This window comes from Onthophagus taurus, chromosome 8 (genome assembly GCF_036711975.1).
Source record: "Onthophagus taurus isolate NC chromosome 8, IU_Otau_3.0, whole genome shotgun sequence".
Classification (NCBI taxonomy): domain Eukaryota; kingdom Metazoa; phylum Arthropoda; class Insecta; order Coleoptera; family Scarabaeidae; genus Onthophagus; species Onthophagus taurus.
Window position 1 is genome coordinate 13,480,751 of NC_091973.1, and position 72,089 is coordinate 13,552,839.

General features: G+C 32.6%; 1 protein-coding gene and 1 long non-coding RNA gene across 2 annotated transcripts; one reads left to right on the forward strand and one right to left on the reverse strand.

Annotated features, from left to right (window-relative positions):
* The first annotated feature begins 20,308 nt into the window (after window positions 1-20,308).
* Window positions 20,309-20,632, forward strand: LOC139430965 (uncharacterized). Its single transcript, XR_011641320.1, has 2 exons — window positions 20,309-20,373; window positions 20,566-20,632. It is a non-coding gene; the product is annotated as an uncharacterized lncRNA (long non-coding RNA).
* A 44,958-nt stretch (window positions 20,633-65,590) lies between these two features.
* On the reverse strand, window positions 65,591-67,379 carry LOC139431213 (protein winged eye-like). The gene is made up of 4 exons (XM_071198850.1): window positions 67,020-67,379; window positions 66,630-66,978; window positions 66,255-66,579; window positions 65,591-65,669 (listed from the first exon to the last, which is right to left on the reverse strand). The coding sequence occupies exons 1-4, from the start codon at window positions 67,377-67,379 to the stop codon at window positions 65,591-65,593; spliced, it is 1,113 nt and encodes a 370-aa protein (XP_071054951.1).
* Between the last annotated feature and the right edge of the window lie 4,710 nt (window positions 67,380-72,089).

A 72,089-nucleotide genomic window follows, 5' to 3' on the forward strand; every position in this document is an offset into this window, starting at 1 on the left:
AAACGTAATGCCGAATTTTCTTCTGCCGGTTTCGCTTAAATGAGTTTGACGTTAGAATTTTAAAAGGGTGAGTAGTGGACATTTTTGATTTAAATCCAAACTGATATGGTGGAATGATCGAATTGACCACAGACAGTAATCTGTTCTTTATAACAATTTCAAAGGTTTTTTCGATCACGGATGATGGAGTAATTGGTCTGTAATCCCTCGGAGAGTGTAAGTCGTTTTTTAGGAATACAAATTATTGTTTCTCATTTTCCATTCTTTAGGAAAATATCTGTTCTTGATACAATAATTAAAGACGTTTATTATGTATATATGTACCTTATCATCCAATCTTCTTAAAATATTCCTTCTAATGTTATCCGATCAGGGCGATGAGTTTTTACCATTGTGTAAAGCTATACAGAGGGTTCCGTATCTTCCGCATCAGAGCATACGGTTGTAGGATACATTATTCTGAAGCGCTCTTTCTAATAAATTTTTTTCGAAATGTTTATAATTATCGCACGGGAACAGTTTAAAGTTATTCGCTATTGTCCAATAGCGGACGACTTTGAGTCAGCGAAAAAGTTTATTTCTCTTTCCGTGTCGAATCTATTGGTGAGTACACGTGGGAAACGAGTTATCATCGGCGATGTAGACCGCCCGAGGGTGGCACCGATTACCTGAGTCTGATTTGCGATCTGCTGATTGGACGAAAAACAGTTCGTTTAAACAGTTCCCGTGCGGTTATTATAAACATTTCGAAAAAGTTTTATTGGAAAGATCGCTTCAGAATAATGTATCCTACAACCATATAATGCTCTGATGCGGAAGATACGGGACAACCTGTAAATGTATGGTGTTGAAATTCATTGTACCATTGATCTACTTCCTGGAATTTATGTTTTTCGAAATCATCATCTTCCAAAAATTCGTAGCTTTCTTCCTGATATATGAGTTGTCGCTAAATCAATCTCTGAAGTATACGTGATGTTATTTTCTTTTTGTAATTGGTTAAGTTTTTAATTTAATGAAATATTTTTTCCCTTTGGAATAATTTATTTTATCACATGCTTCAATATATTTTGCCGATTTAAATTCCCAAATTAATTTATGAATTGTTTTATTAAAATCATTGAATTTTCTTTTCAATTCGGCCGTCTCAGTTATCCTAATCTCACGATACATTCTTCTTTTCTCTTTTATCAGTCTTATAATGAATGATGACGGTGGAAACGTTTCTTTTGGGTCGACCACGTTTTCGTTGTGACCGGAACGACATTTCCCCTAAAGGGAATTTTTATTTATACAGGGTGTATCTGAATGACTGCAACAAACTTCAAGGGGTGATTCTTTAGTGAATTTTAAGGGTACTTTCATATATGAACCATGGGCGACTTCGGCCCCCCTGGGGAGCTACGCCCCTCCAAAAATAGCGGAAAATTTTGGTTTAATTTTTTTTTCTCAAAAACCTGAAACGCTAGGAAAATGAAATTTGGGGAATATGTTTAACTTATAATAGGGCACGTTTAGACCCTATTTGTACTTTCATCCTACCCTTCTAAACTACTAAACGTAACCACCTCCTTTACATTTTTGCTACAATTTTTTGTATGCAGATGATAAATACATTAGAAAAATTGTACATAGGTAGACGAAAGTATCCTAAAACTTTTTTGTCTCTCTAAAATTTTCCCAAAAACGACTAATTTTTGAGAAAAAAAATAATAAAGCAAACACTGCCCGTTAAACAACGGGGTTGTCGATCAAAAGTTGGAATGAATTTTTAAAGAAAAAATCTTAATGGGCTTTCTAATCTTTATCAGAAATATTTTTGACGTTTAAATGTCAATGTTTTTCTTACTATTATTATTGTTTTTCAAATTAATTTTTGAATAAAGTTCTATCGTATTTACGCTCAAAATTTTAAATAAAATAATAATAATAGTATGAAAACTACTGACATTTAAACGTCAAAAATATTTCTGACAAAGATTGCAAAGCCTCCTAAGATTTTTTCATTAAAAATTCATTCCAACTTTCGATTAACAACCCTACAGCTTAATAGTTAGTGTTTGCTTAATTATTTTTTTTTCTCAGAAATTATTAAATTTTCGAAGAACTTCAGAGAGATAAAAAAGGTTTAGAATAGATTTATCTATCTAACTGAAATTTTTCCAATGTCTTTATCATCTTCATAAAAAAAATCTAGCCATAAATTGAACGGGGGTGGTTACGTTTAGTAGTTTAGAAAGGTAGGTTGAAAGTACATAGCATCAAAACGTGCCCTATTATGAGTTAAACATATTCCCCAAATTTCATTTTCCTAGCGTTTATGGTTTTCAAGAAAAAAAAATTAAACCAAAATTTTCCGCCATTTTTGGAGGGGTGTAGCTCCTTAGGGGAGCCGAAGTCACGCATGGTTCATATATGAAAGTACCCTTAAAATTCACTAAAGAATCACCCCTTGAAGTTTGTTGCAGTCATTCAGATACACCCTGTATATAAATTTTTAACTGAATTTTTATTAAACTTAAAATATATAATATAAGAGTTATAGTATATAATAATATAAATATGTGTTTAATCTCAATTAAAGATGAAATTTTTTTTTCAATTAATAAATTCATTTCTCTTTTATTTTTCTTCTGTTAATTTTCGTAAGTAAATTAGCAAACGTTGCTGACCGAAGTCATCGCACGCACCGAAAATTGCGTAATGCACACCGCGCGCAATGTACGGTTCGCGACCTAAATTAATTGCTTTCAACACTTGATTATTTGTTACGTTAGCATGTAAGAATTTGTATATAAACCCAAATTTTGTATTAATAGAACAGTATATTCGAACAATTCTTATGTTCCACAATTTGTATGCACATCACCAATAAATTTAAAGTATTATTGATATCTTAGTAACGCTCGTTTCCTTCCTGGATTAAATTGTAAAATAAAACAGTGTTTCTGAAAAAAAATCAAATTTCTGAAGAACCTAAAGAACAGGTTCTTTTATAAAAAACAAAACTTTTTTTTTCTGTTTACTACAGTATCGTTGTAGCCACGTAGCATTGGTGTGCGAGGGACTTAGTGGTTTTCGTACATAGACCACGGACGTTTTGATAATAAAAAGACCAGGCCATAGAAATTAAATGATAATCAACAAAAGATCTTAACTTAAAGTTTTAACAAATTAGCAGGAAATTTTATTTCAGTTTATAACACTGTTTTTAATCCGTATATATTTATAATTGTTTTCACGACCCAGCTGTTTAGCTTTCTTAAACAGATCTGCATTAAAAACAGTGTTCATTAATAAATAAGTTATCTGTCAGGTTTTGTATCTTTATGCCAGTCGAGGGATTATCACTATTTTTTCGATATGACTTTGCACAAGTGAAAAATCGATCACGTGTAATACGAGATGTGAATTGAATGATTACATTCTTCACAAGAGCACACAAGGAATCGGAGTGATTTCGCATTTGCAATCTATGCACAGCGTCTATATCTGCTTTGATCAGTGACAATAGCATTCCCAATCTCCGAAACAATTGAACTTAAATCCTCCTTAATCTTTTCAGGTATGCCAAACAAGATCAAGTTCTTAAGTCTGAAATACTGTAGAGTATGTACTATAATAACGTAATAATACTGTAAGTATTATTTATGGAAGATTATAATAATTGCACCTCCTCTAGGTTTTGTAATTTGGAAGCGCCAGTTTCTCTATTGAATGGCATGATCTGTCTTCAGTTCGGTTTCTGTAAGTAGGGCTAAATAACTGTCATTTTGTTGTAGACAATTAAGGATTAGATGTTTTTGTTGTTGAAGCTGTTGACATTAGCATATATTACTTGAAGATGATTTTATGAGATGTTATTGTATTCATTCTCCTGTTCGGCGGTCGATGAATCTGATGGTTGCTGTATGTAGCCAGGCTCAGTAGGTAAGATCTCTGTTATTTGCATCATCGTTTGGTTGTCGTTGATCGGGGCCGTTGCGGGAGGGGAGTTTGTATCCAGACGATCAAGCATCACAATGTACGCACAGTTACTGAAAATGTTTAGGAAGATATCGACGTTAAAGTTTTCGGTGAAGCGTGCTCTGAGTTTCCCAATCAGTTCTTGTCTATTTGAGTTGGTAGGTTTGTTACGTACAGGCTGTCTCAAAATCGTTGTCCGCATAGGCTATCTCCGAAACTAAAAGAAATAGAAAGAAAGTTGCTTACATGTCATGATCTCGTTTTTCGAGAAACTGCTAATGCCGAAAACTCCGAGCAGCTATCGTCTTTTGTTTTCGCCCTATCTGCAAAAACTGAAAAATTTTCGAAACGTCAAACCTTTTCTTAGAAGACGCACGGCAAAACCCGTAAGTTTCTAGTGTTAGTTCTAATTTTAGTTCAATTCACACTGGCCTTGAAAGCCTTCGTACTTATATATCAAAAATTGTTTCGAACAAAAGATGTTTAAAGTTCAATTTTAAATAAATAATCTCTAGTAAAATAAATTGATATCTGTTTTAGTTAAGACTATGTACTGGTACGATATTGATGGTGTTAGTCGGGCATTAATTAATTGTCAATTCTAATAAAAATTATTAGGAAGAAAAGTTGTTTAAAATTAAATTTTCATTTTCATACAAGTTTTCACTCATGTAATCGTCGCTAATTATCCTTACAAATGCGCGTTCATCTGCATTAATAAAAATGGCTCAGTTAGGTTCTAATTTTTTGAAGATAGAAATGAATACTAAAAGAATAAATATAGTAAAAGAGGTTTTTCTTTTAAACATACTATCATTAAAATCTAATTAGGTTCGAATTAACCTGATTAAATAGTTTTTAATAGCCTCATTAAGACCTTAATTACTATTGCGCACATATAAATAACCTCCAATTCTGTATAAAGTTCAGTTTACCCAGTTCTTTTGTCAGTGGCAGTTCTTGTGATACTACCTTAATCAATATGTTTTTCCAGACTTTCCAGAAGAAGATCTACACGAACCAAGTTATACCTTTCTTTTTAGAGTTTCCATTGGAATGAATAATAATGATTCTAGGTTTTTTGGATCCGAAATCTCTTTTGGTTGTAGCTGTAACATATGCCAAGGTGATGGATATTTGTCAAGAACACACAACTCTTCGAAGACGATTGAGGGCTGCTCAAAATTCCGAGGAAAAGCGAAGAGTTAATTATTACCTAAATCCAAGTAGTGTAGTTAAAATAATAAGAAATGGACCTGTCAATAATTGTTCGACAAAATTTGAAGTGTCTAAAAAAGACTTTTTATCTTTGGATTTAATTGGTAAGATTAGTAATAGGTGTGAAAGTAGGTTTAAGAGGATAAGTAATGTTACATCAACTCGAAACTTTAGAATATAAGTTCTTAATTTTAGATTTATTTAAAAATCTGTTGACGAATTCCTTCTTGAATAAATTTTAAACTTTAAGATGTTACTTGTGAAGTGGAAACGATTCTAAAATAAAGTACTATAAAAATAAATGAAATCTTCTTCGTGAATTCCAATTTTCTTTACAGGCTCATTCAAATTGAATATTCACATTAACTCAATCAATATTTAATCCATTCATTGAGTCATTTCGTCATCTGTTATTTTCATCGTCAAATTTTTACCGAGGTTTATTTGGGCACGTGGTTGATCTCGTGGCAGCGCTGTGACGACGCGGGAATGCTGTTATGGTTTAAAATATTATTACTTTATTTTCATTCATTTTGTTGCAAACATTAGTATTAACGTTGTTATTTAATAAGTAAGTCGTCCAATAGCGATTCACGGAAAAAGGTTATTTCTCTTTCCGTGAATCGCATCGGTGAGTACATGTGAGAAACGAGTTATGAACGGCGCGGCGGACCGGCCGATTGCCTGGGTCTGATTTACGATCTCCTATTGGACGACTTTAAACAGTTCCCGTGCGGTTATTATAGACATTTCTAAAATTTTTATTAGAAACATCGATTCAGAATAATGTATCCTTCAAGCGTATAATGCTCTGGTCCGGATGATTTTAGTTTTAGGAGTTTCATTTTCTTTGGTTGGCAGCGGGCACATTTTGACCGTTGGCCTTGCCAAATATCCTGCTTTCGTCTTAATTGTTACGACTCTAACATTGCCGTCGGATCCAGGGTGTAATTTAACTAAAACACAAATATAAGATTTTACAAACCGCTAACCTCTACCACGATTGAACGTGGTATATATGGGGCCGGCAAAATCCACAGCGGTTGTTGTAAATGGCTTGACCTCTGATAGTCGACAACGACTAAAATCCGCCATAAACTGTGGATATGATTAGAGTTTACACCGAAAACATCGGATACATCTGAATATATTTCGGTAAATGATACTCCGGGATGATAAAATCCAATATTGTTGTTGGACCAATGATTGGAAAGTTCTTTGACCCAATATTCATTTTTGGAAGTTTTATTATTTGATGTCAAAAGTACTGTCCTTTTCCAGAAATGCAATCAGTTGTTTGACGAGATTTCAAATTCAGCATGCTCAGCTTCAAAAGTAGTTTTTATTGAAGAGTTAATTTTTTGAAGTAACAAGTTAAATAACAGAAAATCCCATTGATCGACGGGAAAGCCCCACCTTCTACACTTTCCTGGAATGTTTCGATAAGGAAACGAAAACTCTTAGCAAAATCCTCCTTCAGAAGTTCTAAATTAATGACTTCGTTAATGTAAAGCGTCGCCAAATGGTGTTTATTCTTTTAACGCCCTTTTAATGTTTTATAGGTGATATCATAATTATCATCGGCAACCGGAAATCCCTTCAACAGATTAAATACATCTCCAGTTAACGGTGTTAGTAGATATTGATATTTAGCAATAGGAGAAAGTGGCTGGTTGATCGCAAAACGTGTACAAATTTTTATAATTTCCATCAAAAATAGGCAGTTAAAGTTTAGTCAATTTCGGTGTTGTATTTACCAGAGAAAGAACATTTGCTGATCTAGATGGTTCTGATAATTTGTGAAGTAAAGCGTTAATTTCATAGTATTCTAAATCCACTTGTTTACGCATGGCATCTTGAGCGTTGAAATCGGCTTCATCACAGAGACCAATAATTGAATTGTGTAACTCTTTCAGTAAAAATTTGATCTTGCATAGGATTAACAGGATTGGTAGTAAAGGCACGTCCGAATGTGAGGGTTTCAGAAATTTAAATAATAAAAATAGTACGTCTTAAATTTAATTTAGCAAGTTTGTCAGCTATGGTTGAAACCAAATGGAAAAGTTTCAAAAAAGGGAAAAGAGAAGTCGAAAAATCGAACAGAAATATAAAATAAAATTCCACAGAGAATGAACCAAGTGAGTGGAGAATCGTAGAAATGGTAAGATAATTCAAGTGTATATTTTTTTCTTTTCTTTTCGAAAAATGATTAAGAATGACGTATTTAGGTTCTTAAAATAACGTAAGTAACCAAAAATAACTTTCGAAAATGACTAAAAATAGCCGTAACCAGTTTTTTAGGTGACCTGTGATGGACATATTTTAATATTCAAAGTTACATAATTATAAATTATTGTTATTATATAAGTTGCCAATTAAACAGCACCTCGCCATCGGAAGTGTTAAGTTACACTTTGGCCATCAGCGCGTGGTTACAATAACGCTGAGCAATAGAATTGTTGGCGCAAATGAAATACATAAGTAGTCAATAATTCTAAGCGAAAAGCATTCGTAGCCACATAGTTTTAACGAACACAATAGACATGTAATAAAGTAAAATAAATAAGTAATTTTAAACTAAAAAGAGTTTAAATCTTATCCGATAATACATACATACACCCTAACATGTGCACCAAGATAGGTTTTGGTGAATCGAAGACCGTGAAAAAACGTGGTTTTTGAAAAGGACGAATGACACCAGATGGTGAAAATGGATTCGATCCCCAAAAATAAAATTTTGAGTGAAAATGTGGGCGAAAATATGAAGGAAAGAGACCAAATTCCGGATAGATTCGGCTCAAAGGACGCCGGGATCCAAAATTGAAGGTATAAAGAAGGAAATAAATGAAATAAATGGAATAAATTCTTACTCTCTTTACTATGATTTCCCACCCACCATACATAAATTATTTCATAAGCATAATTATAAAAAACGCGTCGCGTTTTACAGGTTTTCGTGTGTTCTTACGTGTGGAATTCACTTGATTGATAATGCGAGCACGGGCCCGGAAAACGTCGCTTTTTCCCCGGTTCCTAAACGGCGCGCGCATAAGCGCATTAGACGAGTATGTGTGTGTTTGGTTGCAGCTTCAACACTTATCGGATAGCCTTATTAATTACCTCGAATAATAAATTTATTTCCAGGATAGGATTGAGAACTATTGAAACGACAATTATTTTTTCATATGCCAATATTTCGCTTTTGTATTAAAGCTTCTTCAGGACTTGAATTTAAACAAATGAATTTAAACATTACAAAAACTTACAAATTATACTTGAAACAGCGAAAAATATCAGAAATCAGCCACGACGCACATCTTAAGTCCATGTGAGAACCAAAAAAACAAGTTTTAAATGAAACACGTGTTCCACGTGAAGCGTGAAAATGTGAAAAACACTAAAATGTAAATTTAAAAATTTACCTCAAAAGCGCCAAAAACCAAACGGGATTAAGTGAATTTAATCAGAGGGTTGAGGGTCGGAATCAGAACTATTTTTGTTATAAATTTCAAAAATTAACGAATAAACATTGCTCAGGGAGTTGACATCAGTTCTCAAATTGACTGAATTATAATTTTTATTCACAATGTGGAACATTTTAAGAAATAAGCGTTTCTGATAATTGTTTCCTTATCCAAAATCTTGGTCTCCTCCAAATTGAATAAGTGACCAGTATCCAAGCTATGGTGAAATAAAGACAACCTCTCTTTGAATTTCTAACATCACCTTTGTGTTGATTTAAATGTTTTTTTCATCATTGGCCAGTTTGACCAACCTAACATTGATTACATGAACCACAAGGTGCACAATAGATGGCATTAGATTGATTTTCAAAGGGAATTTTATCTTTCAACTTAAAAAAAAACTTTATAAACTTTTAAAGGGTAATACTCTACTATTTTTATTTTTATTTACTATTTTTATTAATTTATCAGTCAATTCAGGAATGTAAATCAACCTCCTGTACGTTATACGTTCATTGGTTTGTGGCTGAAGGCCTTCATTTAAATTGTTAGTTGTAGCATTAAAAAGCAATTTGTTAAGTAATCCTGGGAGACGAGATTTTTTCAAAAAATTTTTTTTGAAAAATTGACAAGGGCAAAAATATCACGTTTTTCTCTTGAGGAATTACAGGTGCCACATCTTTTTGAACATTGAGAATAAGAGTAATATCTTTACGAATGTTTCGACGCAATGTTGATTTCTCATCCATGGCTCAGCAAGGCGACGACTTAAATCTACCATGTACTTGTAACGTGAAAGGGGTTTTACTCCTATTTTTACAGTATTAGTGGAATAAATCACTAAGGAGTTAATGCTGTCCGTGTTCACCATCCCGTAGAATATACATAGAGTTAGTTTGAGTAAGTAAAGTTGTGGTGCATTTGGCTGTACTATGTTTTTCCTTGCATTTACCGCAGATTGTTGTTTCTTCGCAGTTTTGTGTTATGTGGGCGAATGCTGAACATTTGGCCCACGGTAATGGTGACGGTGAAGGTGCGTCGGTTACGATTATTTTATAATGTTTGGATATGAAATAAAGTCCTTCCTTAACCAGCATTTGAAAAGCATTTACATCCCCTGTTGATTGGACTTTGAGTGTTGGCTTGTTGTATCTGTATATAATCCTTTTTTCTACTAGAAATGCGCTTAGAGCATCATCATTTATTTTTGTTTCCACATTGCAAATTATTGCCGAGTATAATTCTGAATTATCATATTTGACTGAAAAATTTCGTGATTGATTTTCTTTATGTTCAGATATAATGTTTCTATTTTTTAATGAAGTAGTAAGATTTTTACATGAGGTTTTCATCCTGTATTTTTAAGAGAAATTCTCCTCTATTGAAGGAAATAGCATCTTCACTTATTGAATTGTATCTTTTTTGAATTTCGGCTCAATTTAATGCTAGTTCTGCTCAGTGTTTTAAATTCTTTATTAATTTCATTAATTTCGTCGCTGTGTGTATGCGGGTTGATTAATGACGTTTAATTATTTTTTTGTTTTGTTTTTATTAATAAAAGTGTTTATGTTGTTTTGTGTATTTGATTGAATTTTATTTATATCAAAGGAATCGATATAAAGTTTCGTAAATACATCTTTCGATGTTTTCTGGGTTGGTTTTTAAACGGGTTTCATTAAAAAAAATTATATCAAAAATTGTTTCGAACAAAAGATGTTTAAAGTTGAATTTTAAATAAATAATCTTAATAAAATAAATTGATATCTGTTTTATTTAAGACTATGCACTGGTATGATATTGATGGTGTTAATCGGGCATTAATTAATTGAAAGATTAAATATAAGTAAAAGAGGTTAATCTTTTAAACATACATATAATATTCATTAAAATCTAATTAGGTTAGAATTAACCTGATTAAGTGATTTTTAATGACTTTTTAGTTGAAGTGTCTAAAAAAGACTTTTTACCTTTGGATTTAATTGGTAAGATTAGTAATAGGTGTGAAAGTAGGTTTAAGAGGATAAGTAATGTTACATCAACTCGAAACTTTAGAATATAAGTTCTTAATTTTAGATTTATTTAAAAATCTGTTGACGAATTCCTTTTTGAATAAATTTTAAACTTTAAGACATTAATAAAAATAGGTTATAAATAATTAATACTGAGGTGATCATTCTTTTTCTTTATTGTCTATTCGGGACCCTGCCCTTCTTCGGTAGACCCTACAAAGTACAATAGATTTATTAGATATTATTAACAATATTAAATTAACACTGATTGATCTTGTTTAGACTTACGTCATATTCATTAGAATAATACAAACATTAAAACTTAAGATGAACTAAATAAAACTGAGTTGCACGTGCAGAGAAAAGGTTTAACCGGTTTAACTGTCGGAACACGTTGAATAATTTTGGAGGTTAAGATGTCGTTAATACAGAATTTGACCAAATAAATTTAAATTCAAACTAGCCACGGTTATAAATAAAAATCAAATGTAAAATAAAATATACGTCACGGATAAAAGTTAGGATCATTTACATCATAAAACATATTTTCTTGTATAATACAAGCATTCACATGGAACAATTAACCAAGGGTTAGTATTGAAGGGACATTGGGGCATGTTCCAAACTCGTTCCAAACTCGAACCTCTCTTCCACTCACATTAACAAAATTAGAAAGAGAAGGGACAGTCATCATAAAACTAATGACACGACCAAAAAATGAATAATAAATGGAATCAACGGAAATGGAATCAACGGAATAAATGAATCAACTACGTTACTACATTGAAACAGGAGATCAGCCACATGAGAAACTATCAAAATTTAAAACTTAGATAAACATTACATAAACTAACACTAAATTAAATAGCATCAGTTTGGAAATAATAGAGCTAAATAAATAGGGGGGGGTATGAGTTATGTAAATGGGACATTGGGGACACAAGACATTACTTGTGAAGTGAAAACGATTTTATAATAAAATACTATACAAATAAATAAAACTTTTCATTTCAATTTGTAACGGTTTATTTTTTTTTAGTATGTTACACCCTTGGGAAATTATTTAAGGAAGTTTCATTTTATTTTTTAAAAAGAAATCTTCGCGAATTCCAATTTTCTTTACAGACTCGCTCTCATTAATACATTGAAGGCCGCGTTTCAATTTAATGAGGGCCGGTTGTGAACAGTTGGTCAGCTGATTAGTCGATCACCGTGGACGGTTTGTCAGCGGGTGACCTGTTGCACCATACCGCTTTGAACCCCGGTCAAGTGATCGAAGAATTAAGTGTTGTTGGCGATCCTGATTCTCCGGAAAGCGTGTTTGCCGTCTACCAAACGCAACATCGTTTCGTCAAATGTCAATGACAGTTGACGGTAAATAAACAAAGCTATAGTCATCGAGATACATATACTTTACTGGAGTGCGTGCTCACGATATTCGCTTGGTCGAGAAAACGGTCCGATTCGCCAGCATGTTCCCCCACCCCATAACGGCAAGAAATACAAATAGTACTAACTAATGGATATAATTCAGCATGAATTTATTCAATATTTACTAAGTAATTCAAATAATGTTATTCAATAATGATGAAAAATACCAAATAATACATGTTTAAGTTGTTATTATAGTTTAGGAAAAAAAAATATATATATAATAAATGTACGGTAAATTATGTACGGAACTGAAGCTTTTTGCCGTCATGGGGTCCGGCTCGTTTTCTAGTTCAAAGCACGCACTCCAGTAAATATAGTATATCTCGATGGCTATAGTTAAAGTGAATTTGTATTTGTGTTGACGATTTAAAAATATATTATGATCGATTATCATATAATATGGTCAAAATGTATAATTCAAACGATCCGTCCGTTGAAGCGATTACAATTGAGACGGTATGGAAATCTTGAACACCAAATTTTACAGCCACTGATGAGGCAATAGTTGGTATTACTATACCAACTTTATACCACTTTTGATACTTGCTTACTAGCAAGTATCAAAAGATAGAGAACAAGCACACAGACACAATCACAAATAAAAGTGATATGGAATAAGTTAACTAGTGAATTTAACGCAAGAACCATCATTACATGATGGTAAGAAAGGTAAGAGAGGTTTGCAGGCAATGCCAACAGGGGAAACAGAGGTTTTTAAAATTTTTAAAATTATAAACCATTTCAAAATCAAAATTTTACACACTCAGGTAATTTTAATTATCGAAACAATTATTATTCGTCTTCTCAGTCCAACCGTGGACAAATGCAACAAAATCAAAGTTCTTATTATGCGGACAACATGACATCGGAAGAAAATAATTCACGATCCGATGAAAGATTTTTTCGTGAATAAAACGAAATATGATGATGTAATTTTAAATCGACTCAATGAATGGTATGAACTATGCGCGTATGCGATATAGGGCAAATGATTTATTTTTTCTTATAGACACGGGGGCATCGGTAAGCATATTTTTTCAAAAGTTTTACAGTCAAATGAACACATTAATACAAATAAACAAGTAGTTATTAACGTAATAGCTGGCTCTACAAATTGGACTGGGTCAGTTAATCTTTCATTAAACCCTGCATTTGATTACGATATAAATCACGAATTTTTAGTTTTAAAGGATTTTGGATGTCGAATGGATGGAATCGCGACATGCCCATGGGTAACATCTGGAGAAACATCAGGATGTGTTTCTGAGGATAATAAGAGAGCAGTTTTTGACTCGTGCTCGGGACCACCAACGGAAAATGGATGGAATGAAGAATTCTTAAACATATCATGCCCGGCGTATGTACCATCCGCAGATGAACTTAATTTTGAAAGAGCCATACCAAACGAAGGGGTAAATAATGGGTGTCTAGGCCCAATAACAATTATAGAGATAGAAAGAGCCATACATAACAAGAAAGACTCCGCTACAGGAAGTGATCAAATTTCCACTACCGTGATAAAAAATCTTCCAACGGAATATAAAATTGACCTCCAGTATTTACAACAAAATATAGAGCGATAATAAGATGATGCCAGCCGAGTGGAGTGAGATTCTCGTTGTCCCTATTCCGAAACCTGGAAAAAATCCAAAGGAAGCATCCAGCTACCGGCCAATCGCCCTGTTATCATGCATCAGAAAGATTTTTGAACGCATCCTAGGTTACAGATTGGACTGGTAGTTTGAGAACAAATATATATTTGATGAACACCAATTTGGATTTAGAAAAGGTAGGGGAGTTCAGCATGCCGTCTCATCTCTTATCGGAAATTCAAAGAAATATAAAACTTAAAAAATCACTGTTTTCAGTTTTCATGGATATAAAGATGGCTTATGACATGGTACATATTCCGACCTTAATCAAAATTATTGAAGAGAAGGTTGCTCCAACAAAATTTGCGGCTATGGTGCACAGTTTGATTTCAGGAAAAAGAATAAAACTAAAGACAGATCACAAAAATGTCAAAACTTGGATCGTCCGAGACTGATATATGAAGAACAAGAAATAAAATAGATAATAGATAGAAAATTTTAAGTACCTGGGATTTCACATTGACGCAAAACTTAACTGGAAGCTACATATTAACGAAACAACAAAGACTCGTCTATACATGACGACATTAAGCTCATAAGATATATTGCTTCGACAAAATGGGGTGGGGACCCACTCATGCTGACCACACTTTACAAGGCCATTATTCGATCGAGACTGGAACACGGATTATGATGCCCCTTAAAACAGTACTTTAAAATAGTTATTAAAAAAGACATGTGTATACATGGTTACAAAATAAAAATAAATAAATAACCCGTGTGACGATAGCAACAAACCTTCCAACAACAAACTTTTACCCGTAATTTCCTATCTATTTTATTAGCTGATACCTTTCTTATTATTAGAGATAGCGGAAAACTAAATGCACCATTTGAAAGCTTGATTCTTTCTCTATGAAATCGTCGGTCCTCGTTTGCCGATATGTTGATATGAAGATCAATAAAAGATGAAGAACACCGTTCAGTACGTAAAATAGCTTAATATTACCAAACTTCAAGCCCTTGTGCAATTGTTATCAAACCGAATTTTAAAAAACTGTGTTCACAATCAGAAAGAACGCTCCTTCAAATATCTTAATCCGGGTTTTTGTCGGTCAATATCTATTTGCATCATGGTTAAATCACCTTTAATATACATATCTATATACAAAAACGTTTAATTGCTCTACCTCTAAACAACTTTCTTATTTGATATGAGGAAAACTATAGAAGTATATCTTGAAGTTATAGACTTGCACAAAGACGTTTTTGTTAAAAAATTACCAAATTCACACGTTTTAGCTACTTTTAAATATTGTTGGGATCAATAACTGTCTTATATCACCAGGAAAAACCCCTATAACCAAGCAGCGATCGCCGCGTGTTATACACCATTAGAAAGAGCAAAAAATTGTAGATAGGATAGATCTATACTTCTATAGTTTTCTCCCTATCAAATAAGAAAGTTGGTTAAAGGAATAGTAATTAAGCGTGTTTGCGTGTAGGGATGTATATTAAGGGCGATTTAAGCATGACGCCGGTAGATATTTACCAACGAAAACCCGGATTAAGATAATTTAAAGAGCGCTCTTTCTGAATGTGATAATAGTTTTTTAAAATTCGGTTTGATAACAATTGCACAAAGGCTTGAAGTTTGGTAATTTTAAGCTATTTAATCTAAGTACAGAGCCACCGCTTTGTACTTTAAGTACAGATTGATCTTAGTATTACTTATCGACAGACAAAGACCGGTTTTAGATAGAGAAAGAATCAAGCTTTTAAATGGCGCATTTAGTTTTTCGCTATCTCTAATAATAAGAAAGATATCAGCTAAGAAAGTAGATAGAAAATTACTGATACAAGTTTGTTGCTGGACAGTTTGTTGCTATCTAATACGAAAATGCATATTTAACATTGCTTTTAACTTCCAAAAAGAAACGTCAAATCGCAACTTTAAAGTGATTTTTCGGTAAGTACTGCATTGTTGCGCACTCATTAACGCATCTTTTGAGTGATTTCCTACCGATTAAAAAAAAAACATTGATTTTTAAGAGGGACTGCTAATCTTAATATATGCCGAAATTTTTAAGATAATAAGCTGGTTTTATTTTACCTTTCTACCTATAGAATAGTTATTTAAGATATAAGTGTTAAAAGTAAGATTTTATTTTGTGTGTGGAGATGATTGACAAACGCGTGTTATGTGCTCTTTGAATGATTTTAATTTATTTTTGAGTAACGTAATTAAATCCAGTAATGTATATTGGGTTACTCGCTTCTCATTAACCTTTTAAAAATCGCGCCAGTAATTGGCTTCCGCGCATCATCACTTTCTGCGCGTAAGTATACCTTACATTCATCTACCTTGGACACAAGTTTTATATACATAGGTTCCTATACTGCAATACTTTAATTTTAGTTTTGTTGGTGAGACGTAAGAGCGGGAGTGTTTCGTGACGAAAGAGGAGGCGGATTGCGCGCGCAACCTCAAGGTCATGTCTAGTGAGAGCTGAAGTGTCTTCTCTGGTATAACATAAATCAATTACTACTTTAGTTTCCCTCAATTATTTTGTGAATTTATACAGAATTGGAGGTTATTATATGTGCGGAATAGTAATTAAGGTCTTAACGAGGCTATTAAAAATTACTTAATCGGGTTAATTCGAACCTAATTAGATTTTAATGATAGTATGTTTAAAAGAAAAACCTCTTTTACTTATATTTATTCTTTTAGTATTCATTTCTATCTTCAAAAAATTAGAACCTAACAGCCATTTTTATTAATGCAGATGAAGGCGCATTCGTAAGGATAATTAGCGACGATTTCATGAGTGAAAACTTGTATTCATTCATGAAAATTGAATTTTAAACAACTTTTCTTCCTAATAATTTTTATTAGAATCGACAATTAATTAATGCCCGATTAACACCATCAATATCATACCAGTACATAGTCTTAACAAAAACAGATATCAACTTTAAACATCTTTTGTTCGAAACAATTTTTGATATATAAAAGGTTTGACGTTTCGCAAGCCATGTTGCAACCTTCTTCAGAAACTGGTTCGAAGTGAGTTTCTTCAAAAGTTTCTTCGAGTTGTTTGTTTCGAAAATTTTTCAGTTTTTGCCGATAGGGCGAAAACAAAAGGCGATAGCTGTTCGGAGTTTTCGGCATTAGCAATTTCTCGAAAAACGAGATCATGACATGTAAGCAACTTTTTTTCTATCTCTTTTAGTTTCGGAGATAGCCTATGCGGATTCTGGGACAGTCTGTACGTAATAAACCTATCAACTCAAATAGATAAAAACTGATTGGGAAACTCAGAGCGCGCTTCACCGAAAACTTTAACGTCGATATCTTTCTAAACATTTCCAATAACTGTGCGTACATAGTGATGCTTCTTGGTCTGGATACAAACTTCCCTCCCGCAACGACCCCGATCAACGGCAACCAAACGATGATGCAAATAACAGAGATCTTACCTACTGAACCTGGCTATATACAGCAACCATCAGATTCATCGACCGCCGAACAGGAGAATGAATACAATAACATCTCATAAAATCATCTTCAAGTAATATATGCTAATGTCAACATGCCATTCATGCCATTCAATAGAGAAACTGGCGCTTCCAAATTACAAAACCTAGAGGAGGTGCAATTATGATAATCTTCCATAAATAATACTTACAGGCTCTACCAGTATTTCAGACTTACTAACTTGATCTTGTTTGGCATACCTGAAAAGATTAAGCAAGATCTAAGCTCAATTGTTTCGGAGATTGGGAATGCTATTGTCACTGGTCAAAGCAGATATTGACGCTGTGCATAGATTGCCCATGCGAAGTCACTCCGATTCCTTGTGTGCTCCTGTGAAGAATGTAATCATTAAATTCACATCTCGTATTACACGTGATCGATTTTTCACTTGTGCCCACTGGCATAAAGATACAAAATCTGACAGATAATTTATTTATTAATGAACACGGTTTTTAATGCAGACCTGTTTAAGAAAGCTAAACAGTTGGGTCGTGAAAACAATTATAAATATATACGGATTAAAAACAGTGTTGTTCATGATCGCAAAGATGATAGATCGAAGTTGTTGATTATAAAATTTCCTGCTAATTTGTTAAAACTTTAAGTTAAGGTCTTCTGTTGATTATCATTTAATTTCTATGGCTTGGTCTTTTTATTATCAAAACGTCCGTGGTCTATGTAAGAAAACCACTAAGTCCCCTCGCACACCAACGCTACGCGACTACAACGATACTGTAGTAAACAGAAAAAAAAACGTTTTGTTTTTTATAAAAGAACCTGTTCTTTAGATTCTTCAGAAATTTGATTTCTTTTTAGAAACATTGTTCTTTTTACAATTTAATCCAGGAAGGAAACGAGCATTACTAAGATATCAATAATACTTTAAATTTATTGGTGATGTGCATACAAATTGTGGAACATAAGAATTATTCGAATTAATAGAACAGTATCTATTAATACAAAATTTGGGTTTATATACAAATTCTTACATGCTAACGTAACAAATAATAAAGTGTTGAAAGCACGGATTTCCTGTCCAAAATCCGGAGAGACAGGAGAAGTGCAAGGTGTATATATTGACGGATAATCTAGATGTAGCTACATTCTTCGTACAATTCTAAAGGGAACATTTTGATATTAAAATGTTGTGCTATGCTTCATACGTCTACACGAGGTACTCAAAGTTGATACAAAAGTCCATAAATAATAATTAATTTTCAATATCGGCTGGTAGAAATGGCTGCAGTGTAGTATAAAAAGAATTTTTAAAACTAGTTTCTTCATTGACGTCATCTTCTTTAGCTTCATCATCGAAGTCATCCTGTACAAAGAAATATTATTGCTTACTTGTTATACACACCACTAATACAATATAATATTAATTTTGTTACAATAATACTTAACGTGTAGGGAACTAGAAAGAGATCATCCTAAAAAGCAGTTAGTAAAAAGAACAAAGACACTTGTTAATAGACGTAATTAGGTAATAGATAAAAACCTAGTATTTTATTGGTATATACATCAAATTTGGCGACGAACATAAAGAAAAACAAAAGAAAAAAGTCTTCAAGGTCAAAAATAGAAAAAAAAATGACAGGCTTTGTGAGGTCCATTGAGCACTATGATGTAAATCATGTTGAGACTTATGTTAAACGGCTGGAGCTATTATTAAAAAGCAATGGAGTCGATAAAGACGAGGATAAGGTTAGTTATTTGATAACCTTAGTGGGTCCTCTTACCTACCAAATCTTAAGAACGTTGGCGACGCCGGCGTAATTCCGAGAGAAAAGTTATCGCGTTTTAATTAAGGCACTGCAAAATCATTTAACATTGTTATTGCTGAAAGATTCAAATTCAACAACGCTAAACAAGAATCTGACGAGTCCCTTCAAAGATTTATTGTCCGTCTAAACAAAATGTCTGAAAGGTGCAATTTTAAAGTTTATTTCAACGAAGCACTACGTGATCGATTTGTTTGTGGATTGAATGACGAGAAGATTCAGGCTGATCTGTTGACTGCAAGCGGTACACTAACGTTTGATGAAGCTTGTAAACGTACTAATTCTTTCTCAAAAATTCAAACCAAATTTAAAAATACCACAAGAAGTAAATCAATGGGTCAATGGTCTTTTACTAAATCAATAACCCTTGTTGGGTAGAAATAGATTGAATATTATAATTCCTAATTGAAAAAACACCTTTTTACATCATTTCAAGTTTTCAGTTGTCTGAAAAATTTAGTTTACTATTGTTCTCAACTTCTATGGTGAATTTTATATTTTTGTGTAGTAAAGTATTGATGTAAGAATGAAAATCTTAAATGAAATTCAAACCGTTGTCATTCCAAACTACTAATATGTCATCGACATATCTGCGCCATAAAATAATATTATTAACGGTGTTACTAAAGAGAGACCGCTCAAGGGAAATCCCATGGGAAGACCTTCGTTAAACTGGCAAAAATTTTGTTCAGTGCAAATCTTTAATAATATTACTATTAATATTTACTTATTAATATTTACAAACATAGAGTTGAAACGGGACATAACATTAATTTTGATAATATTTCACTTATTCATAAATGCCAAAAAAGCTATAGAATTGATCTATTGGAATTGTTAGAAATCCATAGACATAATAATAATAATAACTTTACTTTGCTTAATGACCAAATTCAGAATTTATACAAACCTATTTTCACATACCTTCAATCTAAATAATTTACATTCTAAAACTCTTTTTCTTTATGATTTAAGTTTTAAACTATTTCACAGAGCGATTATTTCCCTCATCTTTTTTCTCTTTTATTTTTATCTCTCTTATCCAGTTTAACAATTGCTCTGGCTTGATTTCCTCAGTCTCGCCTCATCTCATCCCACCAACACATCTTTAATACGATCTTAAAGATTTATTCGAATTTCTAATTTTTTTAACGTAAGTTTTTCATTTTTATACTTTATTTATTATTTTGGTCCTTTTAATATTTTAAAGGTTTTCATTTTTCCCTTTTTTATTATTTTTAGATTCCACATTTTTTAACGTCGCCATTTGTTTTTTCAACTTTATCTTCATTTTATTTATCCATCAGATAGCAAAATGCTTTACTTTCTCTTGATTTCCAGTCTGCACCTTTTATAGCTTCATTGACTGTAAGTATTTTTCAGTTTTTTGATTTTTTTCGCGTATTTGTTAAAAATTTTTGAACGTTTTGTACTTTTAACTTTACTTCTAACTTTTATTTCAACAAAATTTATTTTATATTAAAAAAATTTTTTCGAGTTAACCACTCTATTATATTTATCACTTTTTGATTGTTATCTTATTTTTCGTACTCTTTATAGTTGTCGCTGATGATGGGGTAACCCGAAACTAGTACGACTTTATATAAATAAACGCAAGTTAGAAGTTTTTATATGGTTTTTATTAAATCTTTAATAGTTTATAAACATGTTCGATCTCGCTTGAATTAATTTTGTTTGTAAGTATAATTTTAGCTATATGTAAAGTTTCTTCAATGGGGATGGTGGAAAGATTAGTAATATCAAGTGATAATAAAGTATAATTTTTAGGCAATGATAAATTTTGTAAATGATTGATAGTGTAATCTGCTTTAAAATTAATTACTTGTTTAAAAAATTGAATTAAAAATTTTGATAAGTTATATGTACTAGAACCGATTGACGAGATAGGTCTAATTGGATAGTTATTTCAATAAGAAATAAACTAGAGGAATTTTTGGATTCATTGGTAGGAAATTGAAAATGTTGACATTATTTTCTTTAAGAAAATCTTGTGTGCCTTTGTTATTTTTTTAACTTTAGTATGAAAAGTTGAATTAGGATTCCCTTTAATTTCTATAAACTTGTTTTCGTTAAAAAATCTTAAAGTTTTCTCAATATACAGAGGTTATTGGTAACAATGAGTGAATTAGTTTTAATTTTTTGCTTAATCCTACGTAATAACGCCCTCTTAAAAGTTTTTATGGACTTCCAGATTTCTGCTGCAGGAGTATTCTGATTGAGATTTTCACAGTATCGTCGCCAACCGCACCTATTCTTTTGTTTTAAGAGATTTTTAGAGTACGCCTTGCTTTCTTTCTACTTCAAATAACCTTCCAACGTTCGGTTTGCCTTCTATTCATTTAGAAGAACTCTTCTCTGATCAACTAGTCTTTGGCAGTCTTTATCCTACCAAAGAGGAGGACGCCTACAATTTTTGATTTTGAATTGCTTTCTCTTCGAAAACACTTTGTCCGAGGCAGAGTGTATACATTCAATGACAAAATCAATTTTTTGTTCCACATCATTGGGACAAGAGGAGTCTCTTAGCGTTTGCTTAATATGTTTTGAGTAATCCGGAAATTTATTTGTGTCAATTTTCCATTTTCTTGATGGCTGTATAACTGAATTCCTATCGTAGTTGAGTAAGAGCGTCTTCATTATAGGAAAATGGTCGGATGTATAGGAGTCGTTTAAGACATCCCATGTGATTCTAGGAGCGATCGGGGATGATACCAAAGTTAAATCGACTGCAGATGGTCTTTGCCCAGGATGGGCTAAACGTGTTGCTGAATCATCATTCAAGTAAACAAGGTTCACCTCATCGATAGCTTTTACCAAAACATTGCCCGCGTTATCATTTTTGTGTGAACCAAAGCATTGTTGATGAGCATTGAAATCCCCACCAACAATGCAAGGAAACGGCACCTCAGACAGTACTCGTAGATAATCTTCTAAGGATATCCGCCAGTCATTAGTTCGATAAATTGACACAACTGATATATTTGACGCATCAATGTAATTCCGCAAACGTGTAGTTGTTTTATTTGCGTACTAAATGATAATATTTTATATTGTAGACCTTTTTTAACAAAGATTGCAACCCCGCTGTAACCATCGTTTCTGTCTTTCCGTATGATGTCAAAATGTCTGTTCGTAACACTACATCTATCTCTATACCAAGTTTCGGAAAACATTTCAATGTCAGTAGAACATTCCGATAATAAGAAGTCGATATTTTCTCTTTTTGCAACAGCAGATTGACAATTCCATTGTAGAATCTTGTATTTTGAATTCTTACCACCGATAATTCCTTTTTGTTTGTTTTGGTTTTAATTAAACAAAGTAAGTAAAAGTTTTTATAAAAGAATCCCAGCAAACACTTAGAATTCAGATGTGTCTGTTGAATATTTTTCCTGGGAAGTGCTAAGATGCATATCACCTTGTGAAAAGGCTTTATTTTTTTTGCCAACCGTTTCATTCTTCCCTTTAATGTATTGCTTTTAACTATTCTAATAGCAGAGAGAAATAAATCTTTATTACAGCTATCGACCTAATGGTCTTTCCGCTGGTCTAATAGCATTTATCAATACCTCCAAAAAGGAGTCCAAATCGTTGGTGTATGATAAGACAACCAGATGTGCTTCCTGTTTGCCTTTGACCTCCGTTAGAATCTTACAAAACTGTTCGTAATTAATAACTTGAATATCATCATTAAAAATTGGTTGTAACTCTGTATACAGATGTGAATCATCCGTGCTTACGTCCGTCTTGGTTTTTTGAATTTTCTGTCATTCACAACTTTTGTATCTGCGCTATGAGGACCTACGTCTACATTACTGTCACTGATTAATGATTCAGATCCAGAAGTAGAGGAAATTTGATGCTTCAACGACTGTGTAGGTTCTGGAAAATGAACCTATGAATTTTGGACTTTCAGTCATTACAATCGACTGCTTGTCCTCTGGGGGTTGATTCACTTGCTTATTATTTGAGTGTCTTAATGGTTCTACCTGTCGTATTGTAGTTTTAATAGGGAGGAATGTACACTCCTCTGATTCTGTGCTGATTGGTGTCTTGTCCGGATGTTTAGCAGTATTGTCACCAGCGTGGACCTGAATATCGGCAATTATAGTACTTGCCGAAGATTTGTTTCCATTGTTGACAGGACACTTCCTAGCCACGTGCCCTAAACTTTTGCAAGCAAAACATCTTAGTTCATCAGTTGATAAAAAGACTCTAAAATGATTGTTTATATTCAATAAGAGCAGTGTCAGGCAAACGATCCGACTCCTCCAAAATAATATAAACCTGAAGTCTAAAACTAAGGACGTGGTTATATTCCGGGTTGTTAACTCCCGCACCAATAAAATTAATTGGACAGACGACTTTTAATCCCATTTGTTTTAATTCACGATCTATCACCTCGTGAGGTGTGCAGGGGGATACGTTTGAGATAATTATTCGTTTGGCAGGAGATACCAAACGTCTGGCCTTTATAAACTGCTTATTTAACATAATTCACTGGTGTTCTTTTACGAAGGTTTCTACCAGCTAAGCTGATGGAAGATATATGCATATTATATAATTTGATACCCGCGATGCAAACAAAACATTACGCGGACCGATTAATTGACCGACCCCTATTATAAAATCATTTTTTGATTATCCTCAATTGCATAAAAAATTATTGCTTGTTCTCTATCAGGGAAATTGTTTTTTACGCCTTTTGTTAGTACCGAAGCAAATGACGAATTACTTTCGGTATTTGTGCTTAACGATTTGACAACAGTAGAATAATTCGTTCGATTACCTCCGTCCACGGAAATAATCGTCGCGACATCAACATGCTTCTCTACTGTGAGATCAACCAACTGGCCCAACTCTGCAGTAGACCCGGGCGAGCCGGCCTCTTCGGCCATCCCTGCTGCGCCGACTAGCACTCAAGGTCAACCAGCATAAACCAGGAGAATTAATATAACCAACAAGTTCGTAAAAATTCAATTAGTAGAGAAACCAAAACCGAAACCTTTGAAAATAGTAGACCGAAAGAATCGGTACTAACTTTTATGCCAATAAGCGAAAAATGATAATTCTCAACCAGAGATAAACCACCTAAATCACTTGATAAAGCTGGGCACAACACCACGTGTACGTTCTACTTGCTGTTGTGAACTGGACTCCACAAGGATGGTTGTGACTGACTTCATGGGCAATTTGAATGTTGTAGAACAGAATCAAACCCAAGTTGGCAAACCAGAGGAAGATATTGTGGCCAGTATTACTTCATTCGTTACAGAATTACAGAATCAAGAGGATTACCTTCAACTGTTAGAGAATTTTGACGAATTTTAGGTAAAAAATGAAGATTTTGAGGTAGAAGACGAGTTATGTAGTGAAGGTTTAAAATATATTGCGGGATACATAGCCTTCAAATACGAATTCAAATATCAATTGTACCTAGAGCAGTAAATGAATATTAACAAGAAGGAATTTTCATGGACACATACATTATCAAAAGGACACTTGTTATACCCAAAAGAAGAATTGTACATATTGGTAAAAGAGATCTGGCATGCATTTAATAAATATCATAAAAAATCGTTGTCAACGGAGCCATTCATTTTTAAAAGAGTGGCGGACATGGTTGCACAATCATCGAGTCTACCTGAAGAAGTGATCACACAAATAGTAAGGATCATGTCCTATATGTACAAGACTTCGTGATTTAAAGCAAAAAATTTAGTATTAACAACGTACAAAGAAAAAATAAAATTAAGAAATTTTGGAAGAATTAAAGAATAGCTATCCCTCTTAAAAATCGATGATTTTTTTTTTAATTGGTAGTAAATGATTCAAAAGATGTGTTAATGATAAAAAAAAAGTGCGCAAAAGTGCAGTACTTACCGAAAAATCACTTTAAAGTTGCGATTTGACGTTTCTTTTTGGAAGTTAAAAGCAATGTTAAATATGCATTTTCGTATTAAATCCTAACCTGAAATTGTTTAATTTATACCCACACACAAAATAAAAAGTTATTTTCACTAAACTTATTGAGATTACAACATATTTTTGGATGAAAACCTTATTTTTTAGGCTATCAATGCATAACGACAATTACCTGTCGTTAGATAGAATTGTTTCTACCAAATGTGTGTTAATAGACTTTGTGTTAATAGATTGTATATCAATTGATCTGTCAAACGACTGAAATATCTTTATGTTGTAAATATAAATGATAAATAAGTATAGTAGCTTATTTAATAGTACTTTACTTAAATTAAAATAGTTATTAAAAAAGACATGTGTATACATGGTTACAAAATAAAAATAAATAAATAACCCGTGTGACGATAGCAACAAACCTTCCAACAACAAACTTTTACCCGTAATTTCCTATTGCTTGATTTTTTCTCTATGAAATCGTCGGTCCTCGTTTGCCGATATGTTGATATTAAGATCAATAAAAGATGAAGAACACCGTTCTGTACGTAAAATAGCTTAATATTACCAAACGTCAAGCCCTTGTGCAATTGTTATCAAACCGAATTTTAAAAAACTGTGTTCACAATCAGAAAGAACGCTCCTTCAAATATCTTAATCCGAGTTTTTGTCGGTCAATATCTATTAGCATCATGGTTAAATCACCTTTAATATACATCTCTATATACAGAAACGTTTAATTGCTCTACCTCTAAACAACTTTCTTATTTGATATGAGGAAAACTGTAGAAGTATATCTTGAAGTTATAGACTTGCACAAAGACGTTTTTGTTAAAAAATTACCAAATTCACACGTTTTAGCTACTTTTAAACATTGTTGGGATCAATAACTCTCTGATATCACCAGGAAAAAAGTCTATAACCAAGCAGCGATCGCCGCGTGTTATACACGATTAGAAAGAGCAGAAAATTGTAGATAGGATAGATCTATACTTCTATAGTTGCACAAAGGCTTGAAGTTTGGTAATTTTAAGCTATTTAATCTAAGTACAGAGCCACCGCTTTGTACTTTAAGTACAGATTGATCTTAGTATTACTTATCGACAGACAAAGATTTTAATTTATTTTTGAGTAACGTAATTAAATCCAGTAATGTATATTGGGTTACTCGCTTCTCATTAACCTTTTAAAAATCGCGCCAGTAATTGACTTCCGCGCATCATCACATTCTGGGCGTAAGCATACCTTACATTCATTCATCTACCTTGGACACAAGTTTTATATACATAGGTTCCTATACTGCAATACTTTGATTTTAAGGTCATTCTCAAGGCCATGTTTAGTGAGAGCTGAAGTGTCTTCTCTGGTATAACATAAATCAATTACTACTTTAGTTTCCCTCAATTATTTTGTGATAAGTGAATTTATATCAAAAATTAAGTTGAATTATTTTCCGTTTTCCTACCGCAGTTAATTATACAGCCTGATTTAGAGTAAGCGCCTTATTTTTTTTAGCCACACTATGGGTACTACTTTCAAAATATTTGGCAGTAATATGTTTTAGGACATTCACCATCGTGTAGGTGATATCGCATTTTCAATTGGTCGAATTATTTCAAAATGGCGACTCTCAACTTTTTTTTTTAAATTTAATGGCATGCCAAAATTTTTTTTTTCATTGAGATCCTAAAAACATTCTCATACGAATAGTATTTTGTTTTGCTTAAAAAGTTCATTTCTTTCCCCATCAAAAAGCACACATTTTAATCTAGTAGCGCATGAATGTTTTACACTCGATGTTATTTTTGTCCATATATCAAGTAGCGCTAGACACAAAAGAAACAATTAAACTTTATTTTGTAATAAACATCTACTTATTTATTTATTTGGACAAAAAAAACATCGAGTGTAAAACATTAATGCGCTACTAGATTAAAATGTTAGGTTGCTTTTTGATGGGGAAAGAAATGAATTTTTAAGAAAAACAAAATACTATCGTAAAAAGAATGTTTTTAGGATCTCAATTATAAAAAAAAATGTTGGCATTCCATTTAAAAAAAAAGTTGACAGTCGCCATTTTGAAATAATTCGTCTAATTGAAAATATGAGATCACCATCGTGTAGAGAATATCCTAAAACATATTACTGCCAAATATTTTGAAAGTAGTACCCATAGTGCGGCTAAAAAAAAATAAGGCGCTTACTCTGAATCAGGCTGTATACCACACTAAATATATTAAAGTAATTCAAAATCGTTATTTTAAAAATTTGAATTATTTCCCGGTATTATCTTTCGCCAATTACGTAATGCGCAGTATGGTCACAGAATAACCATATGTGACACTGACGTCGATTCTTTTGATGTTGGCAGCATCTCGTTTTATGACCTCGATTTAAAATCCGCCATCATATCGCAAGGATCCGTAGGCGCGATAAACGCACAATGGATGAGAGAGACAACTTAATTTACCACCAATAGCAGCCATACCTTGCTTCCTCGCAATAATAAGACGTCAGATTTGGTGGGATACCTCCAGTGTCACTTCTGGTTATTCTGTGGTATGGTTGCGTATAAACCTAGACAACCCCTTATATACAAACATTGCCTTGAGACGGATGTAACTATGTTGTTTTAGAGGACGTCCAAAATGGCGTCTCGAACTCGAATGGAAAATAGTGATGTAAAAAAAGTAACTATTCGTTACACGAGTACTCGTTACTAAGCGAGATCCGAAGTAACTGTTACCGTATCACATCGGTACCAGTTACTTTGGATCTAACAGTTACTTTTTCCAAAGCTTGCCAAGTATTGTCGGATAGGCGAAATCGACTTAAAAGTCGAAATGTCCAAAAAAAATTATTTTTACATTGCAATAATAAGCTGTAATATCTTTTATTGTTATTTTAATATTTTTATTTTATTATTGCTTGATTTATAGAAAAAGTTTTGTTTTCCATTGTTAATTCGTTACAACTTTCAAATATTTTTGTTATATAATAAGAGAAACGTAAGTTATTAATAATTAAATAATAATAATTAAGAAAAATTCTTCCTTACAATATGCAGTGAAAAAGTAAATCCCATAACCTACACTCTATTTTCTGATATTAGTGCACAGTGCATTGCTATGCATACTACGCTACTGCATAACAAACACAATATAACATACGTACAGTATTTGTTTTCAAAAATAAGTGTAATATAAAATAAATTCATATAAGTATGTAGTTCAACTAAAACGAGTACTCTATCGAACCTCGAGCGCAAACGAGTACTCAAACCTCAAGCGCAAACGAGTACTCGAACGCAAATGCAAACGATTACTTGTAACGAGTAACGAGTACAAAGTAACGAATACTTTTTCTGAAAGTAACGGATAGTTAAAATTAATAAAAAGTAACTAAACTTGACATCACTAATGGAAAATTTATCAGGGTCTTCAAATTTACAAATCAATAAAAATCACAAAATTCAATAAAAATGCACAAAACAATTAAAAGATCGAACCCTGAAAATAATATTTAGTAGAATATTTTTACCTTAAGTTACTAAACGTGTAGCCGTGTTGATTAAAACGGAACCAGGAACGCCGGAACAAATCACGCCAATAACAATTGACCAGATTAGTTTAGATCTTCTTGTCGATTTGTTCTACGACAAGAAGATCTTCTAAACCAATTAATGAGATTCTTCAATAAAAATCTTCTACAACCATGCGGTTAAGCTTTACTAAAAATTACACCAGTGTACTACACCAAGGATCAATAACGAAAGAGGAAGAGGAAACGCGGTACGGATTAATGATATCCGCATCCCCACCCCTAACGTTAATAGATCTCACAAATATCGATAAATTCACCAACGAAACCCATGTTACATAGAGTTAGTTCTACTTTTAGTTAAACAAAAATGTACAATCGTCTAGCGCTGAATAACAATTAAAACTAAACCAAGTCTTAATATTAATTCTTCTCTATAATTATCTTTCAACTAACATTTCCCGCCGTTCGATATTATTAATCTTTCTACACAAAGATGGCACCTCTGCTGTTAGAAATCTGAAATAGAGATGCGCATTAGCAGAGAGAATTTGATACGCAATATTACGCGAGCGTAAGAAAACCTGGAGTCGCTTCCAGCTGCAGTGAGCACCCAGTTATTGTGAATATCATCTTTAACATCAAACGCTGTCATGTGAATCAAACCACGTCTGGAGATGAACTGAACTTTTATTATTTTCAAAACGTGTTTTATACAACAAACTTAAACTTACATTTAAATATAACATCTACCTTTCTTTATTTTACTTTTCGTACTGTAAACTAATTACTAACTATCTTGAAACTAAGCTATTCAAACTAATTTTAAAAGAAAACTTTATTAAATGATAATAAAATTAAAACTAAAAACTATTCCGCAGTATATCTATTCGGCGTCGAATAGTTCTGCCAAAACTTGAAGTTTTTTGATTATCTACAACTACGGCTTTTAACGTATCATTAATAGTATTTTCACATGTATTATCGTATACAAATTTATTAGTTCGTAAATTATTAAATTGGTAATCTATAGTTTTTGAGCTTTTATCGGGTTTCAAACAAATCATATTGCGAATGATACATCGTCCATCTTCCGTTTTTATTTTATAGAACGTGGCCCAATTCTCTTAATTATTATGCCAGGTTGCCGGATATCTTTGGGTTTAAATTGATATTGTATTGGTACTGATTATGGAAGAAATATATATATCGATGAATTAAAGTTCTTCTCAGGGTTCAATTGTGGATTCAGTTCAAAAGACCAATTTAATTAAAAAAAAATAATAACTTAATAAATTGTTTAATTATTAATACGGGCTTAAATTTTATATCATGTGATGTTGTTAACTTGGAGTGAATATTCTAAATCAAAATTAGATTCTCAAACAATTTAATTTGTTAATGAACCAAAAAAAAATGAATTAAAGACTTATCTTAATTAGAATTTGTTTCTCCTTCAAACAATGGTTACTATGGACGCCTTTTATATCTCAACTTAAATCCTCGGTGATTTCACACGTTGGCGCTAGGTGTTCAATTCCAAATCGGTCGTATTAATTTTATTCTTCCTTTTTGTATCCTGATTATTGCCTCAGTTAATGTTTTAAAGGTTCACGAATTTTTAATACACTTGATTAAATTAGTCTTTTTTTTTTAAGTTCTAGTTTTTTTTTATATTTCAACTCACATTAAGATATTTCTTCTTCCCCTTCACTCGGGTTATGTTCTTGTTTTTAGTCTCTTTTCGTTGTCGAATGCGTTCACAACAAAACGATGCTTTGTCTTCAACGTTTCAACTCTTATTGTTTGTTACTTTTTTAAGCGTCGGTTCTTCAATTTTTTTATCAAAATGCATAGCGACTAAGTTCTGGCAATCTTAGATTATTCCAAAAATAATTCAAATTTATTTTTACAAGATACGTCAAAAGATAATTTATGTAGAATTTCGGAATGACATACAATGTCGATCAAAATATTTTAAATGTTCTTCTTTCCGTTTTTCCAAAAATGATGATTATCAATGATATTGTATCGATTTGTTGTTTAAATTTCTTCAATTTCAGAAACAAGATGGTTTTAAATAAGTCTTTATCATTATCGGTGAATTTTGAAAATAAGATTTTATCATTTTTATAAGATTTTTATAAGATTTATATGATTATAATATCTTATCAAACTACCTGTCTTAAAATGATTACGCAACTTTACATCTTTTTAATCATAATAACTTTTAGTTTTGTTTTGATGATTTAAAAAATTTGATTTAAATTCTTTTTTGTTGATCAATTTTGGGTTTAATAAATTTGTCTTTAGCATACATTCCGTAAATGGGTGTGTTTCGATAGACTAATAATGACATATATATATCATCATTATTATCAATTTATTTTCTAATTACTTTTTTAACGCTTTGAATAGTCCTTTCTGCTAAACCATTCAATTGTTATTGATAGCCAAGTGTAAGCAGTCGTGGTGGTCGGACGTGTTTGCTGCCCGTTCGCTGAATTTTATTTTTTAGTGCGGGTGGTTCGCCGATTTTCGCGGCTGTTTCCGATTGTATCAAGTAAGAGTCAATTGTGCGTAAACTTTATTATATAATCTACATAATAAGATTAGTGGAAATACATTTCGTTGCCTTTTTTTCACCGTACGGCATGTCATCCTGTGCCTCGTGCTCGAAGGCCATCACCAAAAAGTTACCCGGTTTATCGTGTGCTGGGTCGTGTGGGGGGAGTTTCCACGCTCGCTGTGCCGATATCCCTCCCGCTGCACTTGCAGCACTGTCATTGCCTGGTTCTTCGTGGCGCTGTGTGGACTGCCGAGACCTGGGAAACTCGTCGGTCCTGGTGGTTGATGATCCTGAAGCGATTTCCGTCGCGCCGGCTGCGAACTCCTTGTCTCAGTCCGCTAATAACTACACGCTCTTGGTCATATGTAATCAGCTGCAGTCGCTGAATGAGAAGTACGCCACACTTTGTAGCCGATTCACTGATTATGAAAAGGTGATCGTTGACTTGCAGTCTCCTTGCGTAGAAGTCGACACTCTCCGCGAAGAAAATCGTGACTTACGGCAGAGGATTAACGCTCTCGAACAGCACTCTCGACTATCCAACTGTGGCGTTGCACATATTCCCTGCCACATTGATTTTACTATCTTTTTAAAAACATCAAGAAATCTGTTATTTTACGTTACTTCGTTCATTTTTTTTATTAATTGAATAGATTTCAGCAAAAGAGAAAGTCAATTATTTTATTTTCAAAATACAAAATCTTTTTTCTAAAAATACTATTATTCTATTATTTTATAATATGTGAGAAACCCCCACATATTTTGGTGACCCCGACAAGCGACTACGCCTGCGCAAACACAAGACAACGATTTCTACGAATTTATAAAACAAGAAATTAAAAACTAAGACGAAGAATATAGAAGAAAGAAATAACACAACATGAATGAAAAATAAATAAATTAAATGAAATAAAACGGAATTTAAGGAACAAATTTGAAGATCGCAATCAACGACTCAAGATCAAAATTTAGAAGATCGCCTTTATAATTTAAATTTTTTACAATTGGCAGTGGAATCGGTAAGTCCGTTACAGATTGTGGGGGTTCTCTCACATATTATAAAATAATAGAATAATAGTATTTTTAGAAAAAGATTTTGTATTTTGAAAATAAAATAATTGACTTTCTCTTTTGCTGAAGTCTATTCAATTAATAAAAAAAATGAACTTATAGTAACGTAAAATAACAGATTTCTTGATTTTTTAAAAAAGGTAGTAAAATCAATGTGGCAGGGAATATGTGCAACGCCACAGATACTCCCCCCTCGAAAACAACAAGTAACGCCAGTTGCAACAATGCAAAAATGGAAAAAAATATTTAAATCTTTTAAAGTTGAAAACTCACTCTTTTTTTAAACGGCATATTAGGTGATAAATTGTAAATTTGATTTGGACTTGGTTCAGGAAGTTTTTTAAAAATAAAAGCAGGTTTTAAGCGAGAAATATTTATTGTTTGGTTTCTATTAAATCGTGAAATGATAAAATTGTTTGAAATTTTTTTAATCGCTTTGAATGGTCCTTCGTACTTTGGTGATAAATTTGCTCTTTTGTTTTCAACTCGAAGGAACACATAATCGGACAAAAATAATTCTTTATGTACAAATGGTTTCGGAGAACAATGATGAATAGTTGTCGTAGGTCGTAGATTTGAAAAAGTTTCGCGTAAAGAAATTAATAAAGGAAAAGTATCAATGGCATTATACGTTTTTGTAAAAAATTCACCTGGAAGATGCAGAGGTTGATCATAAACCAGTTCTGCAGATGAACAGCCAAGATCTTCTTTTAAGGAGGAACGGAGGCCTGAAAGAACTAGTGGAAGTTCGTGCTTCCAACGATCTGTATTACCTCTTGCAATAAGAGCAGTTTTTAAAGATCTGTGAAATCTCTCCAGAATACCGTTGCTTCGGGGATGATAGGTAGATGTATGAATTTGGTTTGAACCGACGTACGTTTTTGTAAAAAATTCACCTGGAAGATGCAGAGGTTGATCATAAACCAGTTCTGCAGATGAACAGCCAAGATCTTCTTTTAAGGAGGAACGGAGGCCTGAAAGAACTAGTGGAAGTTCGTGCTTCCAACGATCTGTATTACCTCTTGCAATAAGAGCAGTTTTTAAAGATCTGTGAAATCTCTCCAGAATACCGTTGCTTCGGGGATGATAGGTAGATGTATGAATTTGGTTTGAACCGAAAAATTTATTGAATTCATTGAAGAGTTTCGATTCAAATTGAGTGCCTTGATAATGCGTAATAGTATGAGGGATACCAAATCTTGAAAAATAATGAGTGAAAAGAACATTAGCAATCGTGGGTGTCGTTATATTGGAAAGAGGAAAAGCTTCAGTCCATCTTGTAAAGCGCTCAATAACAGTAAGAATAAATGTACTTCCGTCAGATAGAGCAAGAGGCCCAACGAGATTTATATAAATATGTTCGAAACGGCCTCTTGGAATATTAAATTCTCCTATAGGCGTTCTAGTATGTTTATTTACTTTAGAAAGTTGACAATTAATGCAAGATTTTGTCCAATGATATAAATGGGTATTCATTCTTGGCCAGAAATGCGTGATGGGGAAGAAGAAATTTCGCACCAAAGTTTTAAATTGGAGGAAGAAATTTGTCCTTTTGCTAAAATAAATTTTGCTTTGTTAAGAAGTTGTTTTTGTAAAAGATGTTTAAGCTCAGAATCGCTGTCTTGAGCTATTTTTAAAGTTTCAAGATCAGGATAAGGTGAGTTAATGGCATCAACATCTAAACGTGATAGAGTATCAGCTACTATGTTAGTTTCTCCCTTAATGTATCTAATATCCGATGTAAATTGTGAAATATAATTTAAATAACGAGATTGTCTGGGAGATTTTTCTGTTTTGGATGAAAAAAAATGAATAATAGGTTTATGATCAGTAAATATTGTGAAATTATAACCTTCAAGCAAATGTCTAAAATATTTTATTGATTCGTAAATGGCAAATAATTCACGATCAAATGTTGAATATCTAGTTTGTGAAGGTGAAAGTTTTTTTGAAAAATATGCAATTGGTTGTGATAAATTATTTACAGATTGCTCTAAAACAGCACCTATGGAAGTAGAAGAAGCATCTGTTGTTAGTGTTAATTGAGCATTTTTACAAGGATGAGCAAGACTAGTTGCATTTATAAGGGACGTTTTAGCAGAAGAAAAAGAATCTTGGCACTCAATAGAAAAGGAAAGTAATTCTTTTTGTTTAAGAACACGAGTAGAATTTGCTAGCGCATGTAATGGTTGTAATAATTGGTATAAATCTATGATAAAAATTTATCATCCCTAAAAAACGTTCAAGTTGTTTCAGCGTTGTTGGAATAGGAAAATCATTAATGATCTTAACACGTTGCTCAGAAGGAAGAATACCTTCTGGAGTTATAAGATGGCCTAAAAAATCGAGAGAATTGACACCAAAAATACATTTTGAAGGTTTGACGTTAATGCCATAATGGTCAAGGCGTTCAAAAAGTTGTGTCAAATGAATTAAATGTTCCTCTTCATTTTTACTTGCAATTAAAATGTCATCAATGTAGACAAAAATGAAATTTAAGCCTCTAGTCACTTCATTGATAAAACGTTGAAATGTTTGTGCGGCGTTACGTAATCCGAAAGGCATACGCGTAAATTCATACAGACCAAATGGAGTGGTGATAGCAGTTTTATAAATGTCTTGTTCTGCCACCGGTATTTGATGATAAGCACGAACAAGATCAATTTTGGAAAAAATTGTACAATTATGAATGTGGAAATTAAAATCCTATATATGAGGCAAAGGATAACGGTCAGGAATTGTTATATTGTTAAGTTGGCGATAATCGCCGCAAGGACGCCAATCGTTTGAATCTCTTTTAGGGACCATATGTAAAGCTGAAGCGACTGAAGATGAGGAAGGTCTACAAATCTCTAAATTTACCATTTGCTCAAATTCAGTCTTTGCAATGTAATACTTTATTTGGTCTAAACGTCGTGGACGACAAAAAGGTAAATGATCATTTGTAATAGTTTGATGGCGAACAGAATGTTTTACTGGAAGGGAAAAGTTGGGAGAGGAAAACAAGTTTGGAAATTTTTTAAAAAGTTTTGTATATTGGGTTTCAACATTAAATAGTTTAGGTGGAGAAATATCAGTATTAATTAATGAACCTTTTGTGGTTAAAGTAGTAGTAGTATCAATTAATCTATGATTTTTAATATCTACTAGAATACCAAATTTAAATAAAAAATCAGCACCTATAATCGGTTTACTAACATCTGCAATGGTAAAGACAAAAGGAAAATTCCTTCTTAAATTTAAAGTAATTGTTAGCATCTTTTTACCATAAGTAGAGATAGTAGTAACGTTTGCAACTGTCAGAGAAGAATTGTTATCTTTATGATAATCCGGAAAAATTTTACGAGGTATGACCGAAATATCAGCTCCCGTATCAATTAAAAAATGTAATTTATTGTAGCGATCATAAATAAATAAACGAGAAGAGCTATTATTTTGTGAAAAATTGTTATTAAATTTTGAATTATAAAATGTTGAAACCCTTATGCGTTTTTTGAGAAATTGATATTTGAATTTCGGTTATTAAAATTTTGATAAGAGTCGCACCAAGGACCTTGACATTTCAACGCTTTATCTTTGAATCTGTAGTGCTAATAACAAAGTGAAGAAGAAGAGTTGGAACGTGATATATATCTTTGTTGACAATTTTGACAACTAAAATGAAGTCTATAATTGTCTCTATCTTTAATTTGATTTTGAAGGTTGGTAATTTGGGTTTCCATAATTGCTTGTTTTTGTGAAATATTAGTAATCAGTGATTGACAAGAAATGTTTAAATCACTAATTGCTTTTATTAAAGATAAATTATCTTGTTGATTCAAGTGAGCTGTCGAAACATCCGAATTTTGATTAATGTTGGAAACATTATTATGAGGAGCAAATTGATGGAAGAAATCCCAAATTTTATCTGCTATTTGTAAAAGATCATTAATGTTTTCTTTTCCGGATGCAAGAAGTGCGGACTTACCGATTCCACTGCCAGTTGTAAAAAAATTAAATTATAAAGGCGATCTTCTAAATTTTGATCTTGAGTTCTTGATTGCGATCTTGAAATTTGTTCCTTAAATTCCTTTTTATTTCATTTAATTTATTTATTTTTCATTCCAATTCATGTTGTGTTATTTCTTTCTTCTATATTCTTCGTCTTAGTTTTTAATTTCTTGTGTTATAAATTCGTAGAAATCGTTGTCTTGTGTTTGCGCAGGCGTAGTCGCTTGTCGGGGTCACCAAAATATGTGGGGGTTTTCTCACATATTATAAAATAATAGAATAATAGTATTTTTAGAAAAAAGATTTTGTTTTTTGAAAATAAAATAATTGACTTTCTCTTTTGCTGAAGTCTATTCAATTAATAAAAAAAAATGAACGAAGTAACGTAAAATAACAGATTTCTTGATGTTTTTAAAAAGGTAGTAAAATCAATGTGGCAGGAAATATGTGCAACGTCACACCCATAAAGGACGTCACAGTAGTTTAAATGGGAAAGGACCATACTTTGACAGAGTTGGGTTTTTAGGTGACAATTCAATAGATCACGATTTTGAAAAATTAACCTTAAATTGTAGAAACATGATCTTAAACATTTGTTGATATGAGATGAAAAATTTAATTTTCTATCAATAATCACACCTAAACTTCTTATTTCTTGAGAAATGTTTAATTGTATACCATTAATTTCAATGTTCATGTTGCTTGCTATTGCCTCATAGAAGGAATCGTTGCATATAAGAATAAGTTGAGATTTAGTAGGATTAATTTTAAGAGAATGTTGTTGCGCACATTCCGAAATTTTGTTAAGATCAGAACTAAAACGGGCACACGCCAAATCCACCGATTCTGGGCGAAAAGATAAATATAGTTGCGTGTCATCGGCATAAAAGTGACTTTGTACATAATCAAGACACTCACCAATTCGCGACGTATACAATGCAAACAAAATAGGGCTAATGCCTGATTCCTGAGGAACACCGCAATCTATGGGAAGGAGATTAGATTTCGAGTTATTGTATACAACTCTCTGCCTTCTGTCACCCAAGAAAGATTGAAACATTTTAACCGCAGATAGGGATAGTTCGCTGGATTTTAAAATAGCTAGCAAAAGTTCGTGATTTACAGTATCGAACGCCCTAGAGAAATCCAGCAATACAAGCGCCGTTCCCAATTTATCATTTATAGCTTCATGAACATCATCAATGACCTTTAGCAACGCTGTTGTACAGCTATACCCCTCCCGAAACCCCGATTGATGTTCAGGTAATAAATTATTATTATTTATAAAATTACGTAGTTGACCCTCTATCAGTTTCTCCAACACCTTTGATAACACAGGCAGGAGCGATATGGGGCGTAGGTCGGTTAAATCAGTAGGGTTAGATTTCTTTTTTAAAGGGATTACCTGAGCAATTTTCCACGAGGAGGGAAAAACAGAATGATTCAAACTATTATTAATAATATGTGTGACATAGGGTAGCAAAAAGGGAAGACATAATGAAATCATGTGCTTATTTTGCCCGTCGTGACCAGCCGAGTTGCTCTGTCTTGATTCGAAAATTGTGAGGATCTCATACTCAGTAACTTGATGAAAAACTAACTTGTTTATGGTTGCCTTAGGGTTATTTAAATAATAATTAATTAAATTGCAATTATCATGGTCAAATTTTGGTACAGAATTAACGAAAAAATCATTAATTATATTAATGTTATTAAAATGCTCTGGAAGCAGATTATTCTTTTTTATTTTGGGCGGACGTCAACTTGTTCAATTCTTTCCATAGGATCTTGGTGTTCTTATTACTGTACAAGGCATTTATATAAGTTCTTTTGGCTTCTCGACATTCTCGCGTAACCAGATTTCTTAGCGTGCAGTACTGCTTTTTGTTTTCTGAACTTTTGTGCTTAGAAAAAATTTTAAAAGCAACATTGCGTTGTTCAATTAGAAATTTTATATGGTCGTTAAACCAGGGTGTAGGGGGTTTAGTAATCCTTTTAGTTTTCACAGGGATATACAGTTCGAATAAGCATGCGAGGTTTTCATTAAGAAACTGCACTTTATCATCGATATTACTGCAATGATAAATATTTCGCCAAGGGATAGCCCTTAAAGCACCCTCAAAATCCGAGTAATTAAAATTTTTAAAGTCACGGTAAGTTTTCATGAAAGGTTTTATTTTTTTTCTTTGAAATTTACATTTACAATAAATAGTCTCGTGGTCGGCAAATTTAAACTGCAAAGTGCCCGCCTCAGCTATTGCCAGGTTCTCACTTTTCAAAAGAGATCAATAATTGCATTACCCCGCGTACCATCGGTTATAATTTGTTCAAGACTTAAATTATTGCAGAGGTTGACAAGTTCTCGAGTAGGATTTTCCTCCAATGTGTTGCAGTCTATATTAAAGTCACCCAATATAAGAATATTATCGGTTTGAGTTAAATTATCGAGAATTAAGCTCTGCGATTAATTGACCCAATCGATTTTGTAGAGCCAGCTATTCCGTTAATAACTACTTGTTTATTTGTATTAATGTGTTCATTTGACTGTAAAACTTTTGAAAAAATATGCTTACCGATGCCCCGTGTCTATAAGAAAAAATAAATCATTTGCCCTATATCGCATACGCGCATAGTTCATACCATTCATTGAGTCGATTTAAAATTACATCGTCATATTTCGTTTTATTCACGAAAAAATCTTTCATCGGATCGTGAATTATTTTCTTCCGATGTCATGTTGTCCGCATAATAAGCATTTTGATTTTGTTGCATTTGTCCACGGTTGGATTGAGAAGACGAATATTATTGTTTCGATAATTAAAATTACCTGAGTGTGTAAAATTTTGATTTTGAAATGGTTTATAATTTTGAAAATTTTAAAAACCTCTGTTTCCCCTGTTGGCATTGCCAGCAAAACCTCTCTTACCTTTCTTGCCATCATGTAATGATGGTTCTTGCGTTAAATTCACTAGTTAACTTATCCCATATCACTTTTATTTGTGATTGTGTCTGTGTGCTTGTTCTCTATCTTTTGATACTTGCTAGTAAGCAAGTATCAAAAGTGGTATAAAGTTGGTATAGTAATACCAACCACTATTGCCTCATCAGTGGCTGTAAAATTTGGTGTTCAAGATTTCCATACCGTCTCAATTGTAATCGCTTCAACGGACGGATCGTTTGAATTATACATTTTGACCATATTATATGATAATCGATCATAATATATTTTTAAATCGTCAACATAAATATAAATTCACTTTAACTATAGCCATCGAGATATACTATATTTACTGGAGTGCGTGCTTTGAACTAGAAAACGAGCCGGACCCCATAACGGCAAAAAGCTTCAGTTCCGTACATAATTTACCGTACATTTATTATATATATATTTTTTTTCCTAAACTATAACAACTTAAACATTATTTGGTATTTTTCATCATTATTGAATAACATTATTTGAATTACTTAGTAAATATTGAATAAATTTATGCTGAATTATATCCATTAGTTAGTACTATTTGTATTTCTTGCCGTTAAGGGGTGGGGGAACATGCTGGCGAATCGGACCGTTTTCTCGACCAAGCGAATATCGTGAGCACGCACTCCAGTAAAGTATATGTATCTCGATGACTATAGCTTTGTTTATTTACTGTCAACTGTCATTGACATTTGACGAAACGATGTTGCGTTTGGTAGACGGCAAACACGCTTTCCGGAGAATCAGGATCGCCAACAACACTTAATTCTTCGATCACTTGACCGGGGTTCAAAGCGGTATGTATCAAACAGGTCACCCGCTGACAAACCGTCCACGGTGATCGACTAATCAGCTGACCAACTGTTCACAACCGGCCCTCATTAAATTGAAACGCGGCCTTCAATGTATTAATGAGAGCGAGTCTGTAAAGAAAATTGGAATTCGCGAAGATTTCTTTTTAAAAAATAAAATGAAACTTCCTTAAATAATTTCCCAAGGGTGTCTGCGAACTTGGAAAATCAGTTCATAGATGACGCTAACATACTAAAAAAAAATAAACCGTTACAAATTGAAATGAAAAGTTTTATTTATTTGTATGGTATTTTATTATAGAATCGTTTTCACTTCACAAGTAATGTCTTAAAGTTTAAAATTTATTCAAAAAGGAATTCGTCAACAGATTTTTAAATAAATCTAAAACTAAGAACTTATATTCTAAAGTTTCGAGTTGATGTAACATTACTTATCCTCTTAAACCTACTTTCACGCCTATTACTAATCTTACCAATTAAATCCAAAGGTAAAAAGTCTTTTTTAGACACTTCAAATTTTGTCGAACAATTATTGCCATTTCTTATTACTTTAACTACACTACTTGGATTTAGGTAATAATTAACTCTTCGTTTTTCCTCGGATTTTTGAGCAGCCCTCAATCGTCTTCGAAGAGTTGTGTGTTCTTGACAAATATCCATCACCTTGGCATACGTTACGGCTGTAACCAAAAGAGATTTCGGATCCAAAAAACCTAGAATCATTATTATTAATTCCACGGGGAACTCTAAAAAGAAAGGTATTGGAATCGTCTTCTGGAAAAACATATTGATTAACGTAGTATCACGAGAACTGTCACTTACAAAAGAACTGAGTAAACTAAACTTTATACAGAATTGGAGGTTATTTATATGTGCGGAATAGTAATTAAGGTCGTAATGAGGTCATTAAAAATCACTTAATCAGGTTAATTCTAACCTAATTTGATTTTAATGAATATTATATGTATGTTTAAAAGATTAACCTCTTTTACTTATATTTATTCTTTCAATTAATTATTGCCCGACTAACATCACCAATATCATACCAGTGCATAGTCTTAAATAAAACAGATATCAATTTATTTTATTAAGATTATTTATTTAAAATTCAACTTTAAACATCTTTTGTTCGAAACAATTTTTGATATAGTTTTTTTTAATGAAACCCGTTTAAAAACCAACCCAGAAAACATCGAAAGATGTATTTACGAAACTTTATATCGATTCCTTTGATATAAATAAAATTCAATCAAATACACAAAACAACATAAATAGTTTTATAAATAAAAACAAAACAAAAAAATAATTAAACGCCATTAATCAACCCGCATACACACAGCGACGAAATTAATGAAATTAACAAAGAATTTAAAACACTGAGCAGAACTAGCATTAAATTGAGCCGAAATTCAAAAAAGATACAATTCAATAAGTGAAGATGTTATTTCCTTCAATAGAGGAGAATTTCTCTTAAAAATACAGGATGGAAAACCTCATGTAAAAATCTTACTACTTCATTAAAAAATAGAAACATTATATCTGAACATAAAGAAAATCAATCACGACATTTTTCAGTCAAATGTGATAATTCAGAATTATACTCGGCAATAATTTGCAATGTTGAAACAAAAATTAATGATGACGGTCTAAGCGCATTTCTAGTAGAAAAAAGGATTATATACATTGCGTCGAAACATTCGTAAAGATATTGCTCTTATTCTCAATATTCAAAAAGATGTAGCACCTGTAATTCCTCAAGAGAAAAAGAGAAAAACGTGCTATTTTTGCCCTTGTCAAAAACGACGTACTGTGGACAGTGTGGATCCAATCTGTGGTGAGCACCGAGGAAATATATGCCAAGAATGTAGTGGCAACTAACTAATTTATATTATTTTTTACTGATATTTTGTTATCGTATTTTATCATAAAATTCGCAAAAAACATGTTGCATTTATATTTTTAAAGTTAGAGTTAGGTTTTTAAATAAACATTTTTGTTAAAATGTGAGTTTTTCTTAGCGTCGTAAATTTTACGATAGTACCGTATAGAGGTATGTTGAAACAAGTCCCTTAATCTATGGTTAAAAAAATTTTTTTTGAAAAATTCTCGTCTCCCAGGATTACTTAACTTAAATTGCTTTTTAATGCTACAACTAACAATTTAAATGAAGGCCTTCAGCCACAAACCAATGAACGTATAACGTACAGGAGGTTGATTTACATTCCTGAATTGACTGATAAATTAATAAAAATAGTAAATAAAAATAAAAATAGTAGAGTATTACCCTTTAAAAGTTTATAAAGTTTTTTTTTAAGTTGAAAGATAAAATTCCCTTTGAAAATCAATCTAATGCCATCTATTGTGCACCTTGTGGTTCATGTAATCAATGTTAGGTTGGTCAAACTGGCCAATGATGAAAAAAACATTTAAATCAACACAAAGGTGATGTTAGAAATTCAAAGAGAGGTTGTCTTTATTTCACCATAGCTTGGATACTGGTCACTTATTCAATTTGGAGGAGACCAAGATTTTGGATAGGGAAACAATTATCAGAAATGCTTATTTCTTAAAATGTTCCACATTCTGAATAAAAATTATAATTCAGTCAATTTGAGGACTGATGTCAACTCCCTGAGCAATGTTTATTCGTTAATTTTTGAAATTTATAACAAAAATAGTTCTGATTCCGACCCTCAGATTAAATTCACTTAATCCCGTTTGGTTTTTGATGCTTTTGAGATAAATTTTTAAATTTACATTTTAGTGTTTTTCACGTTTTCACGTGGAACACGTGTTTCATTTAAAACTTGTTTTTTCGGTTATTCGTTGACCGATGTTCGACCTTTGTGGTTCTCACATGGACTTAAGATGTGCGTCGTGGCTGATTTCTGATATTTTTCGCTGTTTCAAGTATAATTTGTAAGTTTTTGTAATGTTTAAATTCATTTGTTTAAATTCAAGTCCTGAAGAAGCTTTAATACAAAAGCGAAATATTGGCATATGAAAAAATAATTGTCGTTTCAATAGTTCTCAATCCTATCTTGGAAATAAATTTATTATTCGAGGTAATTAATAAGGCTCTCCGATAAGTATTGAAGCTGCAACCAAACACATATATACTCGTCTATTGCGCTTATGCGCGCGCCGTTTACAAACCGGGGAAAAAGCGACGTTTTCCGGGCCCGTGCTCGCATTATCAATCAAGTGAATTCCACACGTAAGAACACACGAAAACCTGTAAAACGCGACGCGTTTTTTATAATTATACTTATGAAATAATGTATGTATGGTGGGTGGGAAATCATAGTAAGGAGAGTAAGAATTTATTCCATTTATTATTTTCTTCACTTTACCAAACCAGCACCTTCAATTTTAGATCCCGGCTTATTGCCGCGCGTTAATTATTGGTCCTTTGAGCCGGATCTATCCGGAATTTAGTCTTTCCTTCATATTTTCGCCCACATTTTCACTCAAAATTTTATTTTTGAGGATCGAATCCATTTTCACCATCTCGTGTCATTCGTCCTTTTCAAAAACCACGTTTTTTCACGGTCTTCGATTCACCAAAACCTATCTTGGTGCACATGTTAGGGTGTATGTATGTATTATCGGATAAGATTTAAACTCTTTTTAGTTTAAAATTACTAATTTATTTTACTTTATTACATGTCTATTGTGTTCTTTAAAACTATGTGGCTACGAATGCTTTTCGCTCAGAATTATTGACTACTTATGTATTTGTAGCATTTGCGCCAACAATTCTATTGCTCAGCGTTATTGTAACCACGCGCCGATGGTCAAAGTGTAACTTAACACTTCCGATGGCGAGGTGCATTGGACTTTACTTGAACTCGATAATGTAATAAAACTGTTTAATTGGCAACTTATATAATAACAATAATTTATAATTATGTAACTTTGAATATTAAAATATGTCCATCACAGGTCACCTAAAAAACTGGTTACGGCTATTTTTAGTCATTTTCGAAAGTTATTTTTGGTTACTTACGTTATTTTAAATACGTCATTCTTCATCATTTTTCGAAAAGAAAAGAAAAAAATATACACTTGAATTATCTTACCATTTCTACGATTCTCCACTCACTTGGTTCATTCTCTGTGGAATTTTATTTTATATTTCTGTTCGATTTTTCGACTTCTCTTTTCCCTTTGGAAGCATTCTATTTTGGTTTTCTCATTTCATTTTTTTTTCTCTTTTGAAACTTTTCCATTTGGTTTCAACCATGGCTGACAAACTTGCTAAATTAAATTTAAAACGTACTATTTTTATTATTTAAATTTCTGAAACCCTCACATTCGGACGTGCCTTTACTACCAATCCTTTACCAAGAAATTAACGCTTTACTTCACAAATTATCAGAACCATCTAGATCAGCAAATGTTCTCTCTCTGGTAAATACAACACCGAAATTGACCAAACTTTAACTGCCTATTTTTGATGGAAATTATAAAAATTGGCACACGTTTTGCGACCAACCAGCCACTTTCTCCTACTGCTAAATATCAATATCTACTCACACCGTTAACTGGAGAAGTATTTAATCTGTTGAAGGGATTTCCGGTTACCGATGATAATTATGATATCACCTATAAAACATTAAAAGGGCGTTAAAAGAATAAACACCATTTGGCGACGCTTTACATTAACGAAGTCATTAATTTAGAACTTCTGAAGGAGGATTTTGCTAAGAGTTTTCGTTTCCTTATCGAAACATTCCAGGAAAGTGTAGAAGGTGGGGCTTTCCCGTCGATCAATGGGATTTTCTGTTATTTAACTTGTTACTTCAAAAAATTAACTCTTCAATAAAAACTACTTTTGAAGCTGAACATGCTGAATTTGAAATCTCGTCAAACAACTGATTGCATTTCTGGAAAAGGACAGTACTTTTGACATCAATTAATAAAACTTCCCAGAGCCGTCCAAAAATGAATATTGGGTCAAAGAACTTTCCAGTTATTGGTCCAACAACAATATTGGATTTTATCATCCCGGAGTATCATTTACCGAAATATATTCAGATGTATCCGATGTTTTCGGTGTAAACTCAAATCATATCCACCGTTCATGGCGGATTTTCGTCGTTGTCGACTATCAGAGGTCAAACCATTTACAACAACTGCTGTGGATTTTGCCGGCCTCATATATACCACGTTCAATCGTGGTAGAGGTTCGCGGTTTGTAAAATCTTATATTTGTGTTTTAGTTTGTACCGCCACGAAGGCGATTCGTCTTGAGCTAGTTTCAGATCTCACCACGGATTCATTCTCTCTACACTTCTTTCGGATCAAGGGACCAACTTTATAGGGACCAATAACAAATTGAAAGAATTCGCCCAGTCTTCAGAGGAAAAATTAGAATTAACCTGGGTATTTCATCTTCCAGGAGCTCCACATTTTAATGGCATTGCTAAGAGTAATTGGTGATCAGCGGATTCGAACAGGTTCCTATTAATCGTTTGAACAGATGGCAACTTATAAAGCGAGCCGTACGGAACTTTTGGAATAGATCGAAACAAGAGTACTTTTCAACTTTACACCAGAGAGCGAAATGGAATGTATCTACCTCTTCTTCGGAGATTGGTGATATGGTCTTGGTGAAAAATGAGCAACTTCCTCCATTGCATTGGAATCTCGGACGAATTGTAAAATTACACCCTGGATCCGACGGCAATGTTAGAGTCGTAACAATTAAGACGAAAGCAGGATATTTGTCAAAGCCAAAATGTGCCCGCTGCCAACCGAAGAAAATGAAACTCCTAAAACTAAAATCATTCGGACCAGAGCATTATACGGTTGAAGGATACATTATTCTGAATCGATGTTTCTAATAAAAATTTTAGAAATGTTTATAATAACCGCACGGGAACTGTTTAAAGTCGTCCAATAGGAGATCGTAAATCAGACCCAGGCAATCGGCCGGTCCGCCGCGCCGTTCATAACTCGTTTCTCACATGTACTCACCGATGCGATTCACGGAAAGAGAAATAAACTTTTTCCGTGAATCGCTATTGAACGACTTACTTGTTAAATAACAACGTTAATACTAATGTTTGCAACAAAATGAAAGAAAATAAAGTAATAATTTTTTAAACCAAACAGCATTCTCGCGTCGTCACAGCGCTGCCACAAGATCAACCACGTGCCCAAATAAACCTCGGTAAAAATTTGACGATGAAAATAGCAGATGACGAAATGACTCAATGAATGGATTAAATATTGATTGAGTTAATGATGGAATTAATGTGAATAGTACTTAAAGAACTTCAATGTATTAATGAGCCAATTCAATTTGCCTTTAAAGAAAATTGGAATTCACGAGGAAGATTTCAAATTGAAATGAAAAGTTTTATTTATTTTTATAGTATTTTATTTTAGAATCGTTTCCACTTCACAAGTGACAGCTTAAAGTTTAAAATTTATTCAAGAAGGAATTCGTCAACAGATTTTTAAATAAATCTAAAATTAAGAACTTATATTCTAAAGTTTCGAGTTGATGTAACATTACTTATCCTCTTAAACCTACTTTCACACCTATTACTAATCTTACCAATTAAATCCAAAGATAAAAAGTCTTTTTTAGACACTTCAAATTTTGTCGAACAATTATTGACAGGTCCATTTCTTATTACTTTAACTACACTACTTGGATTTAGGTAATAATTAACTCTTCGCTTTTCCTCGGAATTTTGAGCAGCCCTCAATCGTCTTCGAAGAGTTGTGTGCTCTTGACAAATATCCATCACCTTGGCATATGTTACAGCTGCAACCAAAAGAGATTTCGGATCCAAAAAACCTAGAATCATTATTATTAATTCCACCGGAAGCTCTAAAAAGAAAGGTATAACTTGGTTCGTGTAGATCTTCTTCTGGAAAAACATATTGATTAAGGTAGTATCACAAGAACTGCCACTGACAAAAGAACTGGGTAAACTGAACTTTATACAAATTGGAGGTTATTTATATGTGCGGAATAGTAATTAAGGTCTTAATGAGGCTATTAAAAACTACTTAATCGGGTTAATTCGAACCTAATTAGATTTTAATGATAGTATGTTTAAAAGAAAAACCTCTTTTACTTATATTTGTATGTATGTAAGCGTGGAGTGCGTAATTTTTACGCTCGCACTTAGGCCCCAGCGGGCCCCTTGTGCATTCTCCCTTGGAGGCTTGGGGAGGTATGAGAAGGTATCTCTCTCTTTACTTATATTTATTCTTTTAGTATTTATTTCTATCTTCAAAAAATTAGAACCTAACTGAGCCATTTTTATTAATGCAGATAAACGCGCATTCGTAGGGATTCGACGCATTCGACGATTTCATGAGTGAAAACTTGTATGAAAATGAAAATTTAATTTTAAACAACTTTTCTTCCTAACAATTTTTATTAGAATTGACAATTAATTAATGCCCGACTAACACCATCAATATCGTACCAGTACATACTCTTAACTAAAACAGATGTCAATTTATTTTATTAGAGATTATTTATTTAAAATTGAACTTTAAACATCTTTTGTTCGAAACAATTTTTGATATATAAGTACGAAGGCTTTCAAGGCCGGTGTGAATTGAACTAAAATTAGAACTAACACTAGAAACTTACGGGTTTTGCCGTGCGTCTTCTAAGAAAAGGTTTGACGTTTCGCATGCCATGTTGCAACCTTCTTCAGAAACTGGTTCGAAGTGAGTTTCTTCAAAAGTTTCTTCGAGTTGTTCGTTTCGAAAATGTTTCAGTTTTTGCCGATAGGGCGAAAACAAAAGACGATAGCTGTTCGGAGTTTTCGGCATTAGCAATTTCTCGAAAAACGAGATCATGACATGTAAGCAACTTTTTTTCTATCTCTTTTAGTTTCGGAGATAGCCTATGCGGACAACAATTTTTGGATAGCCTGTACGTAACAAACCTATCAACTCAAATAGACAAGAACTGATTGGGAAACTCAGAGCGCGCTTCACCGAAAACTTTAACGTCGATATCTTCCTAAACATTTTCAGTAACTGTGCGTATATTGTGATGCTTGATCGTCTGGATACAAACTCCCCTCCCGCAACGGCCCCGATCAACGGCAACCAAACGATGATGCAAATAACAGAGATCTTACCTACTGAGCCTGGCTACATACAGCAACCATCAGATTCATCGACCGCCGAACAGGAGAATGAATACAATAACATCTCATAAAATCGTCTTCAAGTAATATATGCTAATGTCAACAACTTCAACAACAAAAACATCTAATCCTTAATTGTCTACAACAAAATGACAGTTATGTAGCCCTACTTACAGAAACCGAACTGAAGACAGATCATGCCATTCAATACAGAAACTGGCGCTTCCAAATTACAAAAACTAGAGGAGGTTCAATTATGATAATCTTCCATAAATAATACTTACAGTGAATGCCTACACGGCTCTAGCAGTATTTCAGACTTAATAACTTGATCTTGTTTGGCATACCTGAAAAGATTAAGGAGGAGTGGCTCATTTCTAGCCCTTCCGCGACGTGTGATGGTATTGATGGTCCATGCAAAATTTTTAATATGGACACTTACGTCATACAAAAATTAAGTGAGTGGAATTTACAAGAATTAACTGATGTCTTTAAAGGTAAGTAGGGATGTACCTATATAATTCTTTTTAAATACTGAATCTCCAAAAATAGTTGTATCGGTTAGCGGTATGTATGTATTTTGTACTAATGAATTCGTTATCAGTTTGATATTATAAAACAATGATTTAATAATAAGTAATTAATTAAATCTTTGTGTAAAGGGTAAATCTTTAACAGTCGCGGTTGCTCGCGGAATAGGGGAACCCCGTGGCACGTACGGTGTATTTGACGATGGTATAAAGTGGCGCCATGGCACGCCACGATTACGTTGCATTATCGACAAAATGGTATTCTGTGTAAAACGGCGACGTCGGCATTAAATATTTTATTTTCGATGAAAAAATTAATATACCGTCCATTTTAACGATTAACAAGCTAATACATATTTTGAATAACAATAATACATAATAGACCACTGTTTTCTATCATGGAGTTCCGGTTTAGACGTGTTTAATCTAATGTGTGCAGATGCATGATGTCATACGACGCTACGGATGGCGCCACGGTTACGTCACTTGGATTGATAGAATAATATTAAAAAATGTTTCTATTTATTTTACTTTCGATGGAAAAATTAATATATTCTTTATTATAATGTTGATATTGTTTTTAATTAAATGTTATTTTTAGTTGTAAAATCATGTGTGTTATTGTCGGATTTAACAGTTTTTACCTCACACTTTGAATGTGAACAATAAAAATTACTCCCCAGAAAAAAAATCGAGATCAGTTTCGTTGGACGCGAAATTTAACTATTTATAAACTGTGCTAATTTTATATTTTTCCTCTCACTCGTATAGTAATTATCACAAATTTAATGAAAAAATTTACGCGATATCGAGCGATCGCCGAAGAAGCTCCACTTTGTAATTTTTTGCACGGGTACCGTTCATCGGGAAAATTTGAAATTGCTAAAGAAGAAGAAGTGTGATAAATACGTTAGTATTTTTATTTGTTTGATTTTTTTCGTCAGATTTTCATTATGTGAAACAGTGATATCCTGATAACACGTAATCGTAGGAGGTCGACATTTGGATCAATCTAATCGTAAGATGAAATTGAATAAAAGCTTAACTTCAGGAAATTATCACAGATTATAAATAATTAAATTTCGCGACCAACGAAACCGGTCTCGTTTTTTTTTGGGGAGTAGTTATCTTATTCGCATTTTATTCTCAAAGTGAAGGGTGAATCTGATAATGGTTCGTTTTGTACCGGGCCATATGAATATTTTACAAAAATTCTTGAAAATTTATTTAGTAGATTTTATTTTTAACTTATTTAAACTTTATTTAAACAAACAATTCCTACGGAAAGTATCAAACTTCAAGATAAATTGTTGCAGAAATGATTATTAACCCTCCGCATACCAGGTAAATTAAACTCACATGCCATACTATGTGGGGTATGACATACCCCACCTAGTTTTCAATTTTTTCAGTTTTCCTGAAGCTGGGCTATATGATACCCCACGTCGTATGCGGAGGGTTAACACGAGTCTGTAACTTATTTTGCTATATCTGGTAATTTACTTGCCCATGGAAAGGAAATATTTAAGAAATAAATTAAAAATACTTGTATTTACACAATAAATTAAACTAAATTTGGGTAATATTAAAATGCCCAAAATAAAATAATAATAATTTTTAAAGATTCATTAAAAAGTGGACCTTTTTTTCATTAATTTTGATGTTTGAAGTGTAATTTTTTTCATCTGATGAAAAAAAGTAGGTTTTTTTCATTATGCGTGACGTCATCAACCTTTTTCAAAATTAATGAAAATAGTTCACTTTTTTAATGGAATTTAAAAAAAATAATTTAAATAACATGTTCTGTTTTGTTAACATTTTCTGTCTTCTAAATATTTATAATTTATTTATATCGTTAGCACAAAAAGTAGAGAAAGAAACGTTCGATAATTTAACGGATGAGGACATTAAGGAATTGACACCCGTATTAGGAGTCAGAAAGAAATTTTTTACACATTACGTGGTAATTTCAGCCGAAAGAGGGGTAAATACAAGTACGTTTATGATTTACGTTATTGTTAATTTATTTATTCCTATAAAGTTCTATTTTCTCCAATGAAGAAGTTGATTCTCCGGAAGTTCGTGATATAAGTATAGTGCCCTCTTATAACACTCAAACGTGTTTTATTGGCTTACAAAACATAAGAGAAGTCTGTGGAGAAAACTTTCCAACACTAAACTTAAAAGAACTTCTTCTGGCGGTTCCTTATGGGACATCGATAGTGAACCATTATGAACAACACAAATCGTGACTATTTTGTTTGCTATTATTTAGTAGAAAATCTTGATGGAGCTATTGCCTTTCTGAAAAATTTTTCCGAGCCATGGCTGGAAATTATAGAGAATTGGAATAAAACATTTGACGCAAGAAGGAAAGCAAACCAAATCACAGTCGCTGACTTTCTAAAAACATGGCCGATACTAAAAGACCCTCTTGCTGAAGAATTGGTAAGTAAATTTTGATATACTATATAAGAGTTCACAGTTTACTGTTTTACTAGATTAACTTGGATTTCAATAAACTCTTCGAAAAGTCGTACCACATTTTTTCAAATTGGACAAAAGTTTTCGAGTTTGTAGTTAATACAGCTAAACAAGAGGAACGGAATAATGATAATATTCAACTACTAGATAATGAAAGTATAAGCAATGGTATGATAAAACAATGTACAATGTATTTAGTATCTGAAGAAATAATTTTGCTGTTACAGATACCAGGCATATATGCGAAATAAATTTATTGTGTGCAATTTGCCCTCCAAAATTACCTTGGTAACATTCACCATTGGAAATTTTCATCATCAGAGTGTCGCAGAAGCATCTACATTTTAGTGAAAGTACATAATGTCTCCATAATTGTGTACCTATAGTAAACATTGTATTTTTTAGGATTTTGGAGATGTTGCTGAAGCAGTACAAAAAGAGCAAGACACCGCTTCAAATCGGAAATATACCTTACAACCATATCTTCTTTTGGTAGGACCCACTATACGAGAAATAGAAGCTACTTATCTCGTTATTGATAATATTACATACAAGTGCATCTCATTTCTACAAGGATTGGATTTATTATTCAAAGTTTTTCATGTAATGAATGTCAAGTATCCATCGCCAAGCCAACACATTTGGTATGTAATTCAGAAATGTTTATACAACATTTCAACTTCTTTTGATAAACCTATTCCACATTTTATGCACTTTGTGAAGAAATTTGCTGTTTAATTTGTTAATCCTGCGTATGTACACTATATTTTTCGAAACACTATGTGTGTACTGGGTCACTTATAGATCAGACAAGTTTATCAAAGTATTTTAGGATTACAAACAATTTAAAAAAAAATTAATATTTAATTAAATATCGACCGTTCCTTTATTGACCCAGTGCACGCACGCTGGTTTCAATAACAATGGAATGCTGTAAAAAAATTTTTTTTGATTTAAAAAAATTCATGTTTCATATAAAATATGTGCATAAGGTTACAAGTAACTTCAGATGCTCTAGATGTGAACGTTATTTCGACCTTAAAGAGTCGTTCAGACAACATCTCCTAAAACACCATTTTATCAAATGTGAAAATACAAAACATAATCCAAGAATTCATACACAAAATAACGATTTTATATCCACTAAACCTAAAACGGCAAATATTTCTGAATGCAGCAATGATAACGTTAGCGACAGTTTACATACTGAAAATATTCCTCTACCAACGTTTGAAAGCATGTTAAAATCACTAAAATCCGCTTTGTTTGACTCTGCTATTAAGTTCATATCTAAATTATATAATAACATATCTTTACCGAGAAGTACTATCCAAGATATTATTGAAGATGGGGATAATTGGTGTCGCCAAAAATTATTGATATTTTGCAAGAAATTATTGCTTTTCAAATGAACACTGAAAATATTAGTAATTCTATTAGAAACATTAGGGTATCACTCAATAATTTTTCAAATATTTTCCAGAATTTTGATTTATTTACAGAACATAAAATAATGAAACTATTTTCTGATTCTAACATTCTTTTAAAACCATTTGAACACATTATAGGATTTGATACTGACGTGGCACGGCAAAAGAATAACACTACAATGATGATTAAAAATGTTACATCATATTTAATTCCGATGAGAAAAAATTTGAAACTCTTCCTCGAAATTCCCGGTACTTACCAAACTATTACGAATTATCTTGTCGAATTAGAACACACAGATTCCACAAATAAAATTACACATTTTACACAATGCAATTTTTGGAAACATTTAAAAGCAAAGTATAAAAACAAGATTATATTGCCTCTTATATTATATTTTGATGATTTCGAATGTGGCAACCAATTAGGTAGTCATTCCGGTGTTCACAAACTAGGTGCAGTTTATTATACTGTTGCTGCAATACCATCTGATTACTCCAGTCGACTTGAAAACATATTTTTAGCTCAAATCTTTAACAGTAAAGATAGAGAACAATTTGGTAATGATAATACATTTAGGCCCTTATTAAATGAACTTCAGTTTCTAGAAAATGAAGGAATTAATTTGACAATAGAAAATAAACAACAAGTGTATTTTATCTTGACTTTCCTTATTGGAGATAATTTAGGGTTACATTCAATTTTGGGTTATACCGAGAGTTTCAATTCAAATTATTATAGCAGATTTTGCACTTCATCAAAACAAATGGCAGCTCAACAATGTTCTGAGAATGCAGTTGGTGTTAATAACATAAACAACTATTTAGAATATTTAGAAAGAAATTCATTTGGAGTAAAAAGTAAATGTATCTGGAACGATTTAAATAGTTTTCATATTTACGAAAACTTATCTTGTGACATTATGCATGATGTTTTTGAGGGCGTACACAGATACGATATGGGGTTAATTATTAAGCACTGTATAAAATATGAATATTTTTCATTGTCAACTTTAAATTCTAGGATAAAATACTTTCCCTTTAGTCACTTTGAGAAAAATGTCCCTCCCTATATCTCCAAAAATCACGTGAAAAATAAATGTTTAATAATGTCCGCAACGGAAATGTTAACACTTGTAAAAAATTTTAGATTTATTATAGGAGAATTAGTACCAATCTCTGATAAGGTATGGGAGTTTTATTTGAAACTTTTGAACATTACTGAAATACTAACGTCATATTCTATAAATGAAACACAATCTGAAGAATTGGCTGTTTTGATAACAGAGCATCACAAACTATACATAACTTTATTTAAATGTTCTTTGAAGCCGAAGCATCATTTTTTGCTCCATTATAAACGTATAATAAATATAGTAGGGCCACTTCACCAGTTATCAACTATACGTTTTGAAGCAAAACACAAACAATTGCAAAGTAACGCAAAAAATATTAGCAGTCGTAAAAATTTGCCGTACAGTATAGCAAACCGTATTCAATTAAGCATGGTTTATAAAGTTTTATCTCAAAAAGGATTTTATGATGAAATTGATATTGGGAATAATGGTGTGATAAATTTTTGTTTAGATAATCCTGGCTATATGAGTTGTAATAAATATAAGAAAAATGGTATCATCTATAAAATATCAGATGTAATAATTATTAATGCAAATAATGCTTTTCCTAATATGGGAATCATCGATCGTATATTAATTAATCCTACTAATACTAAAGATGTTATCTTTACCTATGATATTTTATTAGTAGATTGTACGAATCATCACTACAGGGCATTTGAAGTTTCTAAAACATTACACAAAAAAAATTAAAATTAACGGATTATGTATACCCTCACCGACATCTGTGTATAAAGTATTCAATAAGCAACTTGTACCTTACTTTAAGTAACTTACTTTATATATTCAATTAGTTTACGTTTAAGTTAATTATTTTTACTTCCTTTTTATATTAAACTCCATTAAAATAAATATCGTCGTTGTTTTTTGATTTTAATTTTTACTTTTAAATAACTGGTTTCCATTTAATATTATCTCTAGAAAGTACATAATCATTAAATATTATTTACATTTTTGACAATAAATATTTATTTTTTGTATAGTTTTCTTTTACTTGTACTGTACGGTTAACAACTATTTCTTTCAAGAGAGACTATGAAGAGGAAAGCTGCTGTCTTTCGTTAAAGATATATCAAATGTTGTTTTGGATTAAGTATAACTTTTATTTTTACGTTTTGTGTTAAGATAATATTGATTTAAGTGCATTAAAATGAGTTTTCTATTGAGAATATACAAATTTCGGACAAAAGAAATATTTTCTTAAATGAAGCAATTCATACTTTCAAATAAGATGAAAAAGGTTTGAACGAAACACATAAATATTCTAGAATAAAGTAAAAATCGTTTACGTCGAGATCAATTTATTATTAAAGTAAGCAATTTTATTCTTTAAATCCAACTATACGTATTTCTGGTAATAAAGTTGTTGTCTTAAATGAAGTAATTCATGCTTTCAAACAAGCTAAAAAAAGTTTGTAGTAAATATATAAATATTCTTGAATAAAATAAAAAACGTTTTCGTTTTAGATCAATTTATTATTAAACTACAACAATCTTAGTCTTAAAAGCCAAAACTAAAATTTTCTTTGTGAAAATCTAATATTGTCTTGCAGATATCGGAACCTAAGATTGTCTTGCATCAAATCAATTAGGCTTGTTGCAAGAAAATATTTTTTCCCGTGTAGTAAACAGAAAAAAAGTTTTGTTTTTTATAAAAGAACCTGTTCTTTAGGTTCTTTATAAATTTGATTTTTTTTCAGAAACACTGTTTTATTTTACAAATTAATCCAGGAAGGAAACGAGCATTACTAAAATATCAATAATACTTTAAATTTATTGGTGATGTGCATACAAATTGTGGAACATAAGAATTGTTCGAATATACTGTTCTAGTAATACAAAATTTGGGTTTATATACAAATTTTTACATGCTAACGTAACAAATAATCAAGTGTTGAAAGCAATTAATTTAGGTCGCGAACCGTACATTGCGCGCGGTGTGCATTACGCAATTTTCGGTGCGTGCGAAGACTTCGGTCAGCAACGTTTGCTAATTTACTTACGAAAATAAAAGAATAAAAATAAAAGGAAAATAAATTTATTAATTGAAAAAAAAATTTCATCTTTAATTGAGATTAAACACATATTTATATTATTATATGTTATAACTCTTATATTCTATATTTTAAGTTTAATAAAACTTAAGTTAAAAATTTATATATAAATAAAAATTCCCTTTAGGGGAAATGTCTTTCCGGTCACAACGAAAACGTGGTCGACCCAAAAGAAACGTTTCCACCGTCACCATTCATTATAAGACTGATAAAAGAGAAAAGAAGAATGTATCGTGAGATTAGGATAACTGAGAACGCCGAATTGAAAAGAAAATTCAATGATTTTAATAAAACAATTCATAAATTAATTTGGGAATTTAAATCGGCAAAATATATTGAAGCATGTGATAAAATAAATTATTCCAAAGGGAAAAAATATTTCATTAAATTAAAAAATTAACCAATTACAAAAAGAAAATAACATCACGTATACTTCAGAGATTGATTTAGCGACAACTCATATATCAGGAAGAAAGCTACGAATTTTTGGAAGATGATGATTTCGAAAAACATAAATTCCAGGAAGTAGATCAATGGTACAGTTCCGTTCAGATATAATGCGAAAAGAGCCGCTCGTAGAGGCATAAAATTGTGCTAGAAACGACCTACGTTCACGAAGCATTCAATCCAGGTTTTACCTGCTCTGTAGTGTTGTAAAAGTTCCGAACAGGCAAGCGGGGTAATGTGATTTATGGCCAAGATGACTGAATCACAAAGAAAAATTAAGAAAATAAATAGGTATAAGCAATCCATTTACTTTACACAATTCCTGTAGTAAATGAAAATAATTACTAATAAGTACTGTATTACTTTGGTAATAAAATGGAACGATAAGTCGAACCTCAAAAGAAATGAAAAATATATATTGATAATAAGTTATATATAAACTATATATTGAAATATATCGCAAACCATTTTAATATAATAAAATCAAACAATCATAAATCAATATAACAAAATATAATACTCCTATATATAACAAAAAATATAATACATTATACATATAAAATATAATAAATATTATAATAATCTAATTGTGGTAAGTCTAATAAGGTCCATTATAACATCAAATATTATTAGTATTTTGTATAATACCCATTATTCTCTATGCAACATTCCAATCTGGTGGACATCCAATTAACTAATTTTTCGCATACATCCTTGCCGCGAAACAATTCCCACACAACTGTAATGCTGCGGCGCAGACTCTCCACGTTGCGAATCGGAAAGTTGGCATTTTTATGGAACTGTTTTTCCACCAAAGCCCATAGATTTTCGATTGGGTTAAGATCCGGTGACCGCGCTGGCCAGGGTATTCGCCTAACCTCATTATGGTCGTCAAACCACTCCTGAACAATTCTTGAAGAATGAACGGACGAATTGTCTTGTACTATCGTGATGATCCCTTCTGGATACCAGGTTCTTACTGATGGTATCAAAACATCCTCCAGCACTCGAATATATTCAATCGAATTAAATCTTCTTTGAATTTCGGTCAGTTTTCCCGGTCCATGAATGCTCATCCATCCCCAATAACCCAAGGAAATGCGTCCACTTCTTGTATTAGATTGAACATGATTAGCATCATACCGAGTTCTATCCCTTCGCCATAGTAATTTTTTATGGTCGTCCGACGAACAGAAGGTTTTCTCGTCTGTGAAGATGACTGATTCCCAATTATATTCAAGGTATTCACGGGCAAATCGTAACCATGTTGTAGCGAATTGCTCCGTAATTAGGGTTTTTTTTACAGCTACCCGGTTATGAATGCCTTCTGCATGCAATGCTCTCCGGATGGTAAGATTAGAACATTCCAGGCCTTGATTCTCCTTGATAATTGGGGACGTTGTAAATGGATTGGCGGTGACATATTCAGCAATTCCCCTTCGCTGAGCATTATTAAGAATAAGTCTTCGGCCTGATCTAGAAGTTGTAAGGCCAACTTCCCCGTTTTCTTCAAATCTTCCAATCCGCCGATATACTTGACTCACCTATAGTAAGAATGCATCTATGTAATAATTATTAAATACGAATGTTTTTATCAGTAAAAAATTGCACATGCCCTCGGAAAATTGAACTGAAAAGATTACCGTATAGGTTCGATTATCAGCCCCGTCCGATTCTAAGACGAACCCCATTTTCATGAACGATTGTTATAATAAAAAGGTAGGTATTTTTTAAATTAAGACACGATTTTTACATAACAACGAAAATATACAGAAAATATAATATGTATTTATTAACAAATTTCTCGAAATATTGTATGGGGCATTTTAAGACTCAGCCTACTGAAAGGAAGTGAATTTAAAAACGAAAACGACAAACTTCAAAAAATGCCCAGACATATTTGAAAATCGAGCGTATACGGTAATTGATAGAACTTACTGATAAGCCTACACGTTCGGCAATTTCCCGTTTATCTATTCCTTCTTGATGAAGTGCAACAATTGCTCCCCTCGTAGTCAAACCTGACTCTCGTTGACCAAGAACACGAGGCATGTCGTATTAAACAAAACAGACAAATTTCAACTAAACAAATTTCTGTCATCTGGACATAAAATCACTTTGCACACCCCCAAGAATTTTTATGACTGCAATAAATTACAAAAAAAATTCTAAGACAGAAAGAATTTTTAAGAAAGAAATTTTTGTCTTTAAAAAGGAAAAAGCCTTATTTTTAAAATAACATAAGAGATATACTTATGTTTGAAATAAATACACGTAATTTTGATATTGAATAATTCCATTTAAAATTTGAAGGAGAGTTTCATGAAGTTTTATTTATAAGTTATTAATTATATTACTGAGATTTTTATCTGACGTTTTATTTATAGAAATACTTTAAAATCATTTATTAGAGGAACATATAAAAAATCGTGTATTTGTTGTGCTTAAAAATATCAAAAAAGATTTAAAATAAAATACAATTAACACATTTAAAAAAAGGGTGATCCATTTTTCGGCCCACTCCAAACTGGGACGGTTTTACCTGGATTTTACTCTCTTCCTTTAGTCTCAGAAATCGAGTTGAATAGAAACAAAAGATGTCTCTGTCTTCTTCCAGTACCAGCGTCATGTCGGAGCTAACAGCGGCCGATTCGCATTAATTCTGAACAGAGCTGTACAATGAATTTCAACACCATACATTTACAGGTTGTCCCGCATCAGAGCATTATATGGTTGTAGGATACATTATTCTGAAACGATCTTTCCAATAAAATTTTCCAATAGCGGATAACTTTAAACTGTTCCCGTGCGATAATTATAAACATTTCGAAAAAATTTTATTAGAAAGAGCGCTTCAGAATAATGTATCCTACAACCGTATAATGCTCTGATGCGGAAGATACGGAACCCTCGGATAACATTACAAGGAATATTTTAAGAAGATTAGATGATGATTTACATATATACATAATAAAAGTCTTTAATTATTGTATCAAGAACAGATATTTTCCTAAAGAATGGAAAATGAGAAACAATAATTTGTATTCCTAGAAAACGACTTACTCTCTCCGAGGGATTACAGACCAATTACTCCATTATCCGTATCGAAAAAACCTTTGAAATTGTTATAAAGAACAGATTACTGTCTGTGGTCAATTCGTTCATTCCACCATATCAGTTTGGATTTAAATCAAAAATGTCCACTACTCACCCTTTTAAAATTCTAACGTCAAACTCATTTAAGCAAAACCGGCATAAGAAAATTCGGCATTACGTTTAGATACCAAGAAGGCATTTGACTCAGTGTGGCATAAAGGTCTTCTATTTAAACTGGCAAGAATGAACGGTTCACCATCCCTAATATTATTAATAAACAGTTTTTTGTCTAATAGAACACTACGAGTAAGAATGAACGCAAAATAGAAATTTTTATACTAAATTGCAGCCATTTATAAAAGTCCATATTTATGGACTTTTGTATCAACATTGAAGCATGGCACAACATTTTAATATCAAAATGTTCCCTTTAGAATCGAACGAAGAATGTAGCTACATCTAGATTATCCGTCAATGTATACACACCTGTCACTTCTCCAGTCGCTTCGGATTATGGACAGGAAATTCAAATATGCGAAGATTGGGGGTATTTATTAGACTGTTCTTATACTCAAAATAAGAACATATTCTCAACATGCTGCTTAAAAAATCACACATTAACTGTAAATATATTCAGCTTTTCTAAATTTATATACTATTGAAAATTACTTGAGGATATAAAAGCTAATAAACACTTCAAAAGACAATAAGAATACAATAACAGACATAACCATAAGAAACTATTCACAACTAAAACACTTAAAGACGACTAAACTGAATATCGGGAGAAACAACAAGAATTAGTTAAGTTAAAATGGAAGAAGCAATCGAATGATCATAAAGAGTGTTCGACGAAACACTATAAGTCAGGGAGAAATGTATCGATGATAAAATTAAAATTAACGATCAGATGACGAAATCGGTGATAGATTATGCCCACCTCCCACTATTTTAGATAAATTCGATCACCATGACGAACAGCGAATAATAAACAATGATTTATTAGAACCACCGATGCTTTGTGCCCTAACCGATGAAAAAAATTATGAGAATTTCCAAGATATTAATAAAAATAATAATAAGCATTGTTTTACCCCAGATTCAAATGATTCTAGTCCGGAAAACTCTTCGTCATAAAAAAAGAAAAGGTGGGAAGCCCAAAAGTTCATTACTATCATGGAGTTTATCGACAACATGAACGTTGGTTGCTAATGAGGCTAAGAAGGGTTATGCGAGTGGATACCTTTTAACGGCTAAACAAAAGTTACTTGAAAACAGTACCTTTTCGGATACCCCGCTGAGATTAATCGAGGAATCCAATGAACACAAGAAGGAGAAGAATCAAAAAATAATGGAGAAATGTAAAGTAAGGTTGAAATTGAAAATTGAACCTATGATTAAGTGTTATCGGCAAGTTGATGACGATGATGAAATTGAGGATAAGTTTAAGGAAGATAAATTTAAGGAAAATAAACTTATTGAAAATAAATTTAATGAAAATAAACTTAATGAAAATAAGTTTAATGAAGATAAGGTTAAAGACAAACTGAAACAAGAAATATTAAAATTGGGTCAAGATAAACTAACAAGGGAAGTGTCACAACTGTGTCTCACCGATTTCGATGCAATTTGGTACAGTCATAGAATGGGCCAAAATAAGGTTCGTACATTTTTTTATACGTGCGGTAAAAGCCCCTGGGGCGAGTTATAGGGGTTGAAAGTTTGGAGAAAAAGTACGTTTTCACTTATATTTTAAAAATGAAAAGTGCTATCAAAATTTGGTAAATTGTAACTGATATTCATTTTAAAAGAGCTTTCTTTTGATGTATCACACATATACCAGAGGGTTAAGAAGGGCGAACTACCCCTATTTTTTTGGAATTATTTAAAAACCACCCTATCGATTTTGGCGGCATTAAGTATACTTCCAGCACGTTCAAAAATATTAGTTAAGGGTTTTTTCCCATTCGCTCTAGATCATCCCCAGCGAAGTTACGGGGGTTAACATGTAACCACTTTTCGTAAGAATGATGTGATAAAATTGTCAGGTATTTTGAAAATACTTTAACAAAACCGTAAATTAGTCGCACAATAAAATGTTTAATGTAAAATAAGGCATAATACACCATTTAGGGGTGGTTGGGGTTAACCACCCCCTTAAAAATTAATTCTATCCCGGGCATTACTTGTTGATTACGGCGAAATTTGGTACTGTGTTTGTTTTATATAGTTTATTAGTTTATTTTTATTCTACATAATGTTGCCAAAAATACACCTACCAAAAAAATTTTGGCACAATATTTGTTTTTTTAGTGCCGCTTGCTAAAGGTCATTTCTCAAAATAGTTTTTTCTAGTATAAAAGAACGTGTGCCCAGTGGGTAGATTTTAGTTTCAGAGCAACTGACAGAAGCAATGGTTACAATAAACCCAATAAACGTTTTAAATTTGCTAATGACAGTTTTTACTGTTATGAATATTCCCCAGACTCCTGTAAATGAAGCAGAAGTTAGTTTAAAAGAAAATATACAGCGTATTTTAATGGAAAGTATGGAAGACTACAATATGCAAATTGAAGACGAAACTGTATTAATTTTCGATTCATCCAATGGCATCAATGACGGTCAGCAAATTATTGAAGACCAGGATACAACTGACAGGTTTGTAGAAGATACTGATGCTCATTGTCCATTGAAGGATGACATCGACTACGAGTACAAATTAGAGGCGGTAAATTACTGGACAAGTGGGAAGAAAGGTTATTTGAAACTAGAAACCGTAAAAAACAAATACCGAAAAGTAACGTCAAAGACCCAATTGCACAGATGGTCTAAATATATTGAAGAAAGAGGGACATACAAAGAAAAATTAGCAGAAATTACCGAATTTGTAATTAATCAAGCGAGAGCCGCCGTAGATAATAAATTGCCACTACATGATATTGATATACGCAGATGGGCTATACAAGCTAGAAATGAAAAGAATTTATCTCCTCAACTGTTCAAAGCATCTCATAGCTGGGTGCAACGTTTTAAGAAAGCAAATCGGTTAGTAAGCCGAAAAATAACAAAATTTCTATCCCAAAAACAAATTGGAAATGTTGATCGAGTAAAAACTTTAGCAAAAGATTTCGTTAAAGAGGCAAAGCTACAAATCCAAATATATGGACCTGAAAACACCTACAATTCGGATCAGAGCGGTTTTAACTTGGAATTCCATTCGGGAAGAACATTAAGCGATTTAGGAGTTAAAACCGTAGAAAGTGTGGTCCAGTCGGTGTCATCTACAACGCACAGTTACACAATTCAACCCGTAATATCTGCTGATGGGAAACTTCTTTCTCCACTTTTTATTGTTTTAAAAGAACCCTCTGGCAGCTTTGGACCGAGGGTAGCAAATACAATGTTTAAAGCAGACAATATATACGTTTTGGCATCAAAATCTGGAAAGTTAACTTCAGAACACATGAAAAATTGGCTCCAAAATGTATATTTTCCAAATACTGGTTCTAAATCATTATTATTATTAGATTCTTGGAGTGGCCATTGTCCTGAAGTTATTAGTGAAATAACTCCATCAGGTACTAATTTTAAACATTTATCTATACCTGCAGGGACAACAGGTCAAATACAGCCCCTAGATGTATTTGGTTTCAGAATATGGAAAAATTTTATTAGAAGATTCTCTGATCAGATTATTCTTTACCAGTATGATGTCAATTTACATCAGAGGGATAACATATTAAAATTGCAATCGTTGACGCATAACCAGTTGGCTTCCCCTCGGTTTATAAATGTTTTTAAATACGCATGGTTTGCAAGTGGCTATATAGAGGAGAGACCAGACCATTTTGAAAATGCCGTGGAAGTTTGCTTTTCGAGTGAGAAGCCAACGTGTGATATCTGTGGGGATATAGCGGTCATAACATGTGCATGGTGTAAAAAATCCTTATGTTTAAAACATTTTTTCCACGACTTTCATTTTTGCCAACACTACGTAGAATAAAAATAAATTTAATATTGAAAATTAATATAATACATAAAAAACGTCAATTAGTAATGTAGAATAAACTTCTTTGGTATATTGAACTATTTTTTTTGTCAGTTGCTTTTTAACTCATAAATAAATAAAATATCTTATTTATCTAGTAGTTTTATATTTATTATTTAAAGAAAATGAGGGTAGTTTACCTCGTGGAACATCGATAGATAGATTTTTAAAAAACAATACCACAGTTACGATGGCAGTTTTCATCTTCGAGGTATAAACAAAAAACTACCCCTAATTTGTAACCCTTATAACCATTTTCAAAAATTTTTACTTCAAATATAAAACAAACACAGTACCAAATTTCGCCGTAATCGACAAATAACGCCCGGGATAGAATTAATTTTTAAGGGGGTGGATAACCCCAACAACCCCTATATGGTGTATTATGCCTTATTTTACACTAAACATTTTATTGTGCGACTAATTTACGGTTTTGTTTAAAGTATTTTCAAAATACCTGACAATTTTATCACATCATTCTTACGAAAAGTGCTTACATGTTAACCCCCGTAACTTCGCTGGGGTTGATCTAGGGCGAATGGGAAAAAACCCTTAACTAATATTTTTGAACGCACTAGAAGTATACTTAATGCCGCCAAAATCGATAGGGTGGTTTTTAAATAATTCCAAAAAAATAGGGGTAGTTCGCCCTTTTTAACCCTCTGCTATATGTGTGACACATCAAAAGAAAGCTCTTTTAAAATGAATATCAGTTACAATTTACCAAATTTTGATAGCACTTTTCGTTTTCAAAATATAAGTGAAAACGTACTTTTTCTCCAAACTTTCAACCCCTATAACTCGCCCCAGGGGCTTTTACCGCACGTATAAAAAAATGTGCGAACCTTATTTTGGCCCATTCTATGACTGTACCAAATTGCATCGAAATCGGTGAGACACAGTTGTGACACTTCCCTTGTAAGTCAAGAAAATGTTGGTGAAAATCTTCAAAAAAATGTTAAAAATGAAATGAAAGAGATTGACTATCGTTGTCTATTAAAACCGGATGATTTGGATAAAAAGAGAGTTTTAACAGCAATGGGAGGGTTATTTTACGCGGGAGAATTAAAAGCGATTGAACCGCCCGACGTTTACTCCATAACTTTGGACGGGGACTTTTTTTATTTTAGATTTTGGAAGTTTATCCAAGAAACGAAAAAGAATTAACGGTCGGAACAAGAGTAGCTGCTTATAGGAGTCAAAAATATCGTTGCCTTTATCCAGGAAGTGTGGCAGAACCCGATTCACCTATCTCAAAGTTTCTTTCCGTTTATTTCGTCGACGGCGATAACGGAAAAATTCCATTGAAAGACATCCGATTACTCCCTTCGGATTATCCCTTCATGGAATATGACCCAAATTCTTTATCGAGCTTAAGCAAGCGTAAAAGAAGAACGTTAACAACGGAAGATTCGAGCGGAAAAAATTCAACTCCACCAACACCGAATCAAAAATTCAGGATCATTACGAAATCCAGGGGAGTCACCAAACGAATTCCTCGACGTTTAATGATATTAATGATGACAAGAATAAGAAGAAAATGGAAAACCAACAGATTGAAAAGAAGGAGCGAAAACATCGGTGTACCGAGGAAAATTGTCAACACAAAAATAGGAAGCATAAGAAACACAGGGAACATCATCATAAAAACGAGAAAAGTGATGAAAAAGATATTGAAATAGTCAAAATTAATATTGACCAAATCGATTTCGATTCGAAAGAAATTAATGAAGAAAAAGATATTAATGCTGTAATTAATAATGAAAATGATTTTACGAGATTGACGATCGTTGGGAATTGAAAGCGATTGAACCGCCCGACGTTTACCCATAACTTTGGACGGCAAGCAAAGATATCGGCCCCACATTATGCCTATTTTAAGAGATGCCGTGAGTTTATTTATTTAACATTTTTGCATCGTAATCTTCACGAAAAGTCTTCTAGAATGACTCCAAACACGATGGGGTTATCTCAAAAATTCTTCATGTTACTAATTTTTTTCTTTTGATCTTTGTTGTTTTTCTAAGATAAAATAATCGTGTTTGCATTCATTTTAAAAGATTTTTAATGAAATTTTTTTAAAAATTGTAAACTAAAGTTGACGTTTATAATCGGAATTCTAACCATTTCGTTTAATTTTAAAATAACTTTTTAATTGCTTAATGGTATGAACTATTATACTTAATAAATATGACATCCTCACAAAATTTGCATTAAAAGGAGTGCAAATACTCCATATTTAGTTTAAACAATAAAGTTTTGAGTAACTCCGGTTGTCAACGTCAAATTTTATTTTTCCATTTTTTTAATCCTCTTTAAAAATACTGTTCTAATTGCAAAACGTCACATTTCCTTCAAATCGTTTGGACATCGTTCTCATCTTGGTAATTGGATTCAAATAATACACCCTAAAATGAATTTAATTAAACTAATTACATTAAATAATTAAAATAAATTAATTCTTACGGAAATTAGGAACTTAATATCGTATTCGGTTGCTTCTTCTGGGTGATGATGCCATCGAACATGGCAATTCACATTGCCTAAAATCTCCCAAAATTCTTCTTAGATTCTAATATAGGCTCGATCTGAACTTGCGGTCGAAAAGAAAAGCTGAAATCGACGAAAAAATAGTTAATTAATTAATTTAAACTAATACTAGAACAAACACTAGCACTATCACTAGAACTAACACTAAACCTAGAACTAGAAACTTTCGAAAAAATGTTTTCAGAAAACAAATTCGAAGTGACATTTCGAACTTGTTTCTGAAGAAGGCTGCAACATGGCATCCGAAATGTCAAACATTTTTTCAAAAAACGCACGGCTGAACCCGAAAGTTTGTAGTTCTAGGTCTAGTGTTAGTTCTAGTGATAGAGCTAGTATTAGTTCTAATTTTAGTTTAATTAACACTCGCCGTGACAGCCTTCGTACTTATAATTAATTAATTTATTTTTATTTTTAATTGTTTAAGCTGGTCTATTTCGAAATACCTGCTGCTTTCATCCAAAGTATCCTCGATATTCTCCATGGTAATTTCATCTTCGGGATTTGCGACCACATCATCTTCTAATTCTACATTAAAATCATTTTCATCATTAATATCTTTTTCTTGATTAATTTCCTTCGAATCAATTTTTCCGAAACTTTTCTTCGAATCGAAATCGATTTCTACATTAGTAATTTTGAGTACTTCAGTATTTTTTTCATCGCTTTTATCGTCTTTATGAAGATGTTTCTTGTGTTTCTTATGCTTCCTATTTTTGTGTTGACAATTTTCCTCGGTACACCGATGTTTTCGCTCCTTCTTTTCAATCTCTGGGTTTTCCATTTTCTTTTTATCCTTGTCATTATTGATATTATTAAACGTCGAGGAATCCGTTTGGTCCTGAATTTTTGATTCGGTGTTGGTGGAGTCCAATTTTTTCCGCTCGAATTTTCTGTTGTTAACGTTCTTCTTTTACTCTTGCTTAAGCTCGATAAAGAATTTGGATCAAATTTCATGAAGGGATAATCAGAAGGGAGTAATCGGATGTCTTTCAATGGAATTTTTCTGTTATCGCCGTCGTCGAAATAGACAGAAAGAAATGTTGAGGTAGATGAATCGGGTTCTGCCACATTTCCGGGATAAAGGCAACGATATTTTTGACTCCTATAAGCAACTACTCTTGTTCCAACCGTTAATTCTTTTTCGTTTCTTGGATAAACTTCCAAAATCTAAAATAAAAAAAGTCCCCGTCCAAAGTTATGGAGTAAACGTCGGGCGGTTCAACCGTTTTTAATTCTCCCGCGTAAAATAACCCTCCCATTGCTGTTAAAACTCTCTTTTTAACCAAATCATCCGGTTTTAATAGACAACGATAGTCAATCTCTTTCATTTCATTTTTAACATTTTTTTGAAGATTTGCACCAACATTTTCTTGACTTCGTTTATCTTGACCCAATTTTAATTTTTCTTGTTTCAGTTTGTCTTTAACCTTATCTTCCTTAAACTTATTTTCATTAAGTTTATTTTCATTAAATTTATTTTCAATAAGTTTATTTTCCTTAAATTTATCTTCCTTAAACTTATCTTCAATTTCATCATCGTCATCATCTTGCCGATAACACTTAATCATGGGTTCAGTTATCAATTTCGACCTTATTTTAAATTTGTCTACTATTTTTTGATTCTATTCCTTCTTGTGTTCATTGGATTCCTCGATTAATCTCAGCGGGGTATCCGCAAACGTACTGTTTTCAAGTAACCTTTGTTTAGCCACTAAAAGGTATCCACTCGCATAACCCTTCTTAGTCTCATTAGAAACCAACGTTTATGTTGTAGATAAACTCCATGATAGTTATCAATTTTTGGGCGTCCCACCTTTTCTTTTTTTTTTTGACGAAAAGTTTTCCGGACTAGAATCATTTAAATCTGGGGTAAAACAACACTTATTATTATTTCTATTAATATCTTGGAAATTTTCATAATTTTTTTAATCGGTTATGGCACATAGCATCGGTGGTTCTAATAAAGCATTGTTTATTATTCACTGTTCGTCATGGTGATCGAATTTCTCTAAAATAGGGGGAGGTGGGCATAATCTATCACCGATTTTGTCATCAACAATCTTTTTCTGATCGTTAATTTTAATTTTATTATCGATACATTTTTCCCTTGCCTTATGGTGTTTCTTCGAACACTCTTTATGATCATTCGACTGCTTTTTCCATTTTAACTTAATTAATTCTTGTTGTTTCTCCCGATATTCAGTTTAGTCGGTTTTAAGTGTTTTAGTTATGAATAGTTTCTTATGGTTATGTCTGTTATTGTATTCTTATTGTCTTTTTAAGTGTTTATTAGCTTTTATATCCTCAAGTAAGTTTCAATAGTATATAAATTTAGAAAAGTCTGAATATATTTACAGATAATGTGTGATTTTTTAAGCAGCATGCTGAGAATATGTGCTTATTTTGAGTAAAAGAACAGTTTAATAAATACCCCCAATCTTCGCATATTTGAATTTCCTGTTCAAAATCCGGAGAGACAGGAGAACTGCAAGGTGTATATATTGACGGATAATCTAGATGTAGCTACATTCTTCGTACAATTCTAAAGGGAACATTTTGATATTAAAATGTTGTGCCATGCTTCATACGTCTACACGAGGTACTCAAAGTTGATACAAAAGTCCATAAATAATAATTAATTTTCAATATCGGTTGGTAGAAATGGCTGCAGTGTAGTATAAAAGGAATTTTTAAATCTAGTTTCTTCATTGACGTCATCTTCTTTAGCTTCATCATCGAAGTCATCCTGTACAAAGAAATATTATTGCTTACTTCTTATCACACCACTAATACAATACATATAATATTAATTTTGTTACAATAATACTTAACGTATAGTGAACTAGAAAGAGCCAGGAATCTGCATTAGAGAGAGATCGTCCTAAAAAGCAGTTAGTAAAAAGAACAAAGACTTGTTAATAGACGTAATTAGGTAATAGATAGAAACCTAGTATTTTATTGGGATATACATCAAATTTGGCGACGAATATAAAGAAAAACAAAAGAAAGAAGTCTTCAAGGTCAAAAATAAAAAAATAAAATGACAGGCTTTGTGAGGTCCATTGAGCACTATGATGTAAATCATGTTGAGACTTATGTTAAACGGCTGGAGCTGTTATTAAAAAGCAATGGAGTCGATAAAGACGAGGATAAGGTTAGTTATTTGATAACCTTAGTGGGTCCTCTTACCTACCAAATCTTAAGAACGTTGGCGACGCCGGCGTAATTCCGAGAGAAAAGTTATCGCGTTTTAATTAAGGCACTGCAAAATCATTTAACATCGTTATTGCTGAAAGATTCAAATTCAACAACGCTAAACAAGAATCTGACGAGTCCCTTCAAAGATTTATTGTCCGTCTAAACAAAATGTCTGAAAGGTACAATTTTAAAGTTTATTTCAACGAAGCACTACGTGATCGATTTGTTTGTGGATTGAATGACGAGAAGATTCAGGCTGATCTGTTGACTGCAAGCGGTACACTAACGTTTGATGAAGCTTGTAAACGTACTAATGCTGTCTCAAAAATTCAAACCAAATTTAAGAATACCACGAGAAGTAAATCAATGGGCCCATGGTCTTTTACTAAATCAATAACCCTTGTTGGGTAGAAATAGATTGAATATTATAATTCCTAATTGAAAGAACACTTTTTTACATCATTTCGCAAACATCTAGTTGTTTTATTTATATACTAAATGATAATATTTTATATTGTAGACCTTTTTTAACAAAGATTGCAACCCCACCGTAACCCCGTCTTTCCGTATGATGTCAAATGTCTATTCGTAACACTACTGCCATCTCTATACCAAGTTTCTGAAAACATTGCAATGTCAGTAGAACATTCCGATAATAAGAAGTCGATATTTTCTCTTTTTGCTACAGCAGACTGACAATTCCATTGTAGAATCTTGAGTTTTGAATTCTTACCACCGATCATTCCTTTTTGTTTGTTTTGTTTTTAATTAAATAAAGTAAATAAACGTTTTTTACAAAATAATCCCTTCAAACACTTAGAATTCAGACGTGTCTGTTGAATAATCTTCCTGGGAAGTGCTAAGATACACATCACCTTGTGAAAAGGCTTTATTTTTTTTTGCCAACCGTTTCATTCTTCCCTTTAATGTATTGCTTTTAACTATTCTAATAGCAGAGAGAAATAAATATTTATTACAGCTATCGACCTAATGGTCTTTCCGCTGGTATAGTAGCATTTATCAATACCTCCAAAAAGGAGTCCAAATCGTTGGTGTTTGATAAGACAACCAGATGTTCTTTCTGTTTGCCTGTGACATCCGTTAGAATCTTACAAAGCTTTTCATAATTAATAACTTGAATATCATCATTAAAAATTGGTTGCAACTCTGTATACAGATGTGAATCATCTGTGCTTATGTCCGTCTTGGTTTTTTTGAATTTTCTGTCATCCACAACTTTTGTATCTGCGCTATGAGGGCCTACGTCTACATTACTGTCACTGATTAATGATTCAGACCCAGAAGTAGCGAAAATTTGACGTTTCAACGACTGTGTAGGTTCTGGCAATTGTTTTGGACTTTCAGTCATTATAATCGACTGCTTGTCCTCTGGGGGTTGATTCACTTGCTTATTATTTGAGTGTCTCGATGGTTCTACCTGTCGTATTTTAGTTTTAATAGGGAGGATTGTACTCTTCTCTGATTGTGTGCTGATTGGTGACTTTTCCGGATGTTTAGCAGTATTGTCATCAGCGTGGACCTGAATATCGGCAATTATAGTACTTGCGGAAGATTTGTTTCCATTGTTAACAGGACACTTTCTAGCCACGTGCCCTAAACTTTTGCAAGCAAAACATCTTAGTTCATCAGTTGATAAAAAGACTCTAAAATGATTTTGTTTATATTCAATAAGAGCAGAGTCAGGCAAAGGATCCGACTCCTCCAAAATAATATAAACCTGACGTCTAAAACTAAGGACGTGTTTATATTCCGGGTTGTTAACTCCCACACCAATAAAATTAATTGGACAGACGACTTTTAATTCCATTTGTTTTAATTCACGATCTATCATCTCGTGAGGTGTGCAGGGGAATACGTTTGAGATAATTATTCGTTTGGCAGGAGATACCAAACGTCTGGCCTATATAAATTGCTTATTTAACATAATTCCCTGTTGTTCTTTTACGAAGGTTTCCACCAGCAGACGCATTAGATGCATATTATATTGTTTGATACCCGCGATGCCAACAAAACATTACGCGGACTGATTAACTGACCGACCCCTATTATAAAATAATTTTTTTGATTACCCTCAATTGCATCAAAAATTATTGCTTGTTCTCTACCAGGGAAATTGTTTTTTACGCCTTTTGTTAGTACCGAAGCAAATGACGAATTACTTTCGGTATTTGTACTTAACGATTTGACAACAGTAGAATAATTCGTTCGATTACCTCCGTCCACGGAAATAATCGTCGCGACATCAACATGCTTCTCTACTGTGAGATCAACCAACTGGCCCAACTCTGCGGTAGACCCGGGCGAGCCGGCCTCTTCGGCCATCCCTGCTGCGCCGACTAGCACTCAAGGTCAACCAGCATAAACCAGGAGAATTAATGTAACCAAGCAATTCGTAGAAATTCAATTAGTAGAGAAACCAAAACTGAAATCTTTGAAAAAAGTAGACCGAAAGAATCGATAAAGCTGGCACAACACGGGTTTTCTTATTCTACTCTTAGTTTTTTTGTTTCATATTTGTCCAACAGATTTTATTACGTCTCTTATAAAAACGCAGTATCAGATATGTTGGGGATTGATTCAGGGGTTCCGCAGGGTAGTAATCTGGGACCTTTGTTATTTTTGTTATTTATAAATGATTTGCCCCTGGTAATTAACTCAACCAGATGCTTACTCTTTGCGGACGATCTGAAGATATTCACAACTGTACACGACTTAACTGACTGCCGGTCCTTACAGTCTGATTTACATAACGTATTTAATTGGTGTCGGCTCAACAAGCTCCATTTTAATGTGTCTAAATGTGAGTCAATGACGTATACATTGAGGAAGAGGCCGATAGAATTTGTATATAAAATAAATAATGTGAATTTGAGGTGTGTTGTTTTCGCCTGGTTTATGCTTTGCTGAACATATTAAAGCCACAGCAACCACAGCTTTGCGTCTCTTAGGATTTGTCATTAGCAATGGTACAGTTTCTCAAACTTACAGACGCTGCAATTACAGTTCAATTCTTTAGTGCGATCTAAGCTGGAATATGCGGTAATAGTATGGGATCCCGG

Excerpts from the sequence above, each read along its gene's own strand:
- LOC139431213 (XM_071198850.1), bottom strand. The coding sequence starts at position 67,379 with ATGATTAAGTGTTATCGGCAAGATGATGACGATGATGAAATTGAAGAT. Across the intron at positions 66,580-66,629 it reads GACCAAACGGATTCCTCGAC|AGATTGAAAAGAAGGAGCGA; the intron begins GTTTAATAATAT and ends TGGAAAACCCAG. Across the intron at positions 65,670-66,254 it reads ACTTTGGATGAAAGCAGCAG|GGTGTATTATTTGAATCCAA; the intron begins GTATTTCGAAAT and ends AATTCATTTTAG.